A 63,858-nucleotide genomic window follows, 5' to 3' on the forward strand; every position below is an offset into this window, starting at 1 on the left:
TTTAAACTGAATTGTTTGATTTTGTTACTTGTTTAATGTAGTCATCAGAATTGCGGGTTCGGTTGGTAATAACAGTTCAAAGTAAAAAAAATCTTCTCAATCAACCTAAACAACATGACAGAAACATTTTTCGTCTTTGAGTCAATGGTCACCAAAACGAAATTTGGCAAACCAGTTTTAACACTGTCGTTTTTACAGTTAAAATTTACTGACCCTTTTTAATGAATAGAGCTATTTTATTAATTATACTCGTATGTTATTGAAATGAATTTGGTAGCAGTACAATGCTATTATTAAAGTAAATTACATTGAATCAATATAGCTGTAACCACTTTACCTATAAAACTATTTTTTTTCTTCAAAAAATACATCACCATTTATATTAGCAAAGCAAGTAGTATTATACATGAACTCAACCTATGCCATTGCATTATATAGCTTTGCTGGCCACAATAGCATGTCCTTATTTTAAAAACTGATGCCCGTACGGAACTCTCAATAAACAAGTTTGACTAGCACTTAACTAGATTTCTTTTATTATTATTATCGTATGCATATTTTATTATTCCGACGTCGTCCTAGCTAAAAGCTCGCGAAATGTACTCGGGCTGCGCTGTGACCCGAAGCCGCGTTTCCAACGCGGTTCGTGGGTCCGTTTCGAAGCAATTCTGCGGATGATTTGTGGCGACTTCTCTCACATTTTCACTCGTATCCTATGTTACATAAACATGTATAGACGCACAAGTTATTATAGTTCCTATTATTATTCTAAGTCTTCATGTACACTCATGCATCTGAATCTTAGAGACTTAGAATGAAGAATAGATTGTGCTTTTGCAAACAGTTGAAAATAAATTGATATTGGTGGTGCATGGCATAGTGTCTAAAGGCAAATTGCTGAAAATTTTTATAAATTTTGAAAATTTCGAAAAAAAAATAGATTTTTTGGCTGTGTTTAAGATGAAATATCGAAGCGCGTTAAAATCGAGCTTCAGTCCAATTATAACTGTTGGTACGAAGCTCATAGAAATGTAAACAAAATTTGTACTTGTTATTAACATCTCTAGAATATCTGATTTTTTAACGTTTTTTATTGGATTTCCGAAACCGCTGGATTTGCTTTCCTAAATATTTTGTTAGTTCTGCATACCGTTAATACAAATGAATTTTGTGCCATATTTGGCACTTTTTCTCCGTACCTTCAAATGGCTGCATCTGCCTTGGCCAAAAACAAATCAGCACGTCTCACCATCAAATTGGAATCAAATGTTTTTTTAATTGTTCAAATCGGTTGATCCGTGTTCGAAATTGTTGTTTTGTATCTAAACACACACACACTTATATAGAAAAAAATAATATTTTTAATGTTCAAATAAATTTTTATTATGAGCTAAATTTGCTACTAAGGTTGTGAGTCATATGTGGAAGCAAGGCAAATAAAGTAAATTATTACAACTATAAATTCATATGAAAATAGTTTGGCTTTTTGTTTTTTCATTATTTTTCCATAATAATGAAAATATTCGAAAATATTATGTATTCGCCTCATGGAGCACGTAGTTCTTCTTAACAAATCATTGTATATATTCTATTGCTATTTGTACTACTAATAAATATATTTTAATGGCAATTATTTACTTGCCTATGATGCTAGTAAACCAATAAATAAGAAAGGAGTGCAACTAGTTGGCGCTTTATAGGTACTATAAGTATTGCATTTTTAGTTGATATTAATATTATTATAATCATCATCATATCGTAATAAAGATTCTCTCCAGAACTTTATTTTCTTCTTCGAACGATAATTTTTTTATAACGATCTATTTACGAATTTCTGAAGCTACAATAATATGTGCATAATTTTTTTAGAGAAAATTTTAGATACATACATAATACAATATGGATTTTATATTTAGTTGTGCACAAACAATAATAAGGTGTTTTTCTCTTTTACCAAAAAGTAAATATCTAAGTCAGTGGTTCGGGAACCGGGGTAAATTACCTCAAATGGTGTAAAAATTGAGTTATTGAAGATAAAAAGTATGTATTTTTAATTGATATTTACTGTATTTGCAACGGTGATCTCTCTTTGCCATGGGGGTAATATCAACTTAGACAAAAATATTTTGGGGTAATGATCAAAAAAGCACCCCGACCTGGTCTGGTCTAAGTGATCTGTATTTATAGTAGACCAAATTGATACTACATGCGATCATTATTAAATTTAATAAAATTTAATGATTATTCTATTACACATGATATCATCACCATCATTTAAAGACGTACTCACACCAGCTGTTTGCTAGTTTCTTGTGAAAACTTTCACCGCGTTGGGGATATGAAACCAGAAGTGGCCGATCAGATATTTCTGTGATACCTTTACTATTTGAACGCGTTGTTGCGTCGTCTTTTGTATTAAATTATAAAACGCACGCAAAACTAGAGAGATCTCAAGTACTTCGGTTATCATGATCGGTTTCGGAATGCAAATAATAAATTTTGTATATTACAATTTAACTGGGAAATTTTGACATTTGCGCATATTGCAAGGCAATTCATGTACTTGTCGGATGGGCTATCGAACAAGGAACAATCACTTGTTTATGCAAAAACGTTAGTAAAGGAAGTGTTCAGGAATTAGAATTTACGAACAAAGTTGCTAGAAAATGGTTACAAAATTGCGTGTATAACTTTTTGTTTGAAGATACCTCTAGATAGTCTGAAGATCCTCTAAACCAGTGATTCCCAAAGTGGGCGCCAGCGCCCCCTTGGGGGCGCTGCGGCGATCCTGGGGGGCGGTGATGGGCTTTGGTGTATTTAGGGGGCGATGCTTAGTTGTGAGGGGCGTTTAAAGCACAAAACTAAAAAATATTATAATATTAATATTATATACAAATGAATGATTAAAATTAACACTGAATTATATAAAGATAATATTTTAGTTAAAGTTATTCAAACATATCTGCATAGGTGTATTATTAGTAAATACATAGTAGTTTTAAAGCTGTGCACCGCCAATTCTTGTTTCGCAAAAGGTTTAATGAAAAGAATGGTTCATACGTTTCTTTGTGTGTCGATATTTTGTGTAACTTTCAAAAGCGTGTAACTTTACCAAATTTTGTAAGAGATTCTTTAATAGATTTTTTGTAAGAGATTCTGTAAGATTGGCGGATATATATGATCACTATTTGTCGTGCTATTAATTATATTTCTTTGTTATCTACCCGTAACTGTCCACTCGAATGTCGCGTTTTGTAAAATAGATTTATCAGGGCCTAGTATAATTCTTTCGTTACCTAAAATTTCAAAAAACGTATCAACACCTATTAACATATCTACTTCGCACGGAATATTTAAGTGTGAATCCAAAAGTTTTAATCCATTAGGAAGATTTAGTTCAGAAATTTGGATTTGCTGCGCGGGTAGTAGACTCGATATTTTCGTAAGCAAAAAGGCATTTATATTTTTTGCGAATATACCATCTTCATTAAATATTTCTAAATTTGTAAAATTATTCGATTTCGTTGAAATTTCAACAACACCGTGGAGTTTAGGCTCGTGAATTGAGATTTAACGCGTAATTTTTGTAATAGCGATTCTGATATTTCCGAGTCTAAATCCAATATTGCTTGAATTTTAACGCGACTGCCTTTATTACTTTTTGCAAAGAAATTTACCGTAGGTACGAGCGCAACCCCCGTCATTCCTTTTCCCTCACATTAAAATTATAATCGAAATACATCGATTGGCTTCTAAATTTCTAAAATCGGTTTATGCGTTTTTAAGCAAACATCGTTGGAAGTTCTAATTTTGACAAACGCCATAAAAACGATATCAATTTTTGCAAACTTTGACGAATTTTCAAAATTTAACGACTTGTCTTACGACCGTGATATTTAAGTATGTCAAAAAAAACATAAAAATTGTCTAAAAAATTACTTCTACTTATTAATTACTACTACTTTTATTAATAAAAACACTTTATTACCAAAAACACGATCATTACCAAAAAATAACAAAGTCGATTCCCAACCAATATGTTTCGAATTTTCAGTTTTTGAATTTTCAAAATCGATTCAGAATTAAACGAACGGGCTAAAACGTGGACGAAATTTTTTTCACTTTTCTGCAATTTACAAAGAAACGGCTCGGCCGATCGTCGAAAAAAACTGAGAAACGTTAGTCGTCACCGAGATACATCGAATGGCTTTTAAATTTTTGAAATCGGTTCAGCCATTTTTGAGGAAACGACGATTTACGACAAAAAATCTAAATACACACACACACATACTGCTTTCCAATTGTTGGTCTCCTTCGATTCAGAATGGCTTGAAACGTCGAGAAAACATGAAATTAGCGAATCGGATTTTTTTATGAAAACAAACTTCTCCTTCGGAAAGTTTGTAAGGGGGGCGCTGAGTAACATTTTTTCTGGAAAGGGGGCGGTAGGTGAAATAAGTTTGGGAATCACTGCTCTAAACCTACCGAACTGCTAGAATGAGAATGACTTTTTGAACATTTTTACAAATCTTGTTTATATTATGGAAAATTTATTAATTAAAAATAAACTGATGTAAATTTATAAAATTACATTAGAATCTAATCGATCATAAGAGTCGGCACGTCATGACAATCTATTATTTTTATGATTGCTGATTTAGACTGACTTTTGAATTGCCACATTACTTCCCTATCAATGCTTGAGACAAACTTCTTGTAGGCGGCCCGAGAGCACGATTTATTTTGATTTTTCGTTTGGGATATAAAATATGCTTAAAAATATAAAATTGACTTAAAATTAACTACAAATTATTACAAATCTAATTCTAATGATATATCGAAAAAAACTTTGTCAGCTTTTTTATATAATTTTATTTAATTTATAACTTTATACATTTATATATTCTTAGGTTAGGTCTTTATATATTCGATGTATTTTCAATTTAAATAATTATGAAGAGAGATTTTTATTGTACTATTTCCGATAAAAATTTATTCTAAAAACATACTGGCATTAATTTATATGAAATGAACAACATCGACGATTATATAGTCAGTTTTTACATTATGAACAAGCATTCTGGACAAGCAACATTATCTAATACTTAACGACATTTACTGCAAAATTATTACTTAAAATAATGACGAATTGGGCCCAGCGGTGGCGTAATCAGTTCGGACTTTAGTCTCGGGTTCGCCGGTTCGATCCCAGCTAAGGCGTCAAGTCCGAAATCAGACAGTTTTGATGTCAAATTTTCAGTTGAGGTCATAGATCTTAATATGAGATTTAGTGAAAATAGACTGTCGTGGGTATAGCTGCATATAAATAATAGAGAATTTCAACAAATACTTCAAGTATAGTTAATTAGTCACAACTGGTTTGGACAACTACCATGCATTCAAAAAGTCATTTAATAACGTCAAAACAGTAGCTGAATGCTCTAGTATGACAGATTATAAGTATAACAAAAAATATGATGAATCAATAATACAAATTTATTCATAGAGTATGGATCAATATGATAAACTATTCATTGCGTTGATGACGGAATATTTGTGTTTCGAACTCATCTAACAAAAATTTTCCCATTTATATATATATATATATATATATATATATATATATATTAAATATTACATAATATGCAATACAATACTCGTGGTGTACAGTATCATCATTTAGGTATATTTCTTCGTATCTATATATCTATAAATTATGTCCACGCATAGTTATGTGTGCATAAATATATAGATAGGTGTGTAAGTTATGGTAGTTGTATATATAGATTGTTTATAAAGCATGTTTATTGTGTGTGAATGTAACGTGGAAGGAATATGTCGGTTGGGTCACTTGCCACTTGCCAAACCGGTGCGCGGTCCGCGGTGTTTGAGCTCAAGTGCTTTCTTGTGAGACTATTGTAGTCTTCTTCGGACAATGCGGAGATAACAGATTTTACTTTACAACTCTCACACACTTCGAGGGATTATACACTGAAATGCATAAGATATTTCTATATTTATTTGTTTTCACTCACAAAATAGTAAAAGCTATCTAAGGGATAAGCAGTTTTTAATTATCATTCAATAATTTTTACGCCTATCCTGAAACGATAACAAGAACAATTATATGAAGAACTAAAATATAAAATCATCTCATCAATGGCAGTTATTTTAAGATTACCATTGCTTAACCCATTCGCTACGGACGACATCCACATGACGTGCTGCATTTACGGATGTCGTCCCTAGACGACATATTGTGTTTGCCTTTGCTTTCAGATTTATTACTATGAGTTGAAGTATTGAGAAATCTAGTTTTTATAGTATTTTTTTTATTTACACCATATATTCATTTTTTTCTTCCTTACTTCAATGTTTCCTTACAGTAACGACACTTCTGTGGAAAGAACTCTAGCAGCAAGAAGGTTAATGGAAAATGCATTTCTTTTTTAACAGGGCCCTAGTAGTATTCTGGCGAAGTTTTCTGGCAATTTAGGATCGGTGATCTTTGTGGCGGCTGTTATTAATATTTTTATTTCTTTTTAAAACTTTCCTACCATATAGTACCTTATGTCATACCATATTACTTCTCTATTTTTACACTATACACTGGTCACCAAATTTACTGGATGTTTTTTTAAACAGTTTGTAGTTTCATGAAATATAAATGAAAATGAAGTTATTTAACGTATTTCTTTATGGTATGGTGTACCTACCATATGTAGGTTTTGAGACAACTTTTTAGTGTCAATATACAAGTATTTACAGACTTACAGCTGGGTATCTCGAATTCCGAGGTGAACTTACTATAATGACTGGACCATAATACCATGTATAAATTTACGCAGTAAATTTTCATTATGACCAATGCTTTTTTCATTGTTTGCGAAATTTATGTTGCATATGAATATCTTATGAAAATCAATCTGCACCTATGTATACTGATTTTACTAGAAAAATATGAACACGTTCGTAAAGTGTTTATAAATAAGTAATACTCTTAAATAAGCTAGCGCTGTCGAAAAATTCATATTAACTTTTTTAAGCTTAAACAATTTTGTCAAAAAATTTATTACTTTCCATCATTATAATATAATTTCACGTTTATTGGTCCACAACATTTATGACTCATGGTGGCCATTGGACTTAGTTTTAATATTTATCATTATCATTTCATGAGGTAAATTAAAAAAAAATCGCTGAAATCCACATTTTTACATTGTCAATTTACCTCATAGAAATCGGTTAATATTTCTAATAGCAAAAATAAAATATAGTTACAAAATGTATGATATAACATAGCCTATAACAAAAAAAGTAATGAAAATGCAAATCTGCAAAAAAATTCGTATAAAAATGTTTATAACTTAGCATTTTTGTCGCATCAGCAATTAGAACTGCTCACAAATACTTACTCTATAAGCTGGTTGTTTAAGTCTCATGAGAGGCAACTCATCGGTTCACCATTTTTCTGTGTGTGGCATTTATATCAGTTATATAAAAATTATGAGTATGTTGAATCTATGCCCACGAAAGACAATTTTACTTGATATTTTAGATCTATAATCTTAACTGGAAATTTGATATTATGCTGCCTGATATCGAGCTTGGCTACCTGATATCGAGCTTGACTAGTTGCTAAAGTGCTAGCCCACGGCGAGCTTTAATTTAATTTTGTGCTTGGGCAAGATTCAGTGTAACAATTTAATGTAATTGTTTGTCATACAATTAATTTATTTTAATAAATATAGGTTTGTACGGAAACTTTCATAATTTAGTATGTTCTATATATAATTTTTCCCTATATTTTTGTTCTTTCTCACCGTCTTTCCGTGCGTAAGCCATCTTCTCTCCGAGCTGACCCGAACTGACCGACCGTCGGCGGCTTCGATGACTCGAATGCTTTTTTCACGTTACAGAATCTAAAAAATAATTACTATGTACCTGTTAATTAATTGCGCTGCGGAGTCTAACAGTAAAAAGGCGTTTAATTATATGGCTCATTGAAGATATTGTTTTGTGTTTATAAATACACTCAACACACATGCAAATACAGAGTAGTGTATATCCATAACATAATACACAATTATTAATTTCCGTAGAGGTCAACTGTGAAATCTTTCTGACCTACTGTCAAGACGATAGAATGGTATTTTATAGAAACAAATCGTATTAGTTTTGAAATGAATGGCTATTAGTGAGATAAACGAAAGCTGACATTTATACTCTGCTGATTAAAAAGATGTTTTTTTTAATCTTTTATATTTTACTTTTTAACTTCCCGTAGGGGCCAAAAATTTAAAATGAAAATTTTTGCATATCTTCACGTTTCAGAGGTTTCTGAACAATTTGGCATACCTCAGAAAAAATGGATGTGTGTGTATGTGTGTAGACGATTTTTCGTCGACTAATTTGGGCGTACGGATTATTCGATTTGAAAGTTTCAAAAAACATTCAATTCCTATTGATGAGTAGTGCTGATTAGTTTTTGTCAAAGACAGGTCCAGCGCCTTCGGAGATATGGAGCAAAAATTGCTAAAATGTCAGTATTTAAGAGAACGAATAAACCGATTTCAATGATCCAAAGAATATTCGTTTTGTAATGATGGGGAGAAGTGGTGATTGAATTTTGGCCAAGGCAAGTCCAGCCGTTTTAGAGATATAAAGCTAAGTGCAATAAATGGCAGTTTTTGAGAGAACTAAGCATCCGATTTGAGTGATTCAAAAAACTTCCTGCTTGTATTCATGTACCGATTGCTTTTGAAGAAAGATTTGCTTTAACTTTAACTTTAAATTTTCAAAAAAAAATTTTTTTTGTAATATCGAAGAATAATTCGAATTTTAATTCTAATTCTAGCTAAAGCTCTAAACACCGCTTATATACTTCAAATAAATAATTTTAACTTCGCTATTCAGTTTACATAATACTCATAAATATTAGACAATGTTCTTCATTTTAAATACGATTGATTAAGTTTTGTTTATTTACTTTTTATCAAATAAGAATTATGAAAGTTACATTATTTATAATAGTCTATTTGAAAACAATATTCATCGAACATTTCATTAAAGTACCGGAAGTTCCAGCAATTTGACTTAAGGCACGATGCCATACATCACTAGTTATTAGTTAATTTAAACAATTTTTGCATTAAACAGTCAAAGCTCGCACGAGGTTCATCTCTATAATTAGCAAACGTAGATAATCCAGAGTTAGATTATTTTATCATAAGACTTTTTATTTTAGCTTATTTAGTTTATTTTTTCAAAACCAACGTGATTGATTATAATGTATCTAGACTTTCTTTATGTTTTGTTATTTATTATAAATATATTCTGCCACAATGTATTGCGTAAACTTTAACAAGAGAAAGATCGTTAGACGTAGTCGCTGATTATCACATGATTTAATATCCACATCAGGTTCACCTGTTGTATGTGCGTCAGTTATTATGAACATACTCCGCACTTTCACGTTATTATTTCTTTGTAGTTCATAATAAATATTATGTAAAATACTGTTTGATAAAGTAAATAGAAAGATTGTTTGGTTAGAAGTTACATTAATAATTTTTATGATGTTTATTAATGCTAATATCTTTACTGGAATTGCTGATTGATATTAATCGTTGATCATTTTCTTGTTGGCCATTGGTCATTATTTTTATTATTCGAAAATTTAATTACGGTACAGGAAGTTCTAGCAATTTGTTTTAAGGCACAATCTCATGCACCACTAATTTGCATTATAGAGACCTAGTTTTTATTTTTGGTGTTCCCATGCACTACTAATTTGGTGGTGTTCCTATGCACCAGTAATTTGCATTATGGGTCCTACCCAGTTTTTTTTCATGATTCAGATCAGTAGATTTGATGTAAAATTTTGGTGATCTAGCAATTTGATATTATTATATATCTCCAATTAAGCTATATATTTTACGAATATGTTGTTGTAAAATTGACTTTTTTTATAATGTACATTAATATATAGTAGAGTATAGAGTTCAGAAACTGTTAAATTCGCCTTAAAAATAACAATTTACCTTATAAAACAATTAAATAATGTATACTTGACAATAGCGCCAACTAGTCCCGGATTCGCGGGTTTGATCCCGGTCACGGCTAAGTATGACATCAGGCTGCTTTGAAGTCAAATTTCCACTTGAGGTCATAAATATGAAAATCACTTTTCTTTTAGCTGCATATAAACCATTACATGCCAACAAATGCTTTGAAAAAAGTTATTTTTTTACAACTGAATTGGACAACTACTGGATTCTCACACATTCAAAGAGCCATATGATATAAAAAAAATGTGATTGCCTTATTTTTAGTATGACAGATTTTTATTAAAATTATAACAAAAATATTGTGGTCCTCTATCTCGTGATAAAGATGTCGCTCGTTTTAAAATGTTGACTGATTACACATCTTTTACCCTTTTTAACTTCCCGTAGGGCAAGTTATAGTAATCACAAAAAAATCGAAAATGAAAATTTTTATATATCTTACGTTTAAAAACCTTCTGAACATTTTGGCATACCTTAGAAAAAATGAACGTATGTGTGTGTGTATGTGTGTGTGTGTGTGTATGTGCGTGTATGTGTGTGTGCGGATACAAATTTTCGTCGACAATTTCGGGAACATCGATCAACCGATTTGAATAATTCAAAAACATTCGATTTGTATTGATAAGGAGACGTGCTAATTAGTTTTTAGCAAAGGCAGGTCTAGCCGTTCCAAAGATACAGGGCAAAAAGTGCCGAAAACGGTAACTCAGTTTTTAAGAGAACGGAGCGAACGATTTTAATAATTCAAAAAACATTTTACTTGTAGTGACAAGATGAAGAATTGATCAAATTTTCATTAGGGCAGGTCTAGCGGTTTCGGCGATTTAACTAAAAAGTAAAAAAAAAGGCCATTTGGCGGCCAAAAATGATCATTAGTCATATGCACATCAAATTATCAGATATTTGTTTACATTCCTATGGGTTCCGTACCAATATTTATCCGTTAGACAGCGACGCGGCGCTTACGCGCTTTATATTTTGTCTCTATGAAGTTAAAGCAGTACGATTGCTTTGAAAAATAGTTCAGATCTTCCAAAATATGTCAAAATAAAGAAAACATTTTTTTTTCAAAAAAAATTTTTTTTAACAATTTTTTTTTCTTTTTTAATTTTTTTTTTCAAAAAAAAGTAATTTTTGTCCAATTTATAGTTTTTCAAAATTCTAATTTTTTCGAAGTAATTTTTTTTTCAAAAATGTTATTCCAGCAATTTGTCTTAAGGCACGATGCCATACGCCCCACTAGTTATAAAATTAGTATTGTTGAAAAATACTTAATAATCTTACTTACTTGTGGTAATGGTGGTGGACGGTTTTACCCGTGAACCTTCAAGCCTCGCTGTAATTTCATGTAAACGATAATAATTCATAAATTGTAAAGGGTACTTCGTGCAGTCTACAAGCTGTGCATGTAGGTTTTAGAATAGGACTGAGAAGAAGGTTTTAACAGTCTGTCGGTATTTACTTTTTAGTGATGTTAGACCATAACACTCTATTACATTTTTATTTAGTCCATTTCCGCATGTTTCCTCTTAATTATTCGCGTAGAAACACATCCCAAACAAGTCATGTACTGGCGTTTGCATTGTCGATCATCAACTCTTGCACGCTCCTCTGCTACCTACGGCATGATTAATGGTGGCAAGGTAACCGCTGGATAGAATCTGAGGCGCGTTGGAAACTTTTATTAATATGATTATAATAGCGAGATACTATTAAATATTTATTTACATATTAATAATCGTAAGTTGCGGAGGCTTCTGGCATTATACTAGAGCTCGTTTAGCAGGATCGGGCAGTAGATTTGTTCTATTTGCGTTCTTCTATTGTAATTATTAATGTGAAATAATTTATCAAAATAATTAAATAAAATTGAGCAAAAGTGAGAGATCGGTTACGTAGCTTGTAGAAAAAAATCTGTATTGTAGAGTTAGAGTACAAAATTATAAATACAACATTAATTTATTATTAACTTCCCGTAAGGTAAGTTATAGTAATCGCAAAAAAATCGAAAATGAAAATTTTTATATATCTTTACGTTTCAGAGGTTTCTAAATATTTTGGCATACCTTTAAAAAATGGATGTATGTGTGTGTATGTGTGTGTGTGTGCGTGTATGTATGTGTGTTCGGATACAAATTTTCGTCGACGATTTCGGGAACACGGATGAAGCGATTGAATAATTCAAAAAACATTCGATTCGTATTGATAAGGAGACATGCTTAGTTTTTGGTGAAGGCAGGTCTAGCCGTTTCAAAGATATGGGACAAAAAGTGCCAAAAACAGTAACCCAGTTTTTAAGAGCGGAACGGAGCGTCCGATTTGACTAATTCAAAAAACATTTTACTTGTATTAACAAGATAAAGAACTGATTTTTATGAAAGCAGGTCTAGCGGTTTCGGAGATTTAGTGAAAAAAGTAAAAACGAATACCATTTGGCGTTCAAAAATTATCATTAAACATATGCACATCAAATTATCAGATATTTTATAGACATTTTAACAATAAGTATAAATTTTATTTACATTCCTATGGGTTCCGTACCAATGCTTATCCGTTAGACGTCGGCGTGGCGCTTACGCGCTTTGATATTTCGTCTCTATGCAGTTAAAGCAATACGATTCCTTTGAAAAAAAGTTTAGAATTTCCAAAATATTTCAAAATACACCTTTCTTCAAAAAGTCTTTTTTTCAAAAAAAAGTAAATTCTTGTCAAAAATTTATAGTTTCTCAAAAATTTAATTTCTTCAGAGTAAATTTATTTCAAAAATGTTAATCCTTTTTAAAAAAAAATTGGGCACGGGAAGTTCCAGCAATTTGCCTTAAGGCACGATGCCATGCGCCCCACTAGTTTAGGAAGTAAATGCACTTTAAGTAGCCCATCCTATAATTATTGACCCTCTATTGACCCTCTCAGCGTAATTTTTAGGACACATTCAAAATTTATCGATATTTTCCCAAATAATTGTCTATTTTTCGTGAAATAGCGCATAAATCTTAATACAACGATGTGAAAACAACTAACATCATATTATATGAATTTTGCTAAATTTTTCAACCTGAAACAATATTTTTATACACCGAAGTGCGATTTATAGGCCACTGTGAAAGTCACAAAACTGAGTACCACGAAAATCAATTATTCAAACAGAATTTTTCCTTTTTTATTTGCATACATAGTCTTATAATTTCTGACTTTTTATTTCCCTAATATTGGTTGTAAAATAAAAACTTTGCTTTTCGAGGGTTTCCAAAATCTTTATCCAAGACTTATTCTTCATGTAAATGTCCAAGCATTTATTAAGAATAAGGCTTATTTACAATGATTATTCGTATATAATGCATTTAACACATTGTATTAATTTTTTTTTCATAAATATAACTTTATTATGAATTACATTTTATGACAATATAAAGGATTTGCTATATTTTCAGAAAACGACTTAAATTTTAAAAGTTTTCTGCTTGATCTTGTAATTAGCCAATTTTCTTAAATGTTTTAAAATTCAATAATTACTAATTATCAATATATTACTTATTTCGTTTTATAACGTATTTTGAAGTGTTTTCCACATAATATACATATCTAGTGAATAATAACATTGAAATAATTAGTCTTCACATTTTATCTCAACACAAAGTACTTCATATATTTTATCACAGAGTTATAAAATTGTGATAAATTATAATGTAAATGCAATATACTAATAATTTAGATTTTTACTATATTGCATCATTTATTATATACGCGATTTTAGGGATTTTTGGACTCCTTCTTTCTCTATAGTAATAAGTGGGGATATTTAAAAGTAACCCCCTCCTCCTCCAACCAACATCATGAGTATTTTCAGTACCTATGAAAAAGGTTTAATTTTTGAATTTCTCTTAAAAATTTAGATAAAAATAAATACCTGTGATATCTGACTAGATCATTCCCCTTCCCCATTTTAAACCACACGTGATTAATAGGCGCCCCCTAATTTTCTTTTTTATTACAAGTGTTTTTTTAATTTTTGATTGAATATATTTTGTACAGCCAACACATAGGTGTTAAAATAAATATTTTTTTAGAATATTACCTTTACCATTATCCTCCCATTTTCATTAGACTCGTTCAAACAATAGCAAACTTATTTAAAAATCATTCTCACTCATTCATTATCACAAAAGCGAACGATTTTCGCAAATTACCATCTCATGAAACTCAAAAGTTTCAGCGTCTATGCCGTTTCAGAAGTTTCGACTCGGTCTTTGTGAGCTGTCTGCAGATAACTGTTGTAATTGTTTCAAAATTTCTAAAGAGTTTGCTCACAATACCGGGAACGACGTCAGACTGGCAGCTTGTTAACAGTGTTCGAGATTTTTTTTTATTCCCGCTTCATTCTCTTTTGGTTTTTGTTCTAAACGGGTATTTGTACAATGACTAATGATTAATGAACCTTTAGGAAGAGTTTAGTGCTTTAATTGAATTCCATCGGTGCACATCTTTGTGTACATACTCTAAAAGCTGCGATGCTTGATTGTGTTTTCGTTTTTTTTTTGCTCCAAGGGTTCATTAATTTGCGATAGAAAAGGTTGTATTTATGCATTTTTATTTTATTTTATTTTATTTATTACTACCTGTAACTTCTTATAATTATCACTAGAAATTATTATTGAGATAATACATTTTAAAATTCTTACATTTTTATCCTATAGCAGAAACTATAAAAGTTATAAAACGATGAATTAATTAATTATTTAATTTTTAGATATTTTTTTTTAAATGTATATTGATAACCTGGTGGGTTAATAGTGAAAAAATTAAATAATTTTTCATGAATTTGAAAATGCGAAATAAGTCACAAATAGCAAGAATTTTTTATTAGATTTTAATAAATACGACAACCGGTTAAATTATTTTTTATCGAAATCTTCATCATTAATTTATTAATTCTTACTGCCAGAAACAATTTCCAACACTAAAATATAAATTTTATATACAGTGTCCCAGAACTCAACATCGAGCCAAAACGGGGTGATAATGTTTATTTATTTATTCATAAGCAAGCCGTAATCAATAATAATAAATATCAGTTAAGGAACTTGTCAAGATCAAAACTGTCATGAAAAAAAATATCTCACGGAGTTTGAAAATTATGAGCTTTCAAGTGCAACCTAGAGCTTTGAGAAAAATGTGATAATTTTTCAGTTAATTTTTATTAATTTTATTTATTTGAGCTTTGGTTTTGTAATTCTAAATTACACTTCTAGAGCCACCATCCAAAAAGTGATAGAATTGCCTTAAGTTCTCAGAAAATAAGACTTTTTGTTGAACTATAAATTTAAAATATTCAAAATTGATCAACTTTGAGAGGCTCCTTAAAAATGCACTAAAAAGTATGTTAGGTAGTTTCATTAAAAGTTAGGATTGTAAACTGGTTAAATACCTGATAGCTTCATTAAAAAGAAATTCAATAAAAAAATAGAAACCCGAAAATAATTTTAATAAAAATTCTCCAGTGCATTTTACTCACAAGCTCCAATATGCGTGCGCGACTGAAAAATTTGTATTGTTTTGGGTTATTTTTAGGTTTTTACTATTTTACTCATTTTTTTTATTTATTATCACATTTTTCTCAAAACTCTAGGTTACACCAACTTTTGATGAAACTTGCTAACCCACTTTAGTCCATATATTTTAGAGGATGTTCTCTCAAATGACTAATTTTAAACATTTGAAATATTTAGTTCAACAAAAAGTATTAATTTTTGAAAACTTGGGGCAATTGTGTCATTATTTTTGACAGTGGTCCGTTCAAGTTTAATTGAGCAAAAGGAATAAAAATTAAACATAATAACGGAAAAATAATCACATTTTCACCAAAGCGATAGGCTGCACTTAAATGCTCACAATTTCCAAATAATGTAAGATTTTTTCTCTAATTTTTTTCAGGGATGTTACGGTCACTACTGTCACCACGTTTCGGCTTATCGTTGAGTTTTGTGACACTCTGTGTAAATGTATGCCAATATATATGTAAATTAAAAAAAAAATCTGCAAATTGCTTCATTGCTTCACAAATATTTCGTAGATGAAGGTTTTGAGATTGATTAAAAGTGCATCTCCATTGATTTATAGTTATAACTATTTTAGGGGGCGTCCATTAATAACGTGAGGTTTTTTGGGGGAGGGGGTTGTACTAAAAATCACGAAATACCACGTGAGGTAAGAAGGGGTATAGTAAGATATCACGTGTATTTATTTTTTAACTGATTTTTTTTTTAAATTCAAACATTTTTAACAAAAATAAAAAAATTTACAGTTTTATCAGGTAACTAAAAATACACGCGATGTTTGATAGGGGAGGGGGGATAATTTTGAATACCACCATGTATCACCAAGGGAAGGCGAGATCCAAAAATCCTTGAAAACTTGCTTACGTGATTAATGGACTCCCCCTTATAAAATTGAGTATTAACTAGATAGAATGCTATAAATAATTTGTAATATACATATAATTACATCAAATAAAACTTTTGCAATATTTGTTAAATAACAGTCGATGCCAAATCAATAGATTAATTTATATACCTACTACTTCATTTAATATATCGTGGCACGCCAAAATAATGTCTCGACATTTTGATAAATGCAGCAATTTAGTGTCCGTAGAGTTTTGAAGTTGATTGCATTATTACTTTCGATTTTAGCATATTTCAATATGACAAGAACAATCCGTTCTAAGATTGTCCTGCGAGCGGTGCAGGCTTTGTTTTTTTAGTGAACGATTATTAAGTAACCGTAATCGCTCGGAGCGATGTATTTTAATAATAAACCGCACAATACCGCAACGCATGTCGTTGAGTGTATTTAAAATCCAGCTTCTGCACAATTTATCATTATCTGTCCGCTTCGCAGAGGCGTTCGGAATTGCTTATAAATACACGTTCTATATGAAATAAGTGTTGTGTTTAGATGGAGGTTTTGAAAGAAAAAATAATAAAACGAAAGATTTCATGCTCACAACAATAATTACTGTACCGAAGTCGCTCGCCGAGCATGATCGACCACGTACAGGTCGTAATATTTAACGCGAGGACTCTCTTCAAATTATAAGTTGAGCGATGCGGCCGGACGATAATATGGGTTTTACGATGTGTCGCGGAAACTGAAATGGGCGTAATACCGGCAGCTCATAATCCCTCGATATATGTTGCACAATATAGTTCGAAACATACTAATATTATACTACCACACTGAGGGACATATTAGAGATTACTCATCATAATAAGATTACTTGCCGAGGAAGAGTTTGACAACTAAGGCTCGTGTCAGACCAACCGATGTACATGAACGGTTTTAGTCTGTGGTACTCGGTTTCTCTAATATACATTCAAAACGTTGCCACTGAGTTTTCCGCTTATGCTAGTATAAATCTGCACGTTTTTGCATTTAATAAAATATTGTTCTATACGGATATCAAAATTTGTATATAAATATAGTAGGAGTAGCCCGATACAAAGGTTTAATTTGAATTTCAGTAAATATACTGTTTAAATCAAACCAACTACATCACAACAAATAGCACATATCAAACAAACAAGTATCCAATAATGTTCAATAAAATTATTAGTTAATATCTAATTATAATTATTTTTTTCACTATTTTTCCAAAATTTGTCATCGTTTTTACTCCACAGGCGGGATAAAAAGGAACAGCAACAAGGGGGAAAACATATCCAATGTCAAATTTTTAATTTTAAAGAAATATTACAAAATAACAGCTACTTCATTCAATCACAGCGAAACCAAATTTTATGAGCGCATTTTTTTACTAATTATACTGTATATAACCTTGATCTGGTACTTTTGTCAGACATATTCATCAGCAACCTTAGAATAACTATTATCTCACTTTTTTATTTACTATTTTCTTATTGTTTACCCATTTTCCAGTGTGTAGATTTAGTTGGTCCTTCTTACCCCACCTACAAGCTAAGAGATTATCTTGAAAAGCTGTTGAATTTTACTTGAAAATAATAATACATCTTGCAAATCAATGCAGTAACTTATACCTAAAAATTATATTTAAGTATCATAAACTAAATACAAGAACTCAAAACCAAAAGAAGTACAAACAAAAATACTGTATGAATATGAAAACATTTTCGTTTATCTCCTGATAGCGACGTCGTAAAAATTAAGGCAATGGCTGATCACACATATGTTGCCTTCTGCTTTAAAATTGTATTGTCAAAATGTTTATACTTTACTTGTTTTTTTAGAGGCGGTAGAGATTTTTACTCGCGGAACTTTAAGCTCTGCTCTACCCTATATATGACTTCACTATTAAAAAAAAAATTACCTATATTTGAATTTGACTTATATATTAAGGGCAATTAATTTAATTACTTATGTAAATCATGCAAAAATAGATTTTTTATATAAAAACATCAATATCGTAATCTTTACATTCAATATCATTAATAATAATGGGTTGTACTGCCCTAGAGCAAATCCGTGAGCTGAGTTAAACTTCAACTCAGGAAAAAATAGTGTGAGAGAATTCTCATTGTGATTTCACCCATTGCCATGGGCTATTTTCAACTAGAAACATATTTGGACAATGAAACAAAAATGGGCAATTGCTACTGCACGATATCAAGTTGTTGATGTTGGGGGGTTTCTCAACCCCTTTCGAAGTATTTTATACTTCGAGGAAAAATAAAAAAATTAAATGTATTCAGAAAACAAAAACCAATGGTAAACAAATATAAATTAAAAATCAAATTCTTCTTACTCCGTAATCAATAATAAACTAAAATATATATTCTATATAAATTTTATATAAATGAAAAAAAAACAAAAATGAACACTAATTAATATTGTATGAAAATGTTATCTGTTTTGGAAGTCCAAGCCGCGGCAGCTATTTGGTTGGATCTGGAAACATCAGCGTAGTCGGTTGGATAGGTTGAAAAGAAATTCGAATACACTGACAAATAAAAATAACTGTTGACTTGACACACAATAGAAATTTAATCCACTGATAATATTGAACTGATAACAAACACTGAAAGGAACTGAATGTATTGATTGCAAGTAACTGAATGAATGAATTAAACCAAAATGAATGAAAGCCACGGAATAAATCGACTCGAACACTGAAAGGAACTGAAAGTAACTGAACGAATGAAAGGCGCGGAATGAATTGATTTGAATGGTAAAACTATTGCCTGCATCGGCCTTTTTATGAGTCAGAATTGCCCGATTGCCTCAATTTGAAACGTGTTGTCCAAGTAGAAAAACAAACCTTTTACAGGTCCGACAACCTAGACAGATGCGGCGCAAACATTTTCCCCCGACTAAAAGGTTAGCCTTTTATACTTCTAAAAATACTCGAAATTGGTACATAGTGAACCTCATGATTAGGAAGGATAGAATTGCCAAAATAAATTCAAACTTTCATTCAGAGTAGATCGGTTACGGAAGCCTGACCTCGCGCCAGGGTCCCGCTCTCGCAACCTACCACATTCACACAATCTAGATTGCGGAAGTTTTATTTTCGCGCCAGGGTCTAGATTTTTGGACATTTACAAGAATCTTCCAGAGACTATGAGGGATGTTCTCATCGCCCTGGAGATTGAAAATTTGGCAAAACTATATATAGAAGCAAATATATCATGAGATAGAAAAGTTTTTTTTTTGAAATGATAATTCAGATATAAACTATTGAATAGGTAGGGGGCATAGTTTGACAACAGGCCGCTTGATTAGGGTATTTCCCGTTTTTACCAATGCTACTCGAACCACTCCATCGGAGCCCGGAAAAACCTCTTCAACTTTTCCCAACCCCCAATGGAGCGGACGCGCATTCTCTTGTTTTACAACTACCAAATCACCCTTTTTAATAGGATTAGTGACTGTATTCCATTTCTGTCGGACCTGTAGCTCGGTTAGATATTCCACATTCCATCGCTTCCAGTAAGAAGCGACAATATGATCTAACAATTGTTTTCTTTTAGTCAAATTCAAGTTTTCATAGTCAACGGGCAAATCCGACAGAGGCTCTTGCATTAAGAAGTGCGCAGGCGTAAGAGGTTGAGGATCCGATGGATCATTGCTCAGCCAACATAACGGTCTTGAATTCAGTAAGGCTTCGATTTGATTGAGGACTGTATTAAACTCTTCGTAGGATAAAATTTGCAACCCTATAACTTTAAACAAATGGGTCTTCACTGATTTAATATTCGCCTCCCATATACCTCCAAAATGTGGGGCAAACGGTGGATTAAATTTCCATTCAATGTCATGTAAAACCAATAATTCATTGAAACGCTTTTTATACTCTTCGGAATTTAGGAGAAGAAATAAGGAATCAAGAGTATTTTTGGCTCCTATAAAATTGGTTCCACAATCGGAGTAAATACATTTGATAGGACCACGCCGGGCTAGGAATCGTTTCAAGCAATCTAAAAATGTATCGCTTGTTAAATCTGAAGCTAATTCGAGATGTATCGCCTTAGTGGCTAAACAGATGAACAAGCATATATAAGCCTTGTAGGTTCGAGCGCCTCTGTGACGACTCATGGAGATATTGAAGGGGCCTGCATAATCAACGCCGACGTTTAGGAAAGCTCTACTGGCTGTTATGCGCGGTACTGGTAAGTCGCCCATGAATGGAAAAATGGGTTTCGGATTCTGTCGAAAACAAGTTATACACTTGTGAAGACGATTACGAATTATTGCACGAGCCGACAAGATCCAATATTTTTGCCTCAATAAAGATAATACTAAGTTTGATCCAGTATGTAAATTATTAATATGGTAGTAATCTATGAGACAATTTACTACTTGGTCTTTTTTTGGCAAAAGAAGTGGATCGTTATTAGTTGTTAATCCTAATCTACCTTTAACGCGTAAACAATTATTAGAATCCAAAACCAAATTTAGTCGGCAAAACTTCTTCGAACAAGACTTTCCGTTCGTTAATAGTTTGAATTCTTCGGGAAAATGATGTTCTTGGACTAATCGAATAATAATTACCTCGGCTTGTTTCAAATCTGAAGTCAAAAGTCGGTTTCGATTTGTTATAATTTTACAAAACTTCAATATATAAGCGAAAATTCTTACAAGTTTGCACCAACTAGAAAATTTTTGCGTTAATTCATATAAAGGATTGATCGGTGGTATGACACTCTTTACTATTAGAACGTTAGCTTTTCTTTCTTGATCAATATCTCCGGAAGGTTCAACCGTTTTTGCAGGCCAAGTTGATATAGGACCATTCAACCAATCCGGCCCAAACAACCAATTCTTATGTTGGATAAATTCCTTAGGTCGAAGACCTCGGGAAACACAATCGGCTGCATTTTGATGAGAAGGAATGTGAAGCCATTGTGCATTAGGAATGAGATCCCGTATTTTTGTTACCCTATTGGCTACAAATGTTTTCCAACGAGTAGCCGGTCCTGCTAACCAGTGAAGGACAATCATAGAATCGGAAAAACAGTAAATGGAATCAAAATCTATACTATGTTGGTTATTCGTTAATATAAAATTCAGAAGTTTTGACAGTAAATGACAGGCACAAAGTTCAAGCCTGGCTAATATTTGGTTTTTAATCGGTGTTACACGTGATTTTAAAATCAACAAGAAATTCGGATTGCCAAGAGATTTAATATAAACTACCGCTCCATACGCTTGCTCTGAACTATCCGCGAAACCAAATAATGAACATTTGTTTTGTTTTGACGTTTCGAGATAACGCGGAATCTGATAGTTATTAAGATGCTCTAATTCGGAATATACGGCTAACCATGATGTAATAATAAATGATGGTAATTCCTCATCCCAATCGATTTTTAATGTCCAAATTTTTTTCAATAATATTTTTATCTTAACAACTATCGGAGTTAGGAAACCCAGAGGATCCCAGATTCGCGCTATTACTGAAAGAAGTTGTCTCTTTGTCCATTTTCTCCACGTAAGCTTTATTTCGAATGAAAAATTATCTGATAAGGGATTCCATTTTAATCCCAATACCTTTGTAGAAGATTCCATTTGAAAATCCGATTTAGAGAAATGTTTATTTTGTACATCAGAATTAGGAAAAAGTTTACGCAGATTAGAATTATTAGATTCCCACTTTTTTAATTCAAAACCACCAGACGATAATACAGTCTGCAAACCCTCGCAAATGGTTTTAGCGCTATCCAAGGAGTCGATACTTGTAACCACATCATCAATATAGACATCGTTCTCAAGAATTCTAGAAATAGATTGAGAATATTTGGAACATTCGTCTCGGGAAAGTTGTTTGATGGTTCTGATAGCTTGAAAGGGAGATGACGATAGACCAAAAGTTACAATATTTAATTCATAGATGCCAATGGGTGCATCTGGAACCGGTCTCCATAAGATTTTTTGATATTTTCTATCTTGTTTACGAACCCAAATATTACGATACATTTGTTTGATATCAGCTGTTAATGCTATAGGCCCGAAACGAAAATTTAGAAGGATTGAACAAATGTCGGTTTGTAATTTAGGACCAACATGCAAAATTTCGTTCAAGGAAGTGAATTCTGAATTTTTCGCAGATGCATCAAACACAACGCGTAAAGGCGTGGAGGAACTTTCTTTTTCGACTGCGAAATGTGTAATAAAATATGCATTTTTTATTTTAATAAAATCATCGACTTCATGATCTACCGGACAATAATCGACAAAGGATAATTGGTTTTGAGTCAGGTAATCTTCTATAACGGCGGCATATTTTTTATGAAATTCGGGATATTTCAAAATTTTATTTTCAAGCATGTGGTATCGCTTTAAGGCTAAATGAAATGATTTGTATAAATTTCTGCCTTCATTTTTAAATGGCAGCGCTACTACATATCGTCCATCTGCAGATCGCGTAGTAGTTGTAGTAAAATGGTTTTCGCATAAATCATCGTTAGAAAAGAGGATTATTTCGGGAATGTCTTCTAATTGTAAGAATTTATTCATTTGTAAATGGAAATCTGAATCTGAAACATTACATAAATTAGTAGAAGTGCCGGTATTTTCAAATAAATCAGGAATGGAACCTAATATTAAATAACCCAACCGGGTTTCTAGGGCCACAGGTAATCCTTTATCATTTTTAACTTGATTAGTGCCAAGAATTTCGCCGAAAACATCGCAACCCAAAATTCCGTCGACCTCCTGGGGTGTATGAAAGTTAGGATCCGCTAAAGGATAATTCAGAAATGTTTTGATGGATGAAATCGGAATGGTAATTTGTGGTTGCTTTCCCACTATCTCGTGTACTACGTATGCACAGACCGATAACTGATAAGAATCGATTAAAGATTTCAAAGTGAAATTAACTAATCCAATAACTTTATGTGACGAATTGCCTAACCCGATCACTTGGGTTGATATTGGAAGAATTTGTAAATCAGCCTTTTTGCACCAAGTTAATGTCACAAAATTTCTATCGCTTCCCGAATCAATAATTGTACGTAATAAAATGTTTTCTTTTCTAGTAGTAACTTTTACTACTGCTGTCGGCAATATGGTAATATGATGTGCGATTTTGTTTTGATTAAATGCGCATAAAACCGTACTACCTGATTTGGAATTAGAAAGATTATTTTGATCCGTACTCGCAAAATTGCTACCAGTATGCAATAGCGAGTGATGTCGTTCGTTACATAATAAACAGGTTTTATTCGATCGACACGTAGTCGTTATCTTATGACCCAAACAATTGTCGCATAAGTTTAATTTTTGAATAAGGGATCGCCTATCAGGTATACTCAATGAAAGAAATTTCGAACAAGTAAACACTCTGTGTTGTTCCCGACACACAAAGCATTTGTTATCATATTTATTTTTTAACAAAAATGACCGGCTAATTTTAGTGTTTTTGTAATTGGGTTTGTCATTAGTGAAATTGTTGGTCATACCATATACTTGATTTTTTGCCTGTTGTGACTTTTGAAGAAAATGCAGGAGGTCTTGGTATTTGGGAAACTCACCTTGATAAAAATGCTCGAATTTTTCTTGTAAAAACGGATCGAGTTTCGAGAATGCCAGTGACGTAATAAGGAAATCATAGGCGTCGGGAATATTCAATTGGGAGAGCGCTTGCACCGCGGTATCGAATTTTTCAAGGAATGAATTTATTTGTCCAGATGAAATGGTTTTGAATGACAATAGTTGTTTGAAATAATTGGTGGCTAAGTACCGTTTATTTTCGTATTTTTTTATGAGCGCTTCCCAAAGAATTTGATAATTATTTGCGGTCGGTAGTATAGAATGAAATATTTTTAAAACCGGACCCTGTAACGCTCCTTTTAAAAAATGAAATTTTGAAACATTATCTAACTCGGTATTTTCATGAATTAGTGAATTGAATGTTTCATAAAATAATGGCCATTGTTGAATATCTCCTGAGAATTTAGGTACTTCAATGGACGGTAAATGTTGTTTGGGTACTATGTCTTTAATTGAAGAACTATGCGCATTTTTATTATCTAGTAATTTCTCAGCGTGTTTTATTTTGGCATACATCGTTTCAAGGGCCTTTATTGCGGAATATTCCGGAATGAAACTAGGATTATCTAAATATTTTAATTTGTTTATTTCATCGCACAATTGAATAAATTGTTCACGAGCATTTTCAGTAATATATAAATTTTCAAGAAATTGTGTCTTATTTGAAGATACATCAATCTGTTGCGATAGATCGTACGTTTCTTGCACAATTGAAAAGTACATCTCTCTCTTGGCGGTTAGACGTGCAATTTCTGCACCAATATCGATTTTAGGCGCCATTATATATATTTTTGTTTTCTGTATACACCCAATTAATCCTAATAATAATTAGGATCCGGCTCGAAAGGACCAAATGTTGATGTTGGAGGGTTTCTCAACCCATTTCGAAGTATTTTATACTTCGAGGAAAAATAAAAAAATTAAATGTATTCAGAAAACAAAAACCAATGGTAAACAAATATAAATTAAAAATCAAATTCTTCTTACTCCGTAATCAATAATAAACTAAAATATATTCTATATAAATTTTATATAAATGAAAAAAAAACAAAAATGAACACTAATTAATATTGTATGAAAATGTTATCTGTTTTGGAAGTCCAAGCCGCGGCAGCTATTTGGTTGGATCTGGAAACATCAGCGTAGTCGGTTGGATAGGTTGAAAAGAAATTCGAATACACTGACAAATAAAAATAACTGTTGACTTGACACACAATAGAAATTTAATCCACTGATAATATTGAACTGATAACAAACACTGAAAGGAACTGAATGTATTGATTGCAAGTAACTGAATGAATGAATTAAACCAAAATGAATGAAAGCCACGGAATAAATCGACTCGAACACTGAAAGGAACTGAAAGTAACTGAACGAATGAAAGGCGCGGAATGAATTGATTTGAATGGTAAAACTATTGCCTGCATCGGCCTTTTTATGAGTCAGAATTGCCCGATTGCCTCAATTTGAAACGTGTTGTCCAAGTAGAAAAACAAACCTTTTACAGGTCCGACAACCTAGACAGATGCGGCGCAAACACAAGTTGTCCAGAACGAGGTTCGAGCTTACGACCCTGTTCACACGAGCTCGTGAGCTTAATCATTGCATCAGGGAATAACCCAAAGTATCATTGTTTGGTATTATTCAAATAATTAAATGAATTTAAACAAATTCTTAAATTATACTCATTAACTGAAGTAACTTTGTAATTATACTTTACTGTTACACATTTATCTCTTTTATCCATACATTACACATTTATCTCCATTATCACGAATGCTTTAAAAAAAATATATATTTTATATATTGAGCATCTGTGTAAATATTTTTTTTATTATTATGAGCTATTATTAAAGCCCCGAACTGAATGAAAATGTTTTAGCGAGTGAATATTTTATACCACTCTGAGCTCCTTGCTTTAACATTTCATTCTTAATAGATGAATTACTATCAAAATAGACCTAAATGTGATTTTACTAATTAACAAAATATTAAAAACGATTAAAATACGAATTGTTTTATCTTATAAGTATGTAGGGCACGACATATGGTAGTTGGAAATTGGAGTTGGGTCGCGCCAAGAGTGATCGATAGAGGCTCCTCATACCCCTCAAGTAGGTCGCGAAAAGCCCCCATAAGAGTTTGAGGCTGTTATTCATTGGGAGCGTGACATAAGCAATTCACGGAAAACTAGATTCGCCCTGACAACATGGGTAAAAATCTAATACCTTGTAGCAAGTTTATTCTTTGTTTTAAATGAAATAAGCCATTCATTTAAATTATAACCCATCCAATAACTTTTATATAGTGGCGGACATAGCTCGGTCAGTAGCATGTCCGACTCGAGCAGTTTCGCGAAAAATATTGATTTGTGATGACAAATTTGTATATGACAATATACATGTAATTGTATGTACATACATAAGTATATAAAGTATGTAAATATGAAAGAGATATCAAACTTCAGTATAGTGCAAAAGTTCAACAGATTTAAAAGTAAATAAAAGAAAGAAGAATTCGTAAAAATTAGGATAGTGTATAATATTGAATAAAAAAAGGATATGAAAATAAATATAATGTATGTGAATAAATAATGGTGCAAAAATCAAAAACTTATATATAACATTTCATTTATAAACTTTATTTTACTTAACAATTATCTCCTCTGCTATGATATAATCCAAAGATCTCAAGACTGTAAAATTGCCAAGTCAATCGTCAATATGATGCAACAATAAAAACAATACACTGTTGTGAAAACAACCGCAGTGTAGCAATAAAATCTTTGATTTCTTAGATTTTGTTTTTTGTTTAGATTTGTCAATTTCTTATTGTATTATTGCTCACCACCAGGCATATTGTCATCGACTAATATGCTACATTTTTGAAAAATTGTATAACTTCTTAATTTCTTGTCAAAAATAATTACTGATCACATGCATATAAAAAACAAAATGAAAAACATTATATTCGCACTCAGTTTATCAATATTTTTACATATATGAGTAGTTAGTTTTTCAGAGCTTTTTTGGTATATTTCACAAAAAGTTGAATTTTGTCTCTTAATAATAAATATTAATCTTGTTATTTTTTATCTGTGCCAAAGTACAGAAACTTACTGTAAATCGTGTAGTGTAATGTAAATACTTAACGAACCATGGACCGAATTTTTGTTTTACATATAAAAAAAATGGGAACAAATAATTAGTAATTTGATCTATATACGCAAATAAAAAACAGAAAAATTATGTTTGAATCGTTTTTTTTATTAAAATTATGTGACTTTCAAGTTACAGCGGCCTATTATGTTTCCACTTTTGTTTCTGAAAATGCTATTTCAGGTTGAAAAGCTTAGCAAAGGTCTTATATTAATATTGATATTTTTGACAACCTTATAGGATCAATATTTATGGATGATATCACAAAAAAGCAATAATTTTTTGGTTAAATATCGAAAACTTTGGAATGTGACTTGATAGCATGCCCCATAAAGGGTAAAAAAAAAATTATAGAGGAACTGAGTTACATATGTATGCTTAACTAAATGAATATTTTAAATAGATCACATTTTATCTACAAATTTAATATTTAATATTTGAAATGATATTATTAAAAAAATACTAATAATAATTTTTATTATAAAATGTAAAATTTCATCAAGCCTCCTGTCTACAGCGTAGAGACTGTACTCTGCAAAATCGTTTCGTTAACTTTATTATCCACACGGTCGGTACAACAAATTCAATTGTTCGATTCGGAAGTGTGAAATCACTCATAAAATATTCAACATTTGTTATATTTGTGTGCCATTGTTTTACATATTTTACAACGTACTGTAAAAGCGCCGGCGATGATGCCGCTAAATTTCTTCTTTGTAGTCGTAAAATTTGCAACGACTGTCTATAAATTTATTTTTAAATCATACTTGAACACACATACACACACACATTTATATATATATATATATATATATATATATATATATTTGCTTATATAGTAATTAACTTCCCGTAGGGTAAGTTATAGTAATCGCAAAAAAATCGAAAATGAAAATTTTTATATATCTTTACGTTTCAGAGGTTTCTGAACATTTTGGCATACCTTAGAAAAAATGGATGTATGTGTGTGTGGGTGTGTGTGTGTGTGTATGTGTGTGTGTGTGTGTGTGTGTATGTATGTATGTATGTGTGTGTATGTATGTGCGGATACAAATTTTCGTCGACGATTTCGGGAACACGGGTCAACCGATTTGAATAATTCAAAAAACATTCGATTCGTATTGATAAGGAGACGTGCTGATTAGTTTTTGGCGAAGGCAGGTCTAGCCGTTCCGAAGATACGGGGCAAAAAGTGCCGAAAACGGTAACTCAGTTTTTGAGAGAACGGAGCGTCCGATTTGAATAATTCAAAAAACATTTCACTTGTATTAACAAGGTTAAGAATCGATAAAATTTTCATGAAGGTAGCTCTAGCGGTTTCGGAGATATGGAGGAAAAAGTAAAAAAATAAGCCATTTGGCGGTCAAAAATGATCATTAGACATATGCTCATCAAATTATCAGATATTTTATAGAGATTTTAACAATAAGTATACATTTTGTTAACATTCCTATGGGTTCCGTACCAATGCTTATGCGTTAGACAGCGACGCGGCGCTTACGCGCTTTATATTTTGCCCCTATGCAGTTAAAGCAGTACGATTGCTTTGAAAAGAAAGTTCAGATCTTCCACAATATGTCAAAATAAAAAAAAAAATTTTTCAAAAAAAAAAAACAAAAAAAAAATTTAAAAAAAAATTTTTTTCTAAAAAATTTTTTTTCAAAAAAAAGTAATTTTTTGTCCAATTTATAGTTTCTTAAAAATCGTATTTTTTCGAAGTAAATTTTTTTTAAAAATGTCAATCGTTTTTAAAAAAATAATAATTTTTGGTACGGGAAGTTCCAGCAATTTGCCTTAAGGCACGATGCCTTAATTGCCTTAAGACAGAATTCCACTTACAGCTAGTTTGTTCTAAAAAAAAGTATCAGTAATGAAGCGTAAGGGTGAAAAGTATTTCAAACGTTTATTATATGTATTAGATAAAGTTAACTGTGAAGATATGGCTTTTATTTGATCATGGTAGAACGAGGCACAAAGGTCGAGTTTGGCTGTCTAAACTAAACAAACTACATGACAATACACAACATGCATCAAACAATCAACTATCGAATTATGTTCCAGTTAACTCCTAATTATAGAAATGTTTTTTTGCTAACGTCTTATATGTCATTGAGGTAAAAAGGAATGAAGAAAGAAAAAAGAAAAAAAACGTTGAATCTATTTTAAAAATAACATAAATAGTTTTATTTAATTAAAATTAATCCAATTAAAATCTTCACAGTGGGAAAAGGGCTGCACAAGGTTAGTAGAGAAGGTGTTAAAATCATTTAAAAAATGCTAATTTAACCTTTTGCACTCGATATATAGTCGCCACTATGTACCGTAACAAAAATTTTAATAAAGGTTTTTTTATTTAATTTTCTTATAAATTGTTCTTAGCAACTTTATAGCAAATTTGCTAAAATGTACGTTCGAGTTCCTGGTATGATTTACAAAAAATCAAGAGTAAAGGGTTAAATGGAATGTAAATTTTTTTAACTACTTATATTTAGTGATTTTAAGTGAGGCCTAAAGGTCAGGGAGTGAAGAGCTCCACCATCATTTTCTCTAAAACAGAGTATAGAATTTTTTAATATTACTATTTTAAAGTAGAAGGCAGAAGATATGTAACCAGCCATCACCTTAATTCCTATCACAGAAATGTATCAATATTCATACGAAGTTTTTTTTTTCTTTAGTATTTTTTTGGTTCTGAGCTTTTGTAATTAGTTTAAGAAACCTGAATATAATTTTTAAGTTATTAGTTGTGTTGTAAAATATATTGTTTGACATTAAAAAAGAAACTGTATGAATAGGACTACATATTTCTGATTTTAAATAATTGCGGTTCAAAATTTCCATTGAAACACTCTATTTTACAAAAACACCATTTCTGCATTCGGCGCCTGGCTATTGACAACGGTCTCACGCAACATATGCGTGCGCAGCAACGATTGTGTTAAGAAAAAGCCTGGTCAACAATTTTTGAGCGCTAAAATCGGATTTACGTAGTTATTGTCAACTGAATGGAGTGACAAATTGCTCGAAACGATTTAAAATACATTGCTCGTCAACTGATTAGCGTCGTAAACAATGTCGTTGATTTATTTATCATCGTCGTTTGACTAGCGGAAACGTACATAATCAGCTCGGTTGTTTTACAATTACGTCGGCGCGCTCTCGTCCCGTTGTCTCTTGCCTGTTGGGTTTATTCGAGCCCATGATGATATTATTCGGCTAATACGAGTGACCCCATGCATTAGAGTTGTAGCTTCTAAACCTGGATTTCTGGCCAGCCGTAATCAGACTGCTTGTTCTGTTTCATAATACCCATTATCAAGGCGTCTGTCTGTGGGGAGTTCGCTCCGTGTATTAATACACACAGCTTCACGTCGTAAAATAAGTCTTTGTGTTCGAATGTCCATATCTTCAACCCCATGGGATTTGACAAGAGTCAACGCAGCGGCTTGGATATGTCAAAATTAAGAATAAAGTTTGTGATGGAAAACTACGTGAAATATAGTGACAGACGTTTCAAGAATTTAGTGACTCGCAATCAATGTGAAAATTACCAAAATTGAATATTTATCGCTAAACTAATGGTGCATGGCATCGTGCTTAAGGCAAATTGCTGGAACTTCACGTATTGAAAACTAAATTATTAAAAATAACTATGCAAAACTTTGAAAAAAAATTGATTTTTGGGAAATTTTGAAATTTTTGAAAAAAATGTCTTTTTTGAAAAATTTGATTTGTTTCATATTTTGATTTTTTTTTTGATCCCTGTTCGCAAAATTGTCGACAAAAATTTGAATCCGCACACACACACGCACACTCACACATACTTACACACACATATACATCCATTATTTCTAATTATAAGGTATGCCAAAATGTTCAGAAACTTCTGGAACGTAAAAATATATAAAAATTTTCATTCTCGTTTTTTGCGGTTACTATAACTTACATTACGGGAAGTTAATAATTTTATCATTTTTGATAAGCTATTAATGATTTTTTTGAGCTTTTATTGATTTTTCTCATGTAAAATAATATTGTTAATTTATTATAAAGTTGAAGTCCTTAAGTCCGGCAACCAACACCCGAAATGCCCAATGTTTTTTTTACTAGCTCAAATTTACCTATATTATTTTGCAATAGTTCAGAAATAAACAAAAATACAACAGGCCCACTGCGGAAACCACATAAAAAATCCGCTAAGAATACTACCTCGTGTCGTTTAAACGTACTTTTTAAAGTGATATATCCTTAAAACAGTGGCTCTGAGGAAAAAAATATTGATATATTTTTTGTAGATAATTTTATGCTTTACAATTTTGTCCTAGTCAAAACTACTGTAGAATTGCTATGCATGATTTACTTGCTGCACCCCATAGTTGTAGACCGTAGGACCATATTGGCTTAATAATTGTCTTGTATATTAGGAGTTTATTTTCTAATGAAACTTGTGTCAGTTCTATTCATAAATATTGTACACGATTTATTATAGATAGTATAATTTAAGTAAATAAATATTAACGTGGTGTATTGTGATCCACTACCGTAAACCCCTATTTTCATTTCGTGGACCCCAAAAATTTTTTTTCGCTGAACCCCCAGAGAGGTTCATGCGGACCACTTTGGGAATCACTGAATTTGAATTGAAAAAATATTTAAATGAAGCTATATTAAAATTGTAATTGTATTCAAATTAGCAGAGAATATAAGAATGAAGAAGTTGGCGGCATGATTTTATCATTCTCGTAATTAGCATGCACAAGAACTAGGAATATCGCATAAGCGCGTTAAATGCAACATATTATTTATTGTGTAAGAAGTCCGAACTATTAATATTGGCATCGTTTTAATGGCGTCCATCGGTTAAATACCGATCTGCCTTTATGGCTCATTACTTAAGTTTGGTGCGTGTATGTTTCTCGTTATACTGAATATTTTGCTAAGCGCTCCTCTTTTCTCATATGCTCCGAGAGATTATAATTACATGCAAAATAAGATAATAAACTTAGAGCGTCTGATTAAAACGGGCTCCCCGTATCGCAATCTCAAATACAGATTTGAAATGAAAAGACATAAAATATATTAGTTCAGTCATATGTTGAAATTAAATCGATCGCGTTGTGTGTATCCCAGCTTCTATGAAAACACTCGAGCGCTTTACTTCTCTTTATAGATGTAGCTACTCAACCCATCATCAAGGAATAATAATTATTATGGCAGAAAACAGTTTCCCATGTAACGGAATAGATTATACTTTTTATTTCTTATGTTATGGATTAAAGGCGTGGGGATTCATTTATGGTAATACATAAAAATCTTCATTTTCTGGAAAAACATTATTTCAATTAATAACAAAATGGACTAAAAAACTAAAGAAAATTGAAATGAAACAAACGTGTAAGATAAAAGTATTATTTTTAGATGATTGCATAAATGCATATGGTCGACTAAAGGTTACACATTGTAGAGAAGTATTTATTCTATATAGACATAAGATTAGAATTATTTCTTATGTCATGGATTGAAGGCGTGGGTAGTCCATAAAAATCATATATTGTTGGAAAAAAAAACTTAAATTAATGACAAAATGGTTATTGCACGAAAGAAACTAAAACGTATATAAATCAAACTTCACGAATAAAAGTATTATTATTAAATAATTGTATAATTTAATATAGTCGAGCAAGGTTGTTTTTCAAGTCATCATATATTTTAATAAAAAATGTCCAATTTACTTTGATATACCAAAAAGGCGCAGCAAAAATATAGTTTTTGACAATTTTAGTTGTTTATGTATAGTAAGCTTATAAGCTGTTTTCTAAAAACTTAAAAGAATGTTTTACCAACAAAAAACCCATTGACTAACCAGATTTTTAAGTAAAAATCTGATATCATACTGCTTTATACTGAGCTGGCCAAGTTTGGGATTGAACCCCGGACCAGGAATTGTAGGTCCACAATCGATACCTCTGCTTTCCGACTGGCTCATACAATTTTCTAATCTGATTTTAACAAATTAGACGTTTTACGTGATATATTTAGACTCAATGAAGTGGCAAAAAATATTTTGTGAACTTCAATCTAAATCATGTTTACTAAATTTTTATTGCAAGTTTTTTTAAACTAAAATAGACGACTTATTCTGCTTGTGAGTATTAATTATTTCGCCCGGAAACAGTTTTTCAAGTAACGGAATAAGTTATATGTTATATTCCTTATATTATAGGTTTAAGGCGTGCTTGAATACCTATTAGCAGGGCCGGATTTAGAAATTTGGCGCCCCGGGGCACTGACAAAAATGCCGCCCCATCCCTGAAATTTTACGAACTTTCGAAAATTTTTTAAAGTAATCGCGTTGCTTTAGCTGCGAAGGACAAAATATAGAAGCGCGTAAGCGACGCGTCGCAGTCTAACGGATAAACAATCTTACAGAACTTATATAAGTGGAAACAAAATTTATACTTATTATTATAATATCTTTAAAATATCTGATAATTTAATGTGCATATGTTTTATGATCACTTTTGTCCGCCAAATGTTTCTTTTTCAATTTTTTTTATTGGATCATCGAAATCGCTAAACCTGCCCCCCACAAATAAAAGCAGTTATTTATTCTGTAAATTTTTTTGAATGTTATTGGACGCTTTTTTCTCAAAAACTGAATAATCATTTTTGGCATTTTGGCCCGTATCTTCAAAACGGTTGGACCTGCCTTGACCAATAACTAATCAGCACGACTGCTTATCAATAGGAATTGAATTATAAATCGGTTGATCCGTGTTCTCAAAATCGACTTGAATGATTAAAAAATATTAGATTTGTATTGATGGGGAGACGTGCTGATTAGCTTTTGGTACAGGCAATTACGAAAAATGATAATTTAGTTTCGATATTTCTTCTCTGAAACAGCTAAATAATTTTCGAAAAATTTCAAAATACAAAAAATGTGTTATAGAAGTCTTTTTTTCATTTTTCAATAAAATTTAAAGCTCTTTATAAAATGTAATTTTCAGTACGAGATGTTTCAGTAATTTGTCTTAAGGCACAATGCCATGAGTCACTAGTTTAAAAATTTTTTTCGACGCTATATGCTTGGAAGTGCACAAATACGTCATTTTAAGAGGGCTCGAGAATTGAAGAACATATTTTTCTTAAACTTTCAGCTTGTTTACGGATCTTTATATTAGCCAAATTGCCAAATTTGATAACTTATTAACCAATTTGATAATTTACGTTCGGAGAGGGAGGCAAGGCAAAATAATAAATTTTAGTTATCGTTTATTTCAACCCAAATTTTGCATTGCAATCGTATTATGTTTTGTTCATTATATTTCTTGAAATAAAAAATGTTGTTAAAAAAAGTTGATCATATTGTATAGAATTTTTTTCTCACTATCCAAATTTTGCCGCCCCCCAAAATTTGCCGCCCTGGGCAGTAGCCCCGATTGCCCCTACTGTAAATCCAGCACTGCCTATTAGCAATCCATATTAATAAAATAATATTTACAAAAAAGTATACCGAAATAAACAATAGTCAAATGATTCTTTTTCATTCGTCTAATTAAATTTTTTACATATTGATTTTTTATGTGGGTGTTTTAAATTACATTTAACAGTTTACATTGTATGATTTTCATGACAATAAATTGAGTTGTATGATAGCAGTTCATGTTGAAACTCAAATTTCTCGAATTTATTTTCAACTATATCCATACTAAAATTAAACGAATTTAATTATAAGTACATAACAGCAAAAATATAGAAAAAAAAATGACTTAAGTTAGTTATTAACTTTCCGTGGCGTAAGTTTGTAGTAATCGCAACAAATCAGAAATGAAAATTTTTGCTTTACGTTACAAGGCTTTCAACATTTTGGCATCCCTTAGAATAAGTGGATGTATGTGTGTAGTATGTATGTATGTGTGCTTGGATACAATTTTTTGTCTACTTCTCCATTTTTTGTGAGTTCCGTGCAAAAAAATGTATTATTGAAATTTCAAAGTTTACATATATGGTCGAATGAAATGTTGACATTTTCGACGTTGTAGTTAAACCAAACCCATACAAGGGTTTCAAAATTTTCCAAAAAATAAAAAAAAAATAATTTGGAATTCTAAAAATGTAGATTTAGTTTTTCAAAGTTTTCAAAAAAATTTAAAGCTATACGCGAAGTACCAACATTCTGTCAGTTTTATAAGATAAAAGTGATCATATTTTAAAGTTTTATTAGCTGACTTCTATTGTCTAACTTCCGTGGCGAATTTATTATTACAATTTCTGTAGCAATGATGAATTTTTTATTGATACAATAATATCGGACAAGGGCTATGTTAACTTGGAAACATAATGTTACCTATATTTTCAAGTAAAACCCGATGTCACTCCTGCTTGAAATCATAAGTCCAAGGCAGGTATTGTGGCGGACGTAGCTCAGAGGTAGCATGTCCGACTCACATGCCGGAGATCGATGGTTCGTCTCCTGGCGCTTTCAAATAATTGTTAATTTGTAGAATACAAGAAAAAAATTGAAGTAAATAGGAAAAGAAGAAGTTTAGAATATGAGAAGAACATATTGAGAAACAAGAAGAAGAATGAAAATTGGATGGAAGATTAGGATTTAAGAAGAGATAGTATATATATGATGAATGTATAAGAAATATATATGTAAGAATTGTATAGAATATGATGAAGAATAAAATGAATAATGTATGTGGCTAAAAATGCTGTAAAGCGGAGGCCAATAAAATTAAAAAAAAAAAAAAAAAAAAAGGCAGGTATCGAATCTAACACCTTTGAGTCAAAGTCTATAGGTCTAATAACTAGTCCACAGGAAAATTCATGAATAAATACATGAAATAAATAACAAATATCATTATAAAACTACAATCCAACAATTTATCATTACTAGATCTTTATTTCAGACAATTCTATCAATGTTCCGTTCGTTACCTTTAACTTCCGCATATCTGACGAATGTCTTATCCATTCGGCTACGTCTGCGCATCATTGATTATCTTATAATACATTAAGTCCATCATATCTGACGTGACCCATAAAAACAGGTGTAAATTATATGATCCGATGCACAAAACTTTATTTAGTAACATGAAATTTTAGTGTCCGAATGGTTTTCCCGATCGCGCGATGTGCTTTCATTTATTCCGCGCTTCCTGCGAAATAAACTTTTTTCATGGTTTATTTATTTATATTCTCTATAATAAATTTTACGACTTTGCTTCGTTTAATATGAAAATCTTGCTTATAATAAAAATACTTCTTTTGATTTTTCTTATAGAAAATATTTATGTTAATAATATGATTATAAAACAAAAAATTTCTGAAATCTTTTTTTGTTTGCGTTTCTATCTATAAATTTTCATAATATTTTTTATTTTATTTTGATATTTTTGTTTGTTTTTCTATTTTTGATATTACTTAAATTTTTATTAGAATATTTTTATTGATTATTTTATATGTATCGTTATTTTTAGAAGTTTAGACTATTTGGTTAGTAATTATTAGTGAATATTTCGAATAGTAATAGATTTTCTTAAAACTTGCTTTTACTTTTTCAACTAATATGGTAACTTATTTAACTCACTTGCTGTTGATTTATACTGCAAATAATGCAATTATTGATGAGCATGAAATATAATTTGAAAGTACAATGCTTAAATACTTTTAGCATAATGTCAGTAGATGTGTTGTATTTTCTTAGTCGTTTTTTAAGTTTTATTTTTGCATTGCATATGGAAGACTGTTTGAATTTTTTAAATTCCATGTTTTTTTTAATTTTCTGATTTTTCAGTATCTTGAAAGGATTAGTCATTTCAAAGTTAACATATCTGACATGAAAAACTGTGACATTCTTACATCAAAATTTTGATAAAATTTGTGGAACGAGTAGCATTTAAATTAATATAAAAGGTGAAGAAATCATCTATTATTAGATTTTTTTTATCTACAGCATAGTTAGAAATTTATTTACTTATATCTATTAATTTTCAACTTTTCGTAGGGTAAATTATAGAAATCGCAAAAAAATAAAAAAAGCGAGAACGTTTGCATACATTTACGTTTCAAAGGTTTCAAAACATATAGGCTTGTCTTAGAAATAATAAATCCATGTATTGGTGTGTTTATATGTTTGCAAGTATGTAGTATGTATGTATGACCGGATACAATTTTTCGCTGGCATTTTAGAGAGCGCGGATCTAATCCATGATCGATTTGAATGATTCAAAAACTTTTTAATTCACATTGATGAGGAGACGTGCTGACTAGTTTTTGACAAAAGCTGGTCCAGAAGTTAAAAATTTATTGTATGTATCTAGAGGTTTCATTATCTGTTCAAATTTTACGCCTATTCTATCTTTTACATAACTCTATCCATTATTTCTGTACGATCTACTAATAACAACTGATTATCTTCCAATCTGATACAATACATTGATAACTAGTTTTGTTCTAATTATAATTACTTTTTTAAATAATTACAAAATTCGATCTAAAATTTTCACCACATGCTTATGAAGAGTTTATTATCATTATAATAAAAAAGATAATAAAAATCAAATGCATTTATATTCTCTGAATGCAGGAAATATAAATAGTAATCATTGATGTTTTGCAATAACCGATAGTGTCAACAGGATAATGAAATCTTAATTTATTCCATCAGATGCTGAATAAAAAAGAAAAAATATAAAGTGTGATAAAAGATATATGTAATGTATATTATATGTGTATTGAATGAATATAGAAACTTATATAATTTTATCTTAAGTCGCTACAAAATGTAGAAATAATCTATAATTATACACATGCACTTACATAAAAATTTAATCCTATAAAGCGACGGATTTTGTTTTTTTTATAAATTTGAATTTCATATTAATTTATTCTACTCCGTACGTATTTATTGTGTCAAATATTATTATATAATTATATTTATTATTATAGATTATTATATATTATAGATTATATTATCTATCTCCTACTAAGATATAATAATTTAAACATAAACACGTATGATTTAATATCAACACTTTAAAGGGGTATTCTTGTGTAGAAATTCAAAAAAATCGATTTTTTTTATTTCATGTTTTCAAAGTTTAACTGTCTAAGAATATGGGTACGAGAAGGTTTTTGAAAATTCGAATTATTTTCGGAGATATAGGCATTTTACTAACTCGGTCTTCATACTGGTTTGGCTTCACGCAAAACTTTAAATGCGTTTTTCTCAGCACAGACTTTTTCAGTACTGTTGACACGATTTCTCGAGTTTTAATCGACCGATTCATTTGAAATGTTCAGAGAGTCTTGTTTATAAACAATTCAAATGTTCAAATTCCAATTTTTACTATTTTTAAAAAATTCGAGAAACTCAAAAAAAAACAGTAAAAAAACACTTTTTTTTTCAAACAGTCTTCAATTTGTGAAAAAAACATTTTTACTCATCGCTAGTTCGGGCGATTGCGACATCATTGTAGATTAATAATCTTTTTATTGTTTGCATTTCCGATGGCTAAGAGGGCTGAAATCATGTCAAGACTAAGGTGCCAATTTTTTGAGACCACCCACTTTATCAGCTGCCAGTATTTATAATTCTCAACTTTTTTATTTTTTAATTTTTGTTTTGTATTTTAATAATATTAATAAATAAGTGGTAAAAAAATGGATAGTAAAAACATTCATTGCTTTCATTTACAACACTTTAAAAATGACCTAAGTTTCATCGCTCTACACCAGAATACCCCCTTAAGTAACTAGAAATTATGATTTCATTCATATCATAACAAGTATAAACATTGCTATGGAATATTTTTGAACAGAAATAAAAACCTAATAATCCTATAGCTGTTGTACTGATTTGACTTAATACTAGTCTATTTAACAGATGGCAAACCAGTTGTCACATCTTTGTATGATATATTACAATTTCTGTAATAGTGCGATTATTTTCATTAGCGCAGCAATGCCGGTTTAGGGCCGGTTTAGGGAAAATCGATGTCACTGCTGCTTGACAACAGGCTGCTCGAAGCGGGTATCGAACCCGGGACCTCTACCTCTGGTCGCTCTTAATTGCTTACCTGCGGGGCGAAAAGAATTAAATGCACATGTACTACAATTTTTGCAGCAAAACTTTAAGTAATAACAATTTATAAGTTACAACAATCGATAGTATCAATAGAATAGTGAAATCTCACTGAACAGAAAGTGAAATGCTAAACTGTGATAAAAGTCGTCTTCAGCGTATAGGTACCTACCTATATCTACCTATCAATGTATTGATTGAATAGAAAATCCCGTAATAAATTGGAAGTCCGGTCAATTAATTGAAGTGGTGGTGTACAGAAGGCTGTAAAGCTGTAAAGTTGAGTTGTTCTGTTTTATATGTGTTTTCGTTAAGGGAGGCGCTGGTAGGGCGATATACAACGCGGCCCGACTTGAGATATTGCTACGGAGCGCACGCATTTCATCCATAAAAAAGCATGCACGTCGAACATCGCGCTCGCCGCTATGAATGGACGATAAACTATCCTTCGAACAATCTCCAGGATCGAATCCTGACACGGAAATAATCAATCTGATCGAATTCATGTATGTATAATTGAAACGCTTCAGTTGCGATTATGCTTGAATTGTTAAAATTGCCAAAATTGTAAAAAACGCTAAATGTACATTTGCACATCGCCTTTATTAGTAAAAAATCAGTTGATGCAAAACTGCATTAAAATAGTTTAAACTAGTGGTGCATGGAATGGTGCCTTAGAGCAAATTGCTAAACTTTTCTAACTAAAAATTAAGATTTAAAAAATATTCAACTTTTGTTTAAACTGAAAAAATTGAATTGAAATTTTTGAAGAAAATGATTTTTTGAAAAATTAGACTGTTTTAAATTTTAAATATTTTGTCAATTTTGAACGTCTTTTCAAAGAAAGCACGAAACATTGAAGCGCGTAAGCGCCGCGTCGCAGTCAAACGGATAAACATTGGTTCGCAATCCATATAAATGTAAACGAAATTTGTACTTATTATTAAAAGCTCTACAAAATATCTAATTATTCGATGTGCATAATTGTAATTATAATTTTTACCGCCAAATGACATTTTTTTAATTTTTTCATTGGATCTCTGCTAACCTGCCTTCCCAAAAATTTAATCAGTTTTTCATTTTGTTAATACAACTAAAATTTTTATTGAATTATTTAAATCGGACACTCCGTTCTCCCAAAAACTGAATTACCATTTTTGGCATTACTTGCCCCGTAACTGCAAAACGGCTGCATATGCCGAAAAAATAATCAGTACGTCTCCTTATTAATAGAAATCGAATGTTTTTTAAATAAAATAAATAAATGAATAAATCTTTGAAATCGGTTGAACCGTGTTCTCGAAATCATCACCAAAAAATTGTATCCGCACATACATCATACACACGCACACGTACACACATATGTACATACATACATAACACACTCTTGCAATAATTTTCATTTTCTCTAAGGTATGCCAAAACGTTCAGAAACCTTCGAAACGTAAATATATATACAAATTTTCATTTTCATTTTTTTGCGGTTACTATAAATTACCCTACGGGAAGTTAATAATATAATTGAATTGCTCGAACTTTCCATATTGTAATAAAATATTCCAGGAATTTCAAATGTTTTCAAATAGATTATTATGAAGACTTTAACTTTGTATTTTTATTTTATAGCCAAAATATAAAAGTTTCAAAATTGGATGACGACATTTAATATATGTATACATGAAAAGTCAATAAACAAAACTTAATCAACCGAATTCAAAATGAAGGACTATAATATCTAAAAGAATTAAATATCAGTTTGAATTGCGAAGTTAAAATTATATATTTGAAGTATATGAGTGAGCTTTCATATATTAGTGGAAATTAAAATTGAAATTTGAACCATTTTCAATATTTCAAAAAAACTATATATTTTTGGAAATTTTTTTTTAATTTTGAAAAAAAAAAACTTTCCCAAAAATTGTTTTTTTGCACTGCAAATATAAGCAACATATTTCTGAAAAAAAAAACTGCAATTTTTGTACTTTTAGCACCGTATCTCAAAAACAGCGGAACCTGTCTTTGCAAAATACTAATATCCACGGTCTCCCTAGCGTTACGAATTGAACATTTTTTCTATTTTCTGCATTCTTTGCTCCGTATCTCCAAAACGGCTGGACCTGTCTTTGCCAAAAACTAACCAGCACACCTCCCAATCAATACGCCAAAAAGCGTTTGACAAAAATTGTATTCCCACATATACATACACACGCGCACATATACACAGACACATTCATTTTTATAAGGTATGCCAAATGTTCAGAATCTTTTGAAACGCAAAGATATGCAAAAAAATTATTTTTGATTTTTGGACGATTACTATTATTTAATTTACCCTACGAGATGTTAAAAAACCTACTCTATTATTAAAGTGCTACATACATCCATATAAACTGAAGTCAACAATGAGACGACGTAAATATACCAAATTTAAATTGTAATGCTAATTTAGTATTGCAACTAGAGAATTTCGATTACAATCTATATAATGATAGAGAATAAACAATATCCTTAAATTCTCTATTACAGTCAACCACTTAAGTACGTCCTAATCTTATTTAAGAAACCTTCCTTTATTGAGTATATTGTGTATATCACTTGTTCCACTCTGATCATTTGTAACCTACACATATACGCCATCAGATTTCGACTGGCTGAATCATTTTAAAAGCGACCCCAAGCGAATACTTACATCTGAAAATAGCGCACGTCCAAAAGTAGTTCATTAAAAATTTATAGAGTTCCTTTCAATATATATTTATTTTTCTCTGTACCTTCAGACACATACACACTTACTCAGACACAGAAATATATATAACTACACATACATACACAATTTAAGAATAAACATTGATGTCGCAATTTTCCAAACAATATGGAGGTGTAATAAATTTCTCATAAAATAATTTTTTATCATAAAATTTTTTAGACCATCAGTTAAAGACTATTCTTACATTTTCCAATTTTTTGTTATAGTAATTCCATGAATGTTTATTTCGTAGTTATTTTTTATATTTTTATTACATACTAATTTGCCTGAAAAGAAATCAGTAATTTTGACTAATGTGTAGAGTTAAGATTTTAAATTGCTACTACCACTAGGGCAGTTATTTTAAGTTTGAAAAATTTATGAGATATATATGCAGAAAAATGATAAATCTAAATTATATGTCAACCTGCTAAATCTAAAGTGTTTGTTCTTTTGAGTCTTCTGAGGATATTTGAAGAAAGCAACCGTTTCACCAGTTGACTCGGATGATTTTTCAACCTAGTCTTGTACTTATATGCAAGTTTTCAAATTTTTTACATTGTTACCACAAATATATTAGAGTCAATGTAAACCAACTAGTTTCAGCAATCTTTGGTCGTATCTAATATTTTTTAAAAAGTTTATTTTGTGACCTTTCCATAATGTTTGTCGGTTTGACCTACGCTACCCCAAAACAAAATGCTGTATGTCTATATTGGTTTTAAGATTACTTTATATATCAGAATCTCGTTGTAATTTGTTAGATCCATAAATTTTATCAGAATATTTTTCCATGAGACAAAGAACCGATTTTTATTCACATAATTTTCATTTAGCTAAAAACAAAAACTAAAACATGATTACATTCAGCATCATATTCAACATATCATGTTTTGCCCATAAACTTTTTTACCGAATTATCAATTTTTATAATGAATCTTGTATGCATGTATGACTATCTATTCATAATTTTTATTCAACATATTTAAATTTTGAAATTATTGATTAATAAACAAAAATTGCGTTTGTAAAGCAAATTTTCAAAAATGATCATGGTTTCATGGTAAGAATGTGATTAGCTACTAACCCCGAATTCGGTACCCACCTTGGCCAGTTTGATATCAAAGAAAACTTGGCCCGTGAACCTACCTGAGCAAGTATTTTTTTATGGAGAGATCTTTGATTTTGAGGCTCTTAAATAAAATATACTTATTAAGCGAGATTCTCTTTGTAGAAATAAAGTTTTAGCCTAAACAAGTGATGTATATAAATACAAGATCTATTTGAATTTATAATGATTATTGATATTTCAAAATTTGGCTATGATTTTTCATTATTCGATCATGTACTTTGATCTTATTCACCGTCGTTTGCAATCTCGAGGAAAACAAAAATTGGAATGCAATCATATAATAAACTGCGGAAAAGACATGAATGTCGTAAAGAAACGATTTTTATAAAATTTGTTGACCGTTGTTAAGAAGTTGTAAAGGTCGACTTATTGTTAGAATCGCGAATTGCGTTTTAATAAACAACAAACTTTATTTGACGTGCAACAATTACAGAAGATTCATGAATACGCACGCAGCTGTACCCGTACCAGAAATTACCAAAATACTTGGAGATTCAACGAGATAATTTTATCGAGATGACGAGCAAATTGTCGTTAAGATTCAGACTGTTTATAAAAGAGTGACCATTTCAACGACTCGGAAATTATTACAATTTAACATCTGTTGTGTACACACACAGAGACACATATATTCGAGCTTTTATTATTATTATTTTTAAAAATAAATTTCATATTTCGGTTTCAATAATTATTATACTTACTTGAGAAATTTGGTTATAGTATTAGTAAAAGATATTTAATCAAAAATTTAATCATATTTTTAAATGAGCTTTAAAATTAAGTTTTTTGAATTAAGTTAAAATCTATTTAGAATTTGCCATTACACCTATTTATTTATGGCTTTTAACCTAGTGTTGATTTTAGCCCTATTCTTATTACACATTTGAAAAATTATTAAAATAATAAAGTAATATTTTATAGGATTTTATATATATTTTAGCTGTTTACCTCAAATACTAGCAAAAAAATACTGTTTAGCAAAAATAATATTCAGACATTAAGAACATTACAGATTCACCTGTTGATATTTTTATGTTAATGATAAATTACGAAAACCAGCATCATATGCAAAAAGTGGAAATGCATTTCCAAAATAGCAACTTAGAAAAGACACAAAAATTATTTATTGTACTCTATATTTATTGCTCATAGTTTTAGTATTTTGTACTTGTGTGTTGCAGGTACAGGTGGTTTGTTACAAACCATGTGTGCTATACAATTAAAAAATAAAATAATGTTATTTTTCTAAACGTATGTGCTTGTTCTACTGTATTATATTTATATTTGAATTTTATTTTTGATATTGATATATTAAAAATATGGATTAAGAAGTGTTATACTCATGTATAAAAAAGTGTTTCCACCTGCTTTATTAACAAGTTTTTACCTCATGTACGCACTTGCGGTTTGTTGTCAATACTCATATTTTGCAGTAAATAAGATTTAAATATGATTAAAATTGAGCCAGCCAACATATGTATTAGTTAGCCAGCTGATATATGACTTGTAAAATTAAGTAGCAAAATTTTATTTTTCATTTTTTTTTTTATTTTTTTAAATTTTATTTGGCCTCGCTTACTCTGAGCATTTAGCCACCTGCAACATTTTTATTTTTTCACATTCTGATTTTTATATCATTTTCAATCTATATATGTATCCTATTCTATATTCTTCTTATTTTTCTTTTTCTTATTTTCTTCAATTATTGCTCTTTTTCAAATTTTTAATACTATTTATTTCTGGAGAAGGTTTCTTCTTCTGGAGAAGGATCTTTCTTCTAGAGAAGGTTCTTTCTTCTAGAGAAGGTTTGTTCTTCTAGAGAAGGTTCTTTATTCTAGAGAAGTTTCCTTCTTTTAGAGAAGATTCCTTCTTCTGGAGAAGGTTCTTTCTTCTAGAGAAGGTTCTTTCTTCTAGAGAAAATAATTGTTGACAATAAAGATCTTATCTAGTTATATAATTTCAATCTGCTAATACACAGAACTTGTGATCCTGTGAAATTCAAATATTTTCACCTTATTGCGCTTTCTGAGTCAGAAATTCTGACACATGTTATTTATAAATATAAATTTAAAATCTTTGTAACAATGATAAATAACTAATTTATAATTATCTCGGACCTTAAGAAATAAGTAAAAATCACCAATTAACTGTACATTCGTAGTATTATTGGATATATTTATTTTGAACTAATCCTCAACGCCTGCATTACAACACAGTTTTATCAAGCCAGAAAAGTTAGACAATTCTCATGGTAATTTGTATCAAAAGATTTAATTAACAGAAAATATATATTAGCAGTCATAATTATCACACGTGTTTATTTCTCATTTCAAAATCAGCTCTGATAATCGAGTCCTAACACTGGCCAAAAATTAAACTAAGAATAGAAACTTGATTTTAATACGATTTTGAGCTTTTGAGGATGCCTTAGTAATTGTATTTCAATCTAATTTTTCAATATTATATACTTCTGTTTCCGGTAAGTTATAGTAATCGTCCAAAAATCGAAATTAAAATTTTTGCGTATCTTCAAGTTTCAGAGGTTTCTGAACTCAGAAAAAATTAATGTTTGTGTTTGTGCGTGTGTGCATGTATTTATGTGTGGATTCAATATTTCGTCGACGTTTTCGGAAGTACCACTCAACCGATTTGAATAATTCAAAAAGCAATCGATTCCTATTGATAGGGAGATGTACTGATTAGTTTTTGGGAGAGATTGGTCTAGTTTTCGTTTCCGAAATCAAAGCAAAGAGCGCAGAAAATAGAAATTTATTTTTTGAGAGAACAGAGCATTCGATTTGAATGATTCAAAAAAACATTTAATTCATATTGATCAGAAGTAGAGGTGAATAGTTCTTGGCAAAGACTAGCTCAGCCGTTTCAGAAATAATGAGCTAAAAATGTAAACAATAACAGTTTTTAAGAGAACGAAGCATTCGATTTGAATGATTAGTGTTTGGAAAAAGCAAAAAAAAACTATAAATAAAATTAAAAAAATTGAGTTTCAAAAAAATGTATTTTTTTTGAATATCACAAACGAAATATCACGATTTAAATATCAATATATCGATTATTATAATCTATTTGAAAGCATTTAGTATTCATCAAATATTTCATTACGGTACGGGAAGTTCCAGCAATTTACCTTAAGGCACGATTCCATGTACCACTAGTTTATTTTATGTCATTCCTCGTTATATTGTAGGATATCTCTAATCGTGCTTCAGTAATTTTTTAATTAACGTTCCACTATTTTACTTTTTGACAAAAAATACCGGCATCTTGAGTGCGTGAATATACCTAATTGTAAGTTGCACATATTCATACATATCTACGACCATATTAGTTATACAAAAACCTATAGATAGATCACTATCAACCATATAATTCACATCCAGTAGCCAACGCATTCATTGTACATAAACACAAAAACAGACATTGAATAACCCAATTTTTTTCAATGCATCTTAAAACTTTCCATATAATCTTCGATCTTCGTGCTACCATATGTATCTATACACAAACAATGAGGCAAGAAATCAGATTTGATAATATCTATCAATATTAATTGTAAGTGAGAATTTTTTACACGCTCTTATATATCTGTTCAAACATCCGCAAATAAAAACACTGCGCGTACCGGTTGCACGAAATTAATATAATAATACGTTACCGAGTATCGCGATCAGTGACCGAGATGAACTCGAATGTGATAACGATAACAATTATAATAAAACGTTAGTTGAATTATAAATATAATCGTTAAAGATATGAAATACTAAAAGTAAGTCGTAAGCGTGTCGGGATCGATTTCCAAAGGCCCAACAGAGGGTGAAAGATGGAAAGGTGCAAGGTTTTGGTCAATGATATATGTCTCCAAAATTTAATTGTGAATTTAAACAATTAATTGTTTTCATATTTTTTCTATTGGCTTTCAAGAATTACAATCTGTCGTTACAAAGAGGAAATAACGCTCAGTAATTTTGGTGGATAATTATATTAAGGGAAAAAGTCGAAAGGTCACTCAGTGGTAATCCGTTTCGTTGTTGAATGTATGTAGCTTATAGAAGTGAATGAATAGTAGTACTGTTGCAAAAATTCAAAATAACCTGCAAAAATAAATGCAATATTGTAAAATAGTGCACAAAGCATAATAGAATAATATCTATCAAAATGTTAACGCAGAATTTCAGATAGGGGTCGTTTTCTTTTGAGCCGTTCGATGCCATGATACTTCACTAATTTTCTGGCCATGACGTTTGGATGGGTTTCTATTGTTCCCTTGTATCTTAGACTGAATTTGTCGATTGCTTCCTTAGTTTTATTCATTTTCAGATCTTATGAACCAACCAGTTTAGTACTTGGTAATTTTAATATATTTATTTTTTTATAATTCGTTTATAATTTTATTCAAAATCTTGTTTTGGATTATGGCGATGTTGGATTTGCATGCCGTTCCCGAAGCTGTATTCCGTAGGTCCAAATTGGTTTTAGTACAAGTTTGTATAACAGCAGTTTATTCACTGAATTTCCCATGGGTTCCAGCTGATGGCATGTTTATATTATCTTTTACATACGACTTTACTTATTTTTTTTTCTTCCAACATGTTTGAAGATTTGTAATATCACGATCTAATATAATAACGAATAGCTTTTATCTGATATTAGATTTAAAAAAAAATCTTAAATTATTACAAGTGGGCGTAGGTAGCACAAGTGGTTAGGAGCCTCGCCCTTGCAACCATAGGGTTGTAGCTACAAATTCGCCGCATGATATCAAGCAGTAGTGTCATTTATTCACACGTGGAATACATAATATGCTTACAAATAAAAAGAACGCTTCCAGGCTGCCAGAAATATAACTAAGTAACAGAAAATCCAATTAAAGCCCGGTGCACACGACGCCAGTTTTCATGCTGGACAGTTTTTGTTTGTTTGTTACCCTAGGAACGACATGATAAACCATAATTTACGATCTTGCGCGACATAATTTGCGATCTGGCCTGCTAGATTTCACGCATTCACAACGGCGGTATACTCATCATAATTTCTAAGTAAAACCGTTGCCTTAACAACGTCGGAATTTGATTTCATAACAACTTCAGTCCTTGCAAATTCCTGCCGTATTTTACGAATAGAGCATGTCCTATGTCGGCGATAGATGAACGATCTCGTGGCCGATACCTTCAGTGTCCAATAGGAAAGCTGTATTTTGACACGAAAATATCAATGCGTACTTGATTCATTTACTTCGATTTTGGAAGCGTTTAGTTTTTATTTTGTAAATATCTATTGTGTATATATAGCGGCGTGAATAAATGATTAGTTTAGGAAAGGCAGTTCAGTAATTTTAAAATATTCAAATTTCCGAATAAATTCAAACATGCATTTTTTTTTCAAATTTTCGTAATTTTATCTGAAATATCAAAAAAATTCAAAATTTCCAAAAAATTACAAAAAAAAATTCAAATCGTTTTATTTCAAAAATTTCGAAATTTGCAAAAATACTCAAAATTAAAAAAAAATTAGTTGGGTGTATGGCATCGTGGCTTAAGGCAAATTGCTGGAACTTCCCGTACCGTAACGAAATGATTGAGGAATATTAAATGTTTTAAAATAGATTATTATAAATATTGTAACATTGTCTAATATTTATAAGAATTATATAAACTGAATTGGAAAGTTGAAATTATTTGTTTAAAGTATATTAGAACAGAATTAAAATAAAAAGCTGAATTATTTTCGATATACAAAAAAAAATTTTTTTTTCGAAAAAAAAAAATTTGAAACAAGAATTTTTTTTCCAAAATCAATTGTTTCGGTAAAACAAACAGAAAGTTTTTTGAATCATTTAAATCGGACGCTTAGTTCTCTCAAAAACTGCCATTTTTTGCTCATTTAGCTCTGTATCTTCGAAATGGGCTGGGCCTGCCTTTGCCAAAAACTAATTACCACTTCTCCCAATCATTACTAGTTGAATGTTTTTAGATCATTCAAATCGGATGCTCCGTTCTCTCAAAAACTCGATTTAAATTTTCTGCACTCATTGCTCTTTATCTCCGTAATTGCTGGACCTGCCTTTGCCAAAAACTAATCAGCACATCTCAAAATTTTTGAAGAAAAAAACTAAATATCTTTTAAGTTATCGTCGATCTCCAACGGCACAAAAAAGGCCTTTCACTGCTGCAGTGATTCCGGCCTTCTACGTGGATCAAATCCAAAAAAAAAATCGTTAAACTAGATAATGTTGTCTGTAAAATGAACTACGATAAAACAGAAATCAAAAATTGATTAAATGGCGGCGTTTTTATAAAAAAGTTTTTGGACTGCCAAAATTCGATTTTTGATCCTATCAAAAAATCGATAGTTTATTTTACGAGAACTATATATAAAGCATGTACAAAAAAATTGATAGTGATCGGATCATTTGTTTTTGAGTAATCGCTGCAGCAAATTCGGAAAATGCTGTTTCGAGAAAAACGCGTTTAAAGATTAAATGATCGTTATACTATATACTATATATATACTCTTTAAATGGCTGTGACTCAAAAACTATTTAAGATATCGATTTGAAATTTTGGTATGTTATTTTTAAAGGTATAACCTATCGAAATATGAAAAAATATGAAAATTCGACTACAGTTTGAAAATTTCACACTAGTTGTGCCCCTTAAACTAAAGCATTTTATTATCTTTTAATTATTATTATTTCACTTAATTCTAATCAGATGCGATACGTACATGTTTTTGTTTACAATTCATACAATTCTCTGTTTGTACACTTATAAGCATTAGTGTATTTTAGACCTATAAAATATAAATTGTGAAATTCACAGTATATATTTATAATAATCTATTTGAAAATGTACGAAATTAATATTAATCATAAAATAAGTGAAAATCTGGCGCAAAATTCTTGCTCGCTAGAAATCCTGTTACGATAGAAATCATATTACAAGGAATACTGGCGTCGTGTGCACCGGGCTTAAGTATGTTTAAATATATAATGCAACCCATTAGGTTGCCTTCTAATACCGATTTGCTAAATAAAACTAAGGACACAATTACAAAATGCTTTCATTTAATAGTAGACAAATTGTAACTCATAAATTATTAAAAAGAGATAAAAGGAAATTATTGGAAAATGTCTTATAGGCTTAATTTCAAATTGTTTATGTCCGCTATATTGAATCTTGTTTTGAATATTGCTTCACTCATTGCGTTTGGTTTTGTTAAATAGCAATAAGAATATGAAACTTTCCTTGAGCTCTTGAGATTTGATCGAACTCAAAGTAGTGTTGAGTTGGCTTTATTTTGCCTTGATTAGTTAATTCTCCAATGAAAGCCACAATTCTACATAATAAGCCTATTGCCTGTTTTTTCTTTAATCTCCTCCTGGTGGTCGAGTTATCTGCAATTTATGAGACTATAATATTTCCGCAGTTACATAACATAATTTATATCGAGATTTGCTATTAATTTGTTTCATAATTTATTCATATCTTTATCCATTTGCTCCTTTTGACGATTGCTGGCCTAGTAACCAATCTACTTTTTGTTTGGTAATATTTGTTTTTCTAAAAAAATATATCAGGAATTAGCCTGCGAATAATCTATTTATCTATTCGGTCAATTCATTTAGACAATTCTGCTGGGTAATATTTATTTTAGCAAAGAATTTTTTTGTCAGAATTTATTTTTCCTAGCGAAGTTCCAAGCTAATACAAAGCCATTAAATTTTTATTTGATGTTCAGTACACGTAATAATAAGTTAATTCGAATTCAACTATCAAATTCCCCTTCTGATACAATGGGAACACATTGGCGTTAACAAGAAGATCATTGTATGGTGACCCTTATTGCTTGCTGGTGTATGAATTATTACATAATCCAAAATGCGATTTGAACGAGTTGCGAAGGGTTGCTTGTATAGAAAAGTTTTGCAGGTGTATTGGTTTTGTTACTCACCGAAATGAATTTTGCTACTTACATAGGAAGAATATTGATTTATTGATTATACATGTGAAAATTGTAATTGAAGTTTGATATTTTACATTCCGAGGGTCAAAATTAACTTCACAAGTTTTAACCAGAATTACGTATAACTAATTCTAATAACATATTCTTAGTTTTGAGATATGTAAAAGCTAATTCAAAACAAATAATACAATTACCGTTCTCATTTGTCGTAGTGAATATCGAGGCTTCAATGGAAAAAAAATGAAGTATGTTTGTTCGAATAAGTTTCCATTATTGCTTTGAATCAGCCCTACATTAACATGATCCTGTAGAGTGTAGACCGAATTGTTTTTAAAGAGCCGAAAGTAAGTTTTTCTGTTCAATGTCTTTAATAACTGTTACTTGTATACAGATAGATCACTTCTTTGTTATTTTCCTGAAAGTTGAATATTAGTAGTTAATTACCGGCAACATTAGTTTTGTTAATGTGAACTGTATATGTTACGACATGTATTTCTTGTCCTTTTTGAGTGAAATTTAAACAGATAAAAAAATCTAATCTAACTAATACAATATATGAAAGAGAAAAGGAAAGGAAAAGTTAATACAAGAAAGTAAAGATTTCACATAATTTTTTTTGTTCACAAAATTATGTTTTGTTATATATTGTTATATTAAGTTTTGTTTAAACAATCATGTTATCTTGTGTTAAATATTTTTGACATTGAAAGTCTTTTTGGTGTTTATAGCAAATGTTTTTTAGCCTATTTTTATGCTTCCTTCGGGTGTGGACGGTTGTGACACTCGCCCTTTTCTTGTATGATTTGATTTTATGACTAATCCATCGTATTTAAGAACAGTATTTCACAATTTCCTGGCAGACTAATGATCAAATTACTATTCAATTTACTTTCCTCCCAGATAGCTGCTAAATTAACAAAATATTTGCTGATCAAAAAAAAAGTGGGACTACCGTATCCTAGTCTCCCTTATGTATTGACGGCTTAAATTCGTTACCATTTCTTCCTTTTCTGGTACCATCTATTACTGTAAACTACTATTTTTTCAATCATTTGCTAATCGTTTATTTTATTTTGCTTAATCTATGCAACGTATAATAGTTATATAATGGAAGACTAATGCCTAGTTTTACATTACTATACATTGTCAGCATTGAAATTAATGTGTTAGGGTTGATTAAGTTAGTTAATAAGTGCTTAATATTTTTTGTCAACATTGTTGTTATTAATTACAAAGTATATATGGTATCTCGGTCGAAAATGAAAATGCGTGTTGAATGCTATTTTTCGCGAAATATCAACCTGATATTAATTTTTTTTTAATTTTGTATTTTTACATTAGACAATTCAATTTTCATTTTATATTTTTATAGCGATAAAAAATCGAATAAAATGTTCAATCAGCACTCAACGTTTTTTTCCCAAAGTCCGCACGCTCGACCAGCGTAGTTTGAGGAGGGCCGCACGGGTTAAACTCGATTTGATCGGTTCCCCGTGCTATATTTATTATCTGAACAGAGTATAAAGTATGGTCACTTAGGAATTTACAACGATCGTAAAAGAGATGATGTACTTACTCAACGAAATACAATACTTAAATATAATGCAAAGGCGCGCGGGTCGATCGCCAAACCCCGTGTGATTTGCTGCTGTTGTGGACTTTGCAAAAAGAGGGTTGAAAACCTTTTTTGCAATTGTTATCGATTTTTTTCTATTCAATTTATGCTTACTATAATACAAAAAATTTGTATTGTTTGAAAATTTTAAAATCTATTTAATAAAATATGATAAATTGTTGTAAAATTATGCCTAAAGATAGAAAGATAGGGTAATGCATGCAATACAATACAATCCATACAACAAAAAACAAAGTAAGATAATATAAATTATTGTATGAAAGCTCGATGAAGTTTTAAGAAATTAAAAGACAAGTTTTTTTTATATGAAATTGTGTGCTAATATATGGCAGGGCGGGGCACAAAGAACCTAATGAACTACATCATGACACATAATACGTATCAAACAGGTATCATATTATTTTAAGTATTATTCCCAGTTATTTCGTGTTTATAGAAATGTTTTCATATTACTATTTTTCTAAAATTTGTTATTTGTTAGGTACTTTCCACACCATAAGTAGGGTAAAATAGAACAATAAGGAGGCAAAAAGATTCAATGTCTTATTTTTAATTTTGAAATAATTTTACAAAATAATAGCTACAATACTCAACCAAGCAAAAATATAAATTTAATGGGCATATTTTTGATGAAGATAACATTGTATATAACCTTGATCTGGTATTTTGTTAGAAATATTCACAAGCAGAATTGAAATAACTATTAATTTAATTTATTTTTTATAAAATTGTTTCTTTAATTGAATTTACATTTTTATTCATTGTTTTTTATCGTTTACAACTTTGCGGGGCAAAGGTTTAAATGGTCCTTATTACCCCACCCACATGTAAGCTATTATATACATAATATAAAAACATATGTTGAGTCTAACTTAAAATTAACAATACATCCTATAAAACTTAAAAAATATATTTAAGGTCTCGTAAACTAAACAACAGTGCTCACAACCAAATAACTAACAACGAAAGTGAATTCTTTTGTATATGATTTTCAAACAATTTTTGTTACTTCCTGGTAGCAAAATTGCTTGATTTAAGGGGATGACTAAATACAAATTCTTTTCCCTCTACTTTCAAATATTGTTGTTTAATAATTCCTAACGTTACTTGTTTTTGAGATATTGGTGGTTGATCTTTTTACCCGTGGACCTTAAAAGTCTCGCTTCACCCATTTTTATGAAACCAAATTATTTATATAAAAATGCATTTTATGTAGCTTGTTACAAAATTGTGAAAACTTCATTGTTTTCTATACTTGATTTCGTATTATTTATCTTACTTATTGTTATTAAACATCTTATTATTATCTTGCTAAACTTTTTTAAACTTGCCGTAGGGTAAGTTATAGTAATCGCAAAAAAATCGAAAATGAACATTTTTATATATTTTTACGTTTCAAAGGTTTCTGAATATTCTAAAATAAATGTATATGCGTGCATGTGTGAATGTGTGTGTGTGTGTATGTGTGTATGTGTGTAGGTGTGTGTGTGCCGATACAAATTTTCGTCGACGATTTCAGGAACACGGATGAAGCGATTTGAATAATTCAAAAAACATTGGATACGTATTGATAAAGGCACGTGCTTATTAGTTTTTATTTATGGTTTATTGGACATATGTACATCAAATTATCAGATATTTTATAGAGATTTTAATAATGTGTACACATTTTGTGTATTTTTTTTTTTGGTTCCGTACCAAGATTTTTAATTACGGTACGGGAAGTTCCAGCAACGTACAGAATTTATTCGATTATATTTGTCAATGAAATATTAAATATTATAATAAAAACTTATAAGCAATTTATTTTTATATAGGCTTTGTATAAATATTCCTAATAAAAAAGGATTATTAACAATTTTCATTTAAATCGCTTTTAAAAAGGTTGTCCACCATCGTTTTTCTTAGCTGTGAGAAAGACGGAACTCTATGACGAGTCAGTCAGACATCTATGCGCCGCGGTCCGAACATCAAACATTCATGGCATTGCGCCGATAACGCGAATTTATAGTTTTCAGAATGGCTCTATCCTTTTATGCATGAAATGGGGTTATGTCCGCTATATACTCTACTAAAACTATAACATACCGCATATGTATCTATATTTTTATTTATTTATTTTAACGGAACAAGGAAAAATATGCTGAACGCAATGCAGAACAAAGTCATTGTAGTGCATTAGTTTGTTTTTTTTAATGAAAAAAAATCAGGAAATGACAATTTAAATTCATAGCGTTGAGTAGGGTTTAAAGGTCCGCGGGTATAAACATCCACCACCAATATCTCAAAAACAAGTAAAGTCAGGAATTTTATAGCAGCAATATTTGAAAGTAGATGCACAGATTTATTACCAGCTATCACCTTAATTCTTACAACGTCGCTATCAGGAGATAAACAGCAATGTTTGAAAATCCATAACAAAAGTATTTTCTTTCGTTGTTAGTTATTTTGGTTGTGAGCACTGGTGTTTAGTTTACGAGAGCTTAATATAATTTTCAAGTATACGTTATTTAATTATTTTATATGATGTATTGTTAATTTTAAGTTTGATGCAACAGATTTTTTATGTATCCTCTATAAAAGCTTACACGTAGGTGAAGTAAGAAAGACTGAGTCTATACCCTGGCAAAGGTGTAATCAATAAAGAATAGTACATATATAAAATGTAAATTTAAGTTGAAAAAAACAATTTTAGATAAATTAACTAAAAATTGTTCCAACTCTTCTGATAAATATTTTTTACAAATTACCAGATCAAGGTCATATGCAGTGTTATTTCTGTTAAAAATGTACCCATGAAATTCATATTTTGCATTAATTGAATAATGTAGCTATTATTTTGTAAAATCTTTTTTCCTAGCTATCCTATTTTACCCCGTCTATGGGGTACAAAGAGACATAAGACAGATTTTAGAAAAATAGCAAAAAAACATATATTTATAACAAAGAATTAATTAGAAATTTGACTGACCATAGTACGATAATTGTTTGTTTAGTTAAAACAGTAAAATTACTTATAGTCCAATTGGACCTTTGTGTCTTGCCCTCCCTAGTACATAAAATCAAAAAAAGACCTGCTGAACAAAATACATATTTCACATACATATCAAAACTTTTGAACACGGTAATTTGAGTCATTTATAAAAACTACTATATCTACCCTTTAATAGTATTTGTTATGCACAATTTTTATTTGAAAATATGTATTTTATAAAAATCATTTAAATTATGTTAATAAACTACACTTTCCATACTAAAAGTCTTGCCATAGAATTTGTGATAATGGACGAAATTAATAAGATTTATATTTGGAATTACGAAGAATTAATACTGTAAAAATATATCTATAACTTGCTTTTGTAAAATGATGTATTAAAATCTTATTCATAATAAAATAATTTGTAATCAGCTGATTAAGCTTATTGTTTACATTTTCAAATGATCGAGTAAAGTGATAGTAAATACTTCAGCAAATACGTCGAAAAAACCATCTGTTGAAAGAAGAAATAAAACCAGAAATGGCAAAGATATCGCCTGAAATAACAATATTTTTTTTATTCTCTTTATTGAATTACAATCTGTCTTTACAAAAAGGAAGACATTCAGTAATTTTGATGATAAATGAAATATTAAACATTAGATCTAAAAGGTTACCCAGTAGTAAGCCAAAATAACAATATATTTTATGAAATTGTTTTAACTCATTTGTGTACCATTTCTAAGATATTATTTTTCACAAAAACATTCTAATATATTGTAAACAATTAGCAATACACAAACTAGTGGTTGATGTTGTCATTTAATATTAGTAGTTGTTGAAAATCAATTTATCCGTTGAATGTGACGAATTCACATTACCAAATGATCAAGTAAAGTGATAGTAAATAAATTTGAATCAACAATTGTTTTAGTAGTAATTTTCCTGTGTTCATCAAAGATCAATAAAACATATCACAACTTCTATTATCTGATAAATCAAGTACGTAAAATCACGCCCGATCATCAATCCTCTCTACTACTACCGGCTTATTTTTATTGCACTATCGGTATGCGCATTTTTTTTAAAAAACAGGGAACAAAAGCTATTAAGTAATGTGTTTGTTAGTGTATTTTTTGCTGTTGTTTAGTTCGATCCCGAAGTAGTTTTCGTCCGGCGATCATCGAACATAACATCCGGCGCGGTGGAGCACAGATGCGAGCCATGATGCTCCGATGACGAATAGCCTGCACTTGTTTCCGAAAAACTGCCTAAATTTAAACATAACACACACATGTGCAAGGAGAAAATGATGTAGAGAGGGAGCTAATACCGTGATTGATGAGATAAATATCAAATAAATAGACTCTACATTTTTAATCGAATCTTGTAATTTTCAAACTTTGAGTTACATCATCATGTCTTAGGGCCTACCCAGGTTAAAGGATATTAGGCACTTGATATGGATTAGGTCTGTATTAGGAATGCAAAGATTTTATCATTGGTGTTTTTTATACTTTTTAATCACAGTCAGTTATCCTAGTACAACTGATTCAATAATTGTTTTGACGATTATTTTGCTTTTTGGATGAATTAAAAGATGCAACCCAGTAGTTGTCCAATCCAGTTCTTATTAAGTGGTTTAACCATACTCGAAGAATTTGTTGATATTTTTTGGTTATGTATGCAGTTACAGTCACGAAAGGTGATTTATACTTGAAGTTATATTAGAGTTCTATAACCTCAAGTGGAAACTTCACATAAAAGCTGTCTGACATAAACTTGGCCTTGGCTGGCATCAAATCAGCCAACCCGGTACCAGTTTGTGCCCCGTCAGAACTGATTACGTGACCGCTGGGCCCTATTTTATCATTCGAAAGAATTAGGATTCCACATATTTTTTATTTTCTTACATTCAAGCTCTCTCACTAATAGTAAAAACGGCCGCACGAGCGAACAACGTTTAAGGTACCTATTTTAATGGATTTTGTCAGTTTTGGTTTCGATGCGATATTTTACCGCGGCATGTCTATCGAATATCAAAAGACCAGCGTTTCTCAAACTTTATATATGAATATATATAATGCATATCTTCGTTAAGGCGCTTTTTCATGCACTTTGTTTGCTAAATATGCTTCTTAAGCAGTAAAGTGGTATATGTAGACATTAAATATACATTCATAAATTGTATTAACTACGTAGGCTAATTACAATTGCATTATTTAAAATAATCACTTATTTTGGTTTGACGGACAGATTTTGATGGATTGGCCTTCACAATTTTTCAACCTTATTCGACTTTTGCAGAAGGCAAATAACCAGCAAAACGTAACTTCAGAATTGGCACAGATCAGAATAATTAGTCTCTACTTACTTGCTTTACTATTGTGACAAGTTTTGACACAGATCAGAACAGTCAGTGTCCGTCACTACTCACTTGTTTTATATTTAAAAACAGGTTTGGACAAAAATTGGCATAGACCATAATAGTCAGTCACAACTTACTTGCTTTATATTTATAACAGGTTTGGACAAAAATTGGCATAGACCAGAACAGTCAGTCTCTTCTTACTTGCTTAACATTCGTCACAAGTTTTGACAAGAATTGGTACAGACCAGAACAGTCAGCCTCTAATTTCTTGTCTCACCATTATTACAAGTTTTGTCAAGAATTGGCAAGACCAATCAGTCTCTACTTACTCGATTTACCATTATGACAAGGTTTGTCAAGAATTGACATAGACCAGAATAGTCAATCTCTACTTCCTTGCTTTACTATTATGACAGACTTCTCTCTTAAAACAATGGATTTACCTGGCTTCAATGTGAAAAACAAAGGCTCGTGTATATACAACTATAATAACGAACAATAATAACCTTTTTTCATATCTATAGGCAAAAGTATTTGAATTTCGAAAAACTGAAAACACAACGTAAAATTCAAGTAATCCATAAATATTTTATTGATTTGCAAGTGATCATTCCAATATTAGGCAGCGAAGCACATTAGAAATAACATGTTTGCTTGTTCAGCACTAAATTATTAATGCTTTATTTTATTTATTGGAAATTCTATTGAAAGTATTTGCTGATACACAAGATATACTTCAGAAAATTATCTTTAGCCAGTATTTAATTAAACTACATGGATTCAAGAAATATGATTTATTTACTAAGAATCATCTGTAATAATTCTAGCCCAAAATCGATGGAAACCATCGCCAACTTCAATTACCCGCACCCAGGGCAATGCCTATTGCCTAGACGTCTAGCTTTGTTTCCCACAATCCCGTTTATTTAAGAACACAACACGAAGTAATCCTGCATTAGACGCGATTAAGGCCACTAATGCGTGACATAAACGAACATTTGTTTTTGGGGATATTTTAGAAGTATTCTGTCGAAAAACAAAATGCAATAAAAATGATGTCTTAAAACTTATGCTTAACCTAGGGTAGAATAATTTACTGCAACTTTGTTTTTACTTTTGATCTTGTTTTGAAATTATTTTTAAAGATATCTTTAAATAGATTAATAATAGATTTTAGATTTGGTGAGAATAGAAATCGACATAGCTCTTAACGTATTAACCGACAGTCAAAATAATATAACATATCTGTTAACACGTTAATCGCCATGATAAAATCAGAATTTTTATATGAGCCGTGGTAGTTCTATTAGATAACTTAGTTAAACATTTATCAAGGAAAATTAATGTATTTAATAAAAAAAAAAGACAAAATTCCTGGAAAAAACAGTTACGACATTATTTATGTCACATATATGACAGTCATTGCCCTATATTTAAACTTTTTCATTATAGACAGCGTCATACTAATAATAATTTCTAATTATGAAATGTTTATAAATGTATATCACTATGTAATTGGCTATTTTCTCAAATAGTGATCAGAACCACGTGTTCTTTGAACTGTATTTGTTAACTAACATTTCTAATCTAGTTTTTTTTTAAAAGGCAATCCAATGGGTAACAACTCTTCTTGGTATTGATATGTATTAAATATTAGATTTGTGTATCTAATAGTGTTGCCTTGTATGTGATGTAGCAATGCTCACGAAAGGCGATTTTCACTTGAGATTCTATTTGAGATCCATAGCCCCAAGTGAAAATTGGTTATCATATTGCTTGACATCGAGTTTATCCGAGGTTGAGATCGAAGCCGGAACTAGTCTGTGCTGGCAGTGGATGGATTGGTTAAATGATCTAAAAATCCAAAGTAGCATAAACTAAATAAAAATTAGTTGTCCGTGGCATCGTGCCTTCAGACAAATTGCTGGGACTTTGCGTACCTACCATAATTTAAAATTTTAAAAGCTCAGAAATGAAAAGTTATATTCTTTTGAGAATTTTGAATTTTCTGTACATTTTTGAAAATTTTGAAAACATTTAAAAATATTTTAATTTGAAAATTGAAAAAAATGCCTTTTTTGAAAATACTTATACTTTTTGAACACAAATTCTTTGAAAACTTGGAAATATTTTGAAAATTGTTTTTTTTTTATATTTAGGAAAATTCTAGAACATTGAAATTTTTTAAAAGTTTTTGAAGTCCATTAATTTCGAAAATATCTTATCTTCGACCGCTAAATAGCATTTTTTAAATATTTTTTTCTGGATTAGCGATACTGCTGGACCTGCCTTTCCAAAATTTTATCAATCCTTAAATTTTTTGAATAATTCAATTTGGATGCTCCGTTCTCTTAGAATCAATAGAAATCAAATTCTTTTTGAATGATTCAAATCGGTTGAGCAGCTTCAGAGGTTTCTGAACTTCAGAGGTTTCTGAACTTCAGAGGTTTCTGAACTTCAGAGGTTTCTGAACTTCAGAGTTTTCTGAACTTGAGAGGTTTCTGAACTTCAGAGGTTTCTGAACTTCAGAGGTTTCTGACTTCAGAAGTTTCTGAACTTCAGAGGTTTCTGAACTTCAGAGGTTTCTGAACTTCAGAAGTTTCTGAACTTCAGAGGTTTCTGAACTTCAGAGGTTTCTGAACTTCAGAGGTTTCTGAACTTCAGAGGTTTCTGAACTTCAGAGGTTTCTGAACTTCAGAGGTTTCTGAACTTCAGAGGTTTCTGAACTTCAGAGGTTTCTGAACTTCAGAGGTTTCTGAACTTCAGAGGTTTCTGAACTTCAGAGGTTTCTGAACTTCAGAGGTTTCTGAACTTCAGAGGTTTCTGAACATCAGAGGTTTCCGAACTTCAGAGGTTTCTGAACTTCAGAGGTTTCTGAACTTTAGAGGTTTCTGAACATTTTGGCATACCTTAGAAAAATGGACGTGTTTTAAAAATGAAGTTGCAATAAAATGGTTGATAAGATAAAATTATCTTCAAGAATTAAATTTCAATAAATCATTGCTGATCAAGGAGGCACTAGGAAATATTTGAAACAAAATAGTATAATTTCGTATTTACAACCACAGGTTTTGTAAAGTTTCTAGTACTTGATTCATAGACTACATAGACTGCTACTCCTCAAATGTTTTCCATTTTATAAAGTGCATGAAGATAGCAGCTGACTGTAACGTCACATAGTGAACGAGCGTTGCCGACAATCGTGGAACACGCTTAATCAGTGTTCCACGATTGTCAGCAACGCTCGTTCTCTTCTCTCTTTATACACTCACTTTGTGCTCGACTAGCAGTCGATGTAGTGTAGGGTCCATTACATGTTTACTAAAGCTATTATGTTACTTTGTATAAATGAATTTGTTATATAATAAAGAAAAAACAAATCACGAAAATGATAAGATAATCGTCCGTGTATAATCGTCCGTGGCAATAACGAAATACCTTAAATATTGCAAGGTACCATGTGTGTTTGCATTTCATATGTTGCACGCATGCCGGGTGTTATTAAATTGTTATATGCGACAGTGTGATCGCGAATGGCGTCTGACAGACACACGTTTGTCTTTTGTGTTTATTCTATCTCCTTGTAGAAAGTCAGTTGCAAATCATAATAATTGCGTGTAAATAACCGGTGCATGTTGGCATATTTAGTACGATATATGAAACTCTGTTATTATTACTCAGTTGTTTCATATCTAGCCATTTTATTGTTTTTCATCTATACACCTAACTACCTGTAATTAACATCCATAGCTTGCTTGTGAAATGATACGAAGATGGAAAAATAAAACTATCGTTGATTTAATTGAACGCACTTAATGGAAAGTTACCTATTATATTGTGTTAGTTGAACTCGTATACGGATACAAAGATAACGACTTCAGCAGTAAGTGCACAAATGTTATTAAAATTATTATTATTGTAAGAAATATCTTTTGCCTTGATAACGGACTGTGTGTAATGTTTCTAATTTATCTGTGGAATTCAAAACATGACCAGCTGCGCACTGCGAAATGGATATGCTTTGGTCTTCTGATAAAAGACACAGGATGAAAATATCGAGTTATTGATGTATATTAGCTTGTATACATAACATACATATACACACACCTATAAATGAATATAAATACTATCTTCAATATCCTGTAGCGTTATTAAAAAAATTTAAAGCTGTGATTTTTTGAAAATTTTGACAAAAATTAGATTTTTTTGTGAATTTTGATTTTTGATCTTTGAAACTATTGGCTTTCCAAAAAAATAAATAAGTTCTTCAATTCATCATTACAAGTAAAAGTTTTTTTGAATCATTCAATTCGGACGCTCCATTCCTCAGAAATTGAAATACTATTTTTGACATTTGCAACGTATTTTGAAATGGCAGGTCCTTTCTTTGAATCATTCAAATCGGTTGACCCGTTTTCTCAAAATCATACAGGTACTGAACCTGTGTCCTTCGATTCGAAGTTATAGCTCTAAACACTGATCCACAGGAGAGCCCAATTTCTTCATTTTAAATTGTAACATTATTCTTTCCGTAGGGCCAGTTATTAGTAATCGCAAAAAAATCGAAAATGAAAATTTTATATATCTTTACGTTTCAAAAACCTTCTGAACATTTTGGCATACTTTAGAAAAAATGGATGTATGTGTTGTGTATGTTGTGTGTGTGTATGTGCGTGTATGTGTGTGTGTGCGGATACAAATTTTCGTCGACAATTTTGGGAACACGGATGAAGCGATTTGAATAATTCAAAAAAACATTCGGTTCGTATTGATAAGGAGACGTGCTGATTAGTTTTGGAAAAGGCAGGTCTGCCGTTCCGAAGATATGGGGCAAAAAATTCCAAAAACGGTAACTCAGTTCAGAGAGAACGGTGCGTCCCATTTGAATAATTCAAAAAAATTTTACTTGAATTAATAAGATGAAGAACTGATCAAATTTTAATGAAGGCAGGTCTAGCGGTTTCGGAGATCTAGTAAAAAAAGTAAAAAAAATGCCATTTGGCGGTCAAAAATGATCATTAGACATATGCACATCAATTATCAGATATTTTATAGAGATTTTAACAATAAGTATGAATTTGTTTACATTCCTATGGGTTTCGTACCAATGTTTTATCCGTTAGACGGCGACGCGGCGCTTACGCGCTTTATATTTTGTCTCTATGCAGTTAAAGCAGTACGATTGCTTGAAAAAAGTTCAGAATTTCTAAAATATTCAAAATAAAATTTTTTTAAAAAAGTTTTTTTTTCAAAAAAAAAAAGTAATTTTTGTCAAAAATTTATAGTTTCTCAAAAATCTAATTTTTTCAGAGTTATTTTTTCAAAAATGTTAATCTGTAAAAAAAAAAAATTTTTTGGTACGAGAAGTTCCAGCAATTGCCTTAATGCACGATGCCATGCGCCCCACTAGTTTTTACATAAGTTATAATTAATTATGCATAGGCCTCAGAAATGGAAAAATCACTGCATACATCTACGTAGAATTTGGTTTCAGTGAATTCTCTGAACGAAGATTTAGATAACAATGATTTCTTGTCTATAAATGAATGAATAATGGTTTATATTCATCTCTTTGTGTCATCTTTTCAATTTACTCATGTAGAAATCTATGTATTGAATTCAAACTAACTAACTAGATACTTAATTGCAAGTACCAAAATTATAGATGC

The 63,858-nt window shown here is 30.7% G+C and overlaps 1 protein-coding gene across 1 annotated transcript; it reads right to left on the reverse strand.

The window, feature by feature from the left end:
* Positions 1–19,778: 19,778 nt before the first annotated feature.
* LOC113376140 lies at positions 19,779–22,520 on the reverse strand. The gene has a single exon (XM_026616063.1). It carries the CDS (start codon positions 22,518–22,520, stop codon positions 19,779–19,781), a length of 2,742 nt encoding a protein of 913 aa, XP_026471848.1.
* Between the last annotated feature and the right edge of the window lie 41,338 nt (positions 22,521–63,858).

Source organism: Ctenocephalides felis, unplaced genomic scaffold (assembly GCF_003426905.1).
Source record: "Ctenocephalides felis isolate EL2017-DRISC unplaced genomic scaffold, ASM342690v1 CF-g0.4_SCAFFOLD_01886, whole genome shotgun sequence".
NCBI classification, from domain to species: Eukaryota; Metazoa; Arthropoda; class Insecta; order Siphonaptera; family Pulicidae; genus Ctenocephalides; species Ctenocephalides felis.

What these genes read in the sequence shown, in the direction of transcription:
- LOC113376140 (XM_026616063.1), bottom strand. Translation starts at nt 22,520, where the DNA reads ATGTATCGTAATATTTGGGTTCGTAAACAAGATAGAAAATATCAAAAA.